This window comes from Cetorhinus maximus, chromosome 13 (assembly GCF_964194155.1).
Source record: "Cetorhinus maximus chromosome 13, sCetMax3.hap1.1, whole genome shotgun sequence".
In the NCBI taxonomy this organism is placed as follows: Eukaryota; Metazoa; Chordata; class Chondrichthyes; order Lamniformes; family Cetorhinidae; genus Cetorhinus; species Cetorhinus maximus.
Window position 1 is genome coordinate 36,035,740 of NC_135891.1, and position 60,198 is coordinate 36,095,937.

At 42.6% G+C, this 60,198-nt stretch overlaps 1 protein-coding gene across 2 annotated transcripts; it reads right to left on the reverse strand.

Moving 5' to 3' along the window:
* Positions 1-7,817: 7,817 nt before the first annotated feature.
* On the reverse strand, positions 7,818-31,066 carry LOC144689176 (protein FAM110B-like). 2 transcript variants are annotated; one of them, XM_078556297.1, is made up of 2 exons: positions 30,916-31,066; positions 7,818-9,937 (listed from the first exon to the last, which is right to left on the reverse strand). In XM_078556297.1, the coding sequence occupies exon 2, from the start codon at positions 9,711-9,713 to the stop codon at positions 8,727-8,729; it is 987 nt and encodes a 328-aa protein (XP_078412423.1). In that variant the 5' UTR covers positions 9,714-9,937; positions 30,916-31,066; the 3' UTR covers positions 7,818-8,726. The 2 variants fall into 2 exon arrangements, with proteins under 2 accessions (XP_078412423.1, XP_078412424.1); XM_078556298.1 differs by having other exon boundaries at positions 30,851-31,066.
* Between the last annotated feature and the right edge of the window lie 29,132 nt (positions 31,067-60,198).

Genomic DNA, 60,198 nt, shown 5'->3' on the forward strand with positions numbered 1-60,198 from the left:
CCTCATCTCATTTTCTTTTTGCTATTTCAGATTGGGCAAGTGAAAATTATCCTACCTATTTTCTCAGCGACATCAACTTGTATTCGTCCAGTGTCTTTAACCTAATAAAATGTCTCAAGGTGCTTCACAGGAACGTTATCAAACAAAATTTGCTATTGAGCCACATAAAGAGAGATAATGGCAAATGACCAAAAGCGTAAAGGGGTATTTTCATGAAGCATCTTAAAGAAGAAAAGAGAGATAGAGAGGCAGAGGGGGGGTTAAGGAGGGAAGTCCAGAGTTTGGAGCCGAGGCAATTGAAGACATGGCTGCCAATGCTGGAGCAATAAAATCGGGGATGTACAAGAGGCCAGAATTGGAGGAGTGCTGATAACTCGGAGAGTTGTTGGGCTGGAGAAGATTACAAAGATAGAGAAGGGCAAGGCCATAGAGGGATCTGAAAACAGGATGAGAATTTTGAAATCAAGGCATTGCTTAATAGAAATAACTGTGGATCTGCAAGCACAGAGATGATGGAGGAACAGGAATTGGTGCAAGTTAGAATAGGAACAGTGGAGTTTTGCATGAGCTCAAGTTTACAGAGGATAGAATGTGGGAGGTCAGCTAGGAGTTCATTGGAATGGTCAACAAAGTGATGCATGAGGATTCCAGCAGCAGATGAGTTGAGGCAGAGGAGAGTCGGACAATATTGCTGAGGTGGAAATAACCGGCCTTAGCGATGATGAGAACATGTGGTCATTAGCTCATCTCAGGGTCAAATATGACACCAAAGTTGTGAACTGTCTGATTCAGCCTCAGATAGTTGCCAGGGAGGGAGGCAGTCGGGGACAAGGGATTGGAACTTGTGGCAGGGACTGAATACAATCGCTTCAGTCTTCGCATTATTTAGTTGGAGGAAAATTCTGCTCTTCTAGTGCAATATTTTGGATAAGCAGTCTGACAATATATAGACAATGGAGAGGTGGTAGTGAGGTAGAGCTGGGTGTTGTTTGCATACATATATAAATTAACACTGTTTTCAGATAATATTGTCAAGGGACAGCACACGGATGAGAAATAGGAGGAATGAATTGTAATTTATCATTCATAATATGAATCTGAACTTTACTGATACCAATTCAAATAGAACAGAGGGGAATTTAAATAAACACATCTAATCAAATAGTTCAGTGATTCTATTTTGTTCTGGGTATTCATATCTAGAGCAATTAAACTGGTGAGCAAAATTAGATTTGACATTATCTTGCTTTATTTTTCTAGCATTATTGACAGTCTGAAACATGCACGTAAGTAAGAAACCAAAAAAATTGTAAGATTTCATAAATTATTGTGAACAGCTTGTTTAATGCCTTGGTTACGAAAGTTATGAATCTTTAGTCATTGAGGAAAGTAAAAAAAATTGTATAGTTTACTCCCAATCAGATTCTAAGGAAAGTAATTTCCATTCAAAATCTAACAACAGAAGCAAAATCAGCACAGCCAGTAGTTATTTTTGGCAGTTGCGTCCCTTTAATAGCTTGTCTGGTTATGTTCAACTATGCAAATTCATTTATTCATCAGTGTGAGGACAGTGGAACTGTATATGGAACTGTTGCAAAATAGCATGACATTGTACTTGCTTTCCTGACTCACAATCTGTTATGAACTACAGTTCAAGAAATCTGTTGAAACCTGAATAGATAGGTCTTCATTTCTGGCAATTCATCAGAGTCCTCTGCAAACCCTTTGGGCTGCATTTTATGGCCACAGATCAGGCAGGCTGCCTTCCCAGGTAAAATAGGATGTGGTGAGGTTGGGTCGGTAATACAACATCATCACGCCAGTCTCTGAAATTACAGAAGGTGAGTGGGCTCCTAAACCATACAATTTTCTTTTATTTTTCTCAGTGACCAAAGGTTCATAACTTTCTTAACCCGAGGAATTAAACAAACTGTTCACAATCATTAACAAAATGTTACTTTTTTGTCTGGTTTCCTACTCCTGTACATGTTTCAGACTCTCAATAAGCCTAGAAAAATAAGGTTGAGTATTGCTGAAAAATGAGACATGTCAAAGCTTTTCGTCTTGCAGTCATCAGGTCATTTCGCAAGAATACCAATATCAGGGGAAAACAACCCTCACTGTATGTGAAAAGAGTGCTGATTGGTAGAGGTATTGCCATGGAAAATGCACTGGTGATGGTGATTGACAGTTAACTGCCAAGCATTGTTTGAAATTTAAACCAGGCAGCTTGACCCTGATTGGTCAAGCTGCCTGGTTTAAAGTTCAAACAATGCTTGGCAGTTAACTGTCAGTCACCATCACTGGTGCATTCTCCATGGCAACACCTCTACCAATCAGAGTCCACTTGCCAACCAATCAGCACTTTCTTCACATACAGTATAAATTGTTGGTTTCCCCTTATATTGGTATTCTTGCGAAGTGCCCTGATAAGTGCAAGATGAAAAGCTCTTTTTTCAGCAATACTCAAGTTCTGTACTTGCTGTACTATGCACTGGATTTTCGGGCATCAGAAGTGAAAAATTTTGTGAGTGTTTTATGACAGCTGTAACAAGGTGGCACAAGGGTGGAAGAAAAGGCCTGACACTGGGACCATGGCTGAATGTGACAGCAAATTCTGTTGGTGAAGCTGGCAATGCCTATATGCTTTTTTAGTCTCCTTTAACGTTTTGGAGACTGCCATAAGAAATTAAGGAAGATTCAGACGGCAGGGGATCTTTTAATTTGTAGCCATGATCAACTTCCTGTTTGCTGCATTACCCCTCTGCCACATGACGTCCAAGCTTACAGTCCTGATTGAGCATGGAGCACACCCCGCCCGCTCCCCCCACCCCACCCCCAACTTTGCACTGCTAATAGGCCTCCTTCTCGCCAGATTGCCATCTGACGCTTGATTGGAGAAGCTGAGAAGGCAAGGGGCAAGAGCAAGCTGAACACTCCATTTCTATTCTGTTTCCCTCACTTTGCTGAAAAATGCAAAAATCCAGTCCTTTGTGGATTGGCAATATTCTGCTTCTTCCACATAGGGTCTGCATTGCTGAACATTATTGAGTGCATATAGGAAATTAAAAGCAGGAAGGCAAACTTGTTAGCTTTCAATGGCCAATGATAATGACTATCTGGGGGTTTGAATGGCTGCAAAATCAAGAGGGGAGATTGATTTGGAAGTGAGGTCCACCCTCTGAGACAGACTATGAAATCTGGTATTGGCGTCAGCCCAGTCAATAGTACTTTAGCCTGCTGCTCCATCTGATTGGCTAACTATTCTGTTTGGACTGAATTAATTTCTATGCTGTCGAGAGAAAGTATGCATTCCAAGTTTGGGATTAAAGTCCTTAAGAAAAACAAAAAGAAAGACATGCATTTATATAGCGCCTTTTATAACCACTGGATTCCCAAAAGCATTTTACAGCAAATGAAGTACTTCTGAAGTGTGGTCACTGTTGTAATGCAAGAAACACAGCTGCCAATTTCTGCACAGCAAGCTCTTATACACAGCATTGGGATAATGATCAAATAATCTGTTTTTCTGAAGTTGATAGAGGAATAAGTATCAGACAGGATAACAGGAATAACTCCTCTACTAGTCAAAATAGTGCTGTGGGATATTTTACATCTGGCTGACAGGGTTTGATGTGTCATCTGAAAAGCAGCACCTTCAACAGTGCAGCATCCCCGCAGTATTGCACTGGAATGTCAGCTTTGACTTTTGTGTTTTCATCCTGGAGTAGAACTTGAACACACAACCTTCTGACTCAGAGGTCAGAGAGCTACCAACTGAGACACAGCTGACAGAAAGTGTTAGGTTTTGATGTGCTTGGCTTCAGACAACTGGCAGAACAAGAAGAAAAATTGCACTAATTTCCTCATGGTGAAATACAGGGTTTCATTTTAATTTCACAGTGATTCTACATTAAAATGGATTTTCCTGGGTTGCATAGAAGTAATTTTAATTGATACTATCTTTAAAATTAATTTCTTCAAAGAAACAAGGGAATGAGAAACAGTTTGGCCTAAGGATTCTTTCATAGTTGCTGGATTTGGACGTACAGAATAAAAAGCAGCATAAGCATTTGGTTTCTGTGTTTCATGTGAACTTCTGTACCTAAGGGATTACGGTTTGCGATGACATCATGAGAAGACTAGCCTATGAGCATTCACTCTATCCTGTGTCTTATTCAATCACCATTGTAACTGCTCCAGAAGGTCTGCTAGGAGTTCTGATGAACTGCATATAATAAATCACAGTTGCCTTGTACCCTTATATTAATCTAATTCTGTCTACCTCATTTTGTGTAGCTGTTTTAGCCTTTCAAACCTCTAGTTGACGCATAGCATAGAAACTAGCAATGTTTACACTGGCTCAGGGAAGAACTTGGAGCCATTCAATGGCTTAGATAAGCTGAGCCCTAACAATATGCTTGCCATAATCATAAACTTTGCAAAGGGCGGACTCAGCTCTGATGGGGAAGGTAAACAGTTTAGATTTAACTACTTTGTACATAGGGCAATGAATAAATGGATCAGATTTATCAGGAAGGCTGATGGTGTCAGCATATTCAAGACAAGATCAGGCAGAATTTTGGCAGGGAAAGTAGGGGAGAGAGTGGTGCGTTCTATTTTTAATTTTGGGTCTCTGAAGTTTTGAGCATCAGCCTTAACCCTTGGTGGCAATCAGCTGAGTTAGAAGACTATAGATTCAACCCCCAGGGACTTGAGTACATAGTCCAGGCTGAGGTTTCAATGGCATACTGAGGAAGTGCTGCATTGTTGGAAGTGTTCTCTTTTAGATGAGGCACTAAATTGAAGCTCCATCTGTTAACTCAAGTGGATGAGAAATGTCCTATGGCACTATTGAAAGAGCAGGGCAGTTCTCCTGGTGTCCTGGCACATATTGCATTGCTGCTTATGGGACCTTGTTGTGCACATATTTACTGCAGTATTTTCCAATAATTGCAAGAATGTCTGTACTTATTAATCAGCTGTGAAGTACTCTGGGACATCCTGACAGGGTGGAAGCTGCTATATAAACATTAGTTCTTTCTGTACCCTTAGTCTCAGACTGGAAAATAGAGCTGTAACCTATCCAAGTACTGTCCAGACCCATTTCAAATTTTACATTAGGTGCCTATCTTTCTGCAGTAGATTTCAGGATTGCATTTTATTTATTCTTGGGATTGGAACGTCATTGGAAAGGTCCACATTTATTGCCCCAGTTTCCCAGAGGTGGTGGAGGCAAGCCTTCTTCAACAACTGAGTGGCCTAGTAGGCAAAATTAGGAGGCAGATAAGAGTCAAACATGTGGGTTGATTGACGAAAAAAGACTTACATTTATATAGAGCTTTTCATGACCACCAGACAACTCAAAATGCTTTACAACAAATGAAGTATTGTTGAAGTGTGGTTATTACTGTAATGTCAAAAACGCAGCAGCCAATTTGCACTCAACAAACTCCCACTAACAGCAATGTGATAGTGACCAGATAATCTGTTTTTATGATGGTCGATTGAGGGATAAATATCGACCACAACACTGGGGATAACTCCACTGCTCATCTTTGAAATAGTGCCATGGGATCTTTTGCATCCAGCTGAATGGTAGATAGGGCCTCACTTTAACGTCTCAACTGAAAGGCATCACCTCTGACAGTGCAGCAGTCCCTCAGTACAGCACAGGAGTGTCAGCCTGGATTTTTGAGCTCAAGCCCTGGAGTGAGACTTGAACCCAAAACCTGTGACTCAGAAGTGAGAGTGCTGCCAACTGAGCCACAGCTGATGCTCAACTGGAGTACATATGGGCCAGACTGGGTAAGGACAAAAGGTATTGAATATTGAGTTCAACAACTTTAGATCTTAAACTCCCTCCCCCCATCCCCACCCCGTTTCTTCCCCCTCCCTTTTGTTTTTTTTAATAATTTATATAGATTTTTCTTTTCCCACCTATTTCCATTATTTTTAAATCTACAACTAATACCTTGTTAGTCTTTCCACCCCACCCCCACTAGAGCTTTACCTTGAGTGTCCTGCCATCCATTCTTAATTAGCACTGTTCTTAGATAATATCACCATCTTCAACACCTCTTTGATCCTTTTGTCTGTGACATCTTTTGATTATCTGCTTCTATCATTGCTTGCTTGTCCCTACAACCACCCCACCCTCAACTTCTCTCCCCCCGCTCCCCACCTTAAACTAGCTTATATTTCACCCCTCTCCTAACTATACTCAGTTCTGTTGAAGGGTCATGTGGACTCGAAACGTCGACTCTTTTCTTCTCCACCGATGCTGCCAGACCTGCTGAGTTTTTCCAGGTAATTGTTTTTGTTTTGGATTTCCAGCATCCGCAGTAGTTTTTTGTTTTTAAGGACAAAAGGTTTCCTACCTTAAAATGACCTTAGGCAACCAGCTGGGTTTTTAACGACAATCCAACAGCTTTATTTTTACTGATATCAGCTTTTTAATTCCACATTTTGCAAGCTGAAATCAAATTCTCATGGTGGGAATTAAAATTCTTGTTCTCTACATTATTAGTCCTTTCCCCTTTGTATGTCAAGCTTTCTAAAAGTGTACTTAGGGCTGAATTTTCACTACTGAGGTGGGTAGCTCAGTTGAGAAATTTTGCAACTTAACACACCTGCCTCAGCTTAGAGGGCCCCGTTTGACCTAATTTTCACTCTGGGGAGGCGGGGTGGGATCGAGTCCCGCCAACCTTGGAAGCATTTCCGAGGCAGCCATGGGAATAGACGAGCGGTGGGGTGGGCTGGTTAGAAGGCCTGCCTCGGTTCTCTGAGACCGTCCCAGTTTTAGAAGCTGCTAGATGCTCTAGCCCTCACCATTACACCACCCCCTAGCAACTCCATGCCAACACATGCCCCCTGCCCTCTCTCCATGCTCTCATACACCCAGGCCACATTCATGCCATCTCGTGCTCCTACCCTCTCTCCATGCCAACTCATTCCCCCCTCATACTCCCATGCCACCTATAGTCACTTACCAGTATCAACCATGGGTGGACCTCAGTAGCCATGTGGAGATGAAAAAATATCTAACAATCTAGTACCATCAAGTTTGTAAAATGAGAGTTGTGAGAAAAACACCCATTCGTGAGGCCGAAAGTTTTTTTTCTTAAATGTCAAGTGGTTAATCTCGCATAAAAACAAACTTCTTTTTAGACCATCAAGGACAGGTATTCCTTTAACAGCCTCTTTAAGCTGTCAAACTGTGAACTCAGAAACCTCTGCTGAAATAATTATAGCTTTTTAAACTCAGCCATGCATTTGTAATAACATAATAACAGCCCCTGGGAAATATAAATAAAGACCTCTATTGAAACTACATGAACAGATGGTAATATTTTTTTAACCTATGTTAGATGGCCTATCAAAGGAGTCCAGCAGACGGATTTTTTTTAAACTCTCACTGACAGCTTAAGCCTATTTTTCATGTTTAAAGAGCAGTGGATTTAAAAAAACTTCAGATCATGACAGTTTTACAGATAATTTGTGAATCCCACAGTGTGGATTAAGGCTCTTGGACCAACCAAAATGGTGTCGGTTTAAACACAGCACCAAGTTCAAATGGCTCTGCTGAGTATAGGTTTCCCACCCGTGTGAATTGCAATCTGTTCCCTTTCCTCACCAGCAAAAATGGGATGTGTCAGAAATGGGGGCGGGACTTCTGCATCCAAGTCCTGTCTGTCATTTTTAAAAGGTGCATGGAGTCTTCACAAATCTGCGAAAATATGGTCCTTAGGATTGGACACTTGAATACATTGGTATTATTTTATGGCCAAAACAAAGCTGTCTTGAACTGGTAGGCTGAATCTAGCTGGACCGATAGTGTACGGTGATTAAAATTCAACATGCTTTACACAGAATATCAAGTATACTCAGCAAAGGTTAAATTCAAAATATTGAATGCTCAAAACCACATTTATTGACATTTAATTAAAAACAGTAGCAAAATATCAAATTACAATCTTTAAATAATATACAAAATTCACAAAGATAGAAAAGTAATAAAACCAGCCTCTCATGTGAGATGCATATATAGAGTGTGACAAGAAGGGATTTCTAGTGTAACATTTAATTCTCAATAAAGTACAACATTTACTAATACCACAGATAGGAAGATAACATCCCAGCATTTGGAATCTGAAACACAGCAAGTCTATCGATACCTGAAAGAGGAATGATGCAATGTTTGGGGTAAACATTTGTACCCAAGGCTCAAGCTATCTTTTCTCCCAGATGTTAGCATATGCTATTTTACTCACTATTCTTAAGCTTTAATAAAACTTACCAGATAGAAGTAGATTTGTACATATTCTTTGAATACATTTGGCTAGTTTAACTACTTAAAATTCTGGTGTTAAAAAAAAACTAGGCCTTTTTTTTGGTTCAGTGGTAGGTTCATTCACATCTTCAGTGGAAGTTCTTCAGCATATTTTCGAACTAAATCACATGAATTATCCAGTTGAATTCAGTTAATATCTAACAGGCTGAAACACACACACTGCAATCTAAAGTTTTTAATTTGTTGAGTCTTATATTCACAGTTTACACAGTCCATGAACAGGACAGCCCAGTAAAACATATACCACTAAACATAGTAGGTGGCAGTAATAAGCAAATTGAGTTCCAGTGTCTCAATGAAATCGTGAGTTCAACATCAAAGACAAGGTCATGGAGTCTCAGGTTCTGCTTCTTCTCCATTGCCCAGGACCACCTTATACAGGTGACACTCTCTGTGACTCCTTGGCTTCCCTACAGCTGTACAACCACTTAATGACCCTGGCATTGCGCTCAATAATGGAGATCCCATAGGGGATGCGCTCGCTCGACCTCTCCTCAACCATGTTGCTGTATTGGGAGTGGTTGTACTCAGAGCTGAGGTTGCTAGCGCTATATAGCTTGAGGGATATTATATCAGAGCTGGCTCGAGCCAGGCATTCCATCCCCATGCTCTCCAACTCCTCAGGGTCCAGGCCACAGTAGTTGAAGAATCGTTCCAAGTTGGCACTGACGCGGGAGTAGCGGTCACTCAGGTCAGACTTGGAGCGGTGCAGGGAGAGCTGTTGCCGGGCAGCCAGCTCGGGGCAGGCTTTCCTTGGCGAGCCCCTGGAGCTGGTGGTAGATGAAAGCCTCGACCTGGCCACAGAGGGACATGGTGATCTCCGGACACACCTGCTCACATTGGGGCGCACATCCACTCGTCTCACTGCTGCATTATGAGCCGGTACAAAAACGCTGCTATGTAGTTCAGACCTGAGGCTGTTCCCAGGCTTCACATATCCGTGGCTTTGCAAGTTTCCAGAGTTGGAATTGGCAGCCCGTTCCGCAGAGCCTGGCTGGTTTGCTGGCAGGTTTGGAGTGTCATCTATTAGATTTTTCAGACTCTCCAGGTTCAAGGCTCCTTTCCAATCAGCGTTCTCTGTCCTGCGGGCTCCAGTACTAGGGGCTTTCCTGGGGCTGTGGAGGGTTTGCCTGATCGCAGGGGACAGGACGGGTTCACTTGCCTTCACTGGCTCCTGTCGGGTACTTGCTACCTGCTGGCTCTTCACATATTTTAATTTATCGGCTTCCAGACGCTCCACTGCACTTGGCTTCCGGCTATTGCTCTCCATCTGCTTCCGAAAATAATCGGGTCCCTTGTTCAGGATCCGGAAAGGAATTGCTGAGGTGAAAGTAGGGGGAACAGAGGCTTGTTTCAGCATTTCCTGCTTTAACACTTTCTGCTTGCTGTAACCAGGGACCTGGGCTCAGTATTCACATTTACTCAGTGTTACTGGGATATCAGGCTCATTCTCCTATCCAACCAGCTGAATGCGTCAATGAAAATCCCAACAGAATTTCACCAGGTATCCTAATCACTGGCCAGATTCTAGGTTTCTGCTTTAACTTGCTTCCTGCTTACAGCCTTGTGAATGTCTCCAGTCGTCTGAAAGAGACAAGGAATATTAATATAAACTTTAAGCTTCAATTTCCACAAATCCAAAAAACCTCAACAAACAAAAGCTGCTCGTTGAGCTAAATTCTATTTAAGTTTAAACAAATTCCACACATTGCTCACCAAACCTGCCTTGTCAGTTGATCACATTAGCTGCCCAACTGAATCAAACCCACTGATTTCTGAGTGCAGGACAAGTATACTTTATCTATTAACCTGTTCCATGATAAAAATATTAAAAATTTAAACATGTCAGCAGTTGGAGAGAATCCCTTAACTGATCCCTTGTAGATTGGTCTTGCGTATGGCTGATATCCCAGGAATAGGTCTAACATGAAATTCGCCAACCTACTAATCCGGCACACTGGGTGACTGAAAATATCCAAGAGCAGGGAGGTTGGTAAGCAGCCCTTTTAAACACTGAAACAGGGCAGTAACTTTGGCAGGGCAAGTACCGATGGAAAATTCGCAGAATGACCCAGTGAGGTGGCATAAGTACTCATACTTAAATTATCCACCCAACTCCTGCTGTGATATGAAAATTTATGAATACAGTAATTTCCACCAAGACCCTCACCTATCACAGATTTTAAAGTCAACAGGGGTATCCCGGTGAAAGATGAGGAAGTGAAGAGTTTGCAAAAGCAATAAATGTAAAATAAAGAACTTGTATTTATGTGCGTGATTATTATACCTTTATTGTCCCATTGATTATTTTAAATGCAACAAAATAGTTTTTAATGTATTTAATCAGTTAGATTTTTGAAATGTAATTTTCTTTTTCATTGTTAACTATTCATTGATGTGATTTTTAAAAATGAACAAGCATGGACCCACAATGATTTCCTGAATGGACAATAAAATTTGAACTGATTGAAATGAATTTAGAGTTCGCAACCTCAGGATGTTTCAAAACATTTCACAACCAATGAAATACTTTTGAGGTGTAATCACTGTTATTTTGCAGGAAACACAACAGTGAATTTGCACACCGCAAGGTCTCGCAAACAGCACTAAGACAAATGACCAGATAATCAGTTTAGGGATGTTAACTAAGGAGTAGATATTGAGCAGGTTAGCACTATACTTCTTCAAAATGCAGCCCTGGAATCTTTGACAGAGAGGGCCTCAGTTTACCTTGTCATCCAACAGATGGGGCACCTCTGACAGTGTCCCATTTCCTATTTGGAGTGGGTAAAAAAAATCAGGTACTACTTTGGGATTAGGGGATTAATATTAATCACAAAGAGATATCTTGTCTGAATGATAAGAATCCATGTTAGCAACTCTTACACACCAATTGTGAAATTGGGTCAACAAAACATCCAAAATCCTGTACTGTTCACTTGCATAAAGCTTGCACTAGGGCTAGGATTCTCCCCCACAGTGGAGGATAAATGAAAATTCAGGGCAGTGAACCCTACCGCTACCTCACTATCGTGATCAGATTTTTCTCGAGCTCTGGCTCCAGCAGGGCTGCTGCTGCTTCCCTGTCTGCTGCAAACAAGTGATAGGCATGGGATCAGGCAGGTGGAGGCACTGTCTGGGTCCCTGGAGGATTCCCCTCTTGGTGGCTTATAGCCACTTCCTGAGGCTACTGCATGGAAGGTGAAGGCAGGCCTCAAGTTCTGCCAATGGAGGGAAAGGGTTTCTTTTCTCTCCAAGTATAAATCTTGTATCTTGTGTCTTTTACAGAATAACTTTACCATAATGCTGTTTTCCAGAACACAAACAATGTAAGCCTGTAGTATATTTTTCTAAACTGAAGCCATTTAGCATTTTATGGAGACAGTGACAGTTTACAAAGTTTTCTTTAACCAAATTGTGGAGACATCAATAAATTAATATCAAACCTAAAGTGCACTTTAATTATTAGCTTCACATGTTCTTGCAGAACCAAAACTGAAGTAATCCTTTTAGAACGGAATAGCACATATCTAAAGTGCCAGAACATTGTTCTATATCTTTAAAGTCACATTATGCCTATGCTGGTGCTATGGAAATGGGCAAGTCAGGACTGAACAAGTTAGTTCCAGTAATCAGAAATTAAATAAATGCTCCCTAATCTAACATTAAACAAAAAGGTACTTAGTCTTAAAAAGTCTCTACTCAACGTAAAACTTGCCATAGCAAATATATTAAACTGAACGTCACAGTCATTCAGTAAGAGAGAGAAAAACAAAGAGCGAGACAGAAAGATAATGGGAGACATATAAAGGCAAAGAGACAGACAGACACCACCCCCATTCCCCTCCCCATCCTGACAGAGTGGGGCAGAACCCAGGATTATGAAATACAGCCCTCAGGAGATTGAATCTATTTAATTAGAGAGCACTGAGTTTTTCCGATTTCTATTTTAATCTTATATGTCCTCTGATTCTACTTTCTTGGTTTAATTTGAAGTAATATTCTGGGCTTGCTTATTTTAGTACTTACTGGCATACAGAAATCCCTGGGCACTTATAGAACAGAATCATAGAATTGTTACAGCACAGAAGGTGGCCATTTGGCCTATCGTGCCCATGCTGGCTCTCCTCAGGAGCAATCCATGTACTGCCACTCCCCCTCTCCTCACATCCTCTTTTTCAGATACTTAGGAAATTTAGAAAAATTTACAGCAACTCTTTTTTGTCATCTGCAAACTTCTCAATCATGCTCCCTACATTTAAGTCCAAATCATTAATACATACCACAAAAAAATAGGGGACCTAGTACTGAGCCCTGCGGAACCCCACGGCAAACAGCCTTCCAATCGCAAAAACATCTGTCAACTTGTGAGGTTTCAGATTAGGAGACAGGTAATATGGTATCTATACTTAAAAAAGTGATAAATCTTAGCTAGGCAACTATAGCTCTATTAACCTTAGAGGATATAAAATAATGTAATTGATGTTAAGGGATAGACTGGGGCAAATCCATTGGCGTCGTAGTTCTATGGCATTAACTAAGATTGCATTTATATAACACCTTTTACATACTCAGACCTTCCTAAAGTACTGTAAAGCTAATGAAATATTTTTAAGGTGTAGGCACTGTTGTAGGGATGCATCAGTTACTTTGTGCACAGCCAGACCCCATGAACAACAACAAAATCAATGCCCCAGATCGTCTGTGTTTGCGTGTTGGATGACAGATAAATGTTGGTCAGGACACTAGGAGATTCCCCCACCCATTTTTGAATAGTGCTGCAGTATCTTTTTCGTCCACCCAAAAAGGCAGAGAAGGCCTCAGTTTAATGTTTCTTCTGAAAGACAGTATCTCTGATAGTGCAGCAATTACTCAGCACTGCACTGATGTGCCAAATTGTGTTCAAGCCTATGGAATGGAGCTTGAGCCCACAGCCTTCTGACTCAGCAGCAAGCATGCTGACCACTGATCCAAGACTAACACATTAATGAGAAACAATGATCATGAATTAAAGTGATAAATTCTGCTGGACCTCTATCCTTGACTACTTTTGAGGATATTATAGAATATCAATATTGCAGGAGTTCCTCAGGTATGCGTCCTCACCCAACCATCTTAGTCTGCTTCATTGTTGACCTTCCCTACATCATGAGGTCAGGAATGGGCCTGCCCATTGATGATTCTAATGCTTAGCTCCACTCATAACTCTTCCAATAACAAAGCAGCTCATTACAGCCTACAGCAGAACTTGGACAACATCCATGCTTGGGAAGACAAGTGGCAGATAACATTCATGTCACACAAGTGAGTAATGACCATTTTGAACAAGAGAAGCTAACCATCTCCTCTTGACATTGAAAAGACACTACTATTGTTAAATGTTCCATCATCAGCACTCGAGTGCTTTCGTTGACCAGAAGATAAACTGGACCAGATTGGACCACTTACATCAACACTGCGGCCACAAGAGCAGGATTAAGGTTGACTATGTGACTGGTGGTTCTCCTCCACACCTCCAAAGAAAGTATACTATTACAACAATTAGTACAAATGCATAAATCTTGAGTTGAAGTTTGTGACCCGGACAATGTCTTCAGAGAAGATAAACTATAGCAAATGGATATTAGGCTCCTTTATCCCAAACTTCCTGGTTAATTCTTTGATGGTTAATAAAGAAATCCAGTTTTAAAGGGATAACTGTTAGTAACTGTGGTGGTAAAATTGAACTTCAGCGAATGGCTATATCAATGTCGCATTTTATTCACTGGGTTGCACATAGTGCTAATGGATATGTTTTCTTGGTCAGTTTCATAGGAAGGGGAGTAGGCCATTCAGCTCCTTGAGCCTGTTTTGCCATTTAATTAGCTTATGGTTGATCTGCATTTTAACTCCATTTACCAGACTTAGGGCAGAATTTTTCACTCGGCGTAAGGGCGTGCGCCCAACACACTTGAGCATAAAATAGCGCGCGATGACGTCAGGCGAGTGTCCCGACATCATCGCTCACTCGTGCAATATTTCGGTCTGCGGGCGCATGTGGGTGCCGGAGCCACAACCAACATTAATTAAGAGGTCACTTAAGGCCATTAAAAAGTCAATTGATGCTGATTTGTCATTGCCCTTGTCATTTTGCACTCATTGCACGGGCAAAGCGGGCAGGCGGCCAGCCGACAATTTCAAAAACTTCAACCACGGGAGGGATAAAAAGGGTCAGCAGCATTGCCAGTGTGAGTAGTGAGGAGTTTGGTAGATAGTTTGTTGCTGGTGCCTTATTGGTATATGGCAGCTTCAACTCTGTTCAGAGCTTCATTCTTAGCATTTCCAGGCTTCATTTCAGGTCTCCTAGGTGTCCCAAAGGCCCCCGGAAGTTTCAGACCATGTGGACTCTTCCAGGTATCAGATAGTCTTCCGTTACCCTGGTAATGGGGATTGTGGTCTCCACTGGTGGCACCTCCACTGAGGAGGAAGAGTGGGGCAGATGGGAGGGGGCCAGGTATCCCAATGCAGCTTCCAGGGGAGGGATCTGTGGGAGGAGAGGCGAAGGCATGAGTGGCGCAGGGCCAGTAGGTAGCCCAAGGCGGAAGGGGCCGCAGAAGAAGCCACTATCTTGCTGCCAGGGTTTACAGGCGGCTATACAGCTACCTCAATATGTCAGAGGTGCAATGCCAAAGGAGGCTCTGTCTCTCAAGGGAGACCGTGACCTTCATTTGCTAGAGGATCGGGCCAGAGATCAGCTCCGACTGTGTGAGTGGACACCCCATGCCAGTGGCTCTGAAGGTCAGTGGTCCTCAACTTCTATGCCTCCAGCTCTTTCCAGGGCTCAGTGTGTGTGTGTGTGTGTGTGTGTGTGTGTTGGGGGGGGGGTGGGGGTGGGGGGGGGCGGGGGGAGGTGGGGGGCTGTATGGAGTCTCCCAATCAGCTGTCCACAGTTGCGTCGAGCAGGTGGCAGGTGACAGAAGCTCTGTTTAGGTGGGTACACACCTTTATTCTTTAACGCACAATGAGGCCAGCCAGGCTGAGTGAGCCAGAGGCTTTGCAGCGATTGCTGGGTTCCCCCGCGTCCAGGGCACCATCGACTGCACACATGTGGCCATCAAGGCGCCCGGGGGTCAGCCGGGTGCCTTCATCACAGGAAGGGTTTCCACTCCATGAACGTGCAGATAGTGTGTGATCACAGTGTGCAGATTCTGCAAGTCTGTGCAAGGTGCCTTGGCAGCCCCCATGATGCTTACATCCTCAGGTGCCGAGCCTGACTGGATGGATGGCTGCTGGGTGACAAGGGCTATCCGTTGAAGAGGTGGCTCACTATGCCTCTCCCCCACCCAAGAACAGAGGTGGATCAGCGTTAAAATACGAGTCATGCCTCCAAAAGGATGGTGTTAGAGAGGACCATAGATCTTCTCAAGATGCATTTCTGATGCCTGGAATGCTTAGGAGGGGCACAACAATACGCCCAGAGTGGGTGCATGCTGCGTTCTACGCAATCTGGCACTGGTAAGGGTGGACCCACTGGAGGAAGATGATCTTGTTGCAGCTGCACAGGCTACAGGTGATGAATCCAGTGGTGAGTCAGAAGAGGAGCACAGTGAGGAAAACGCTGAGGGTGTGGAGGCAGAGCTCGGTAACCTCCAGGGAGGCAGGGACGCCTCGATCAAATGCTCCTTCAGCTAAGCTGCCAAAGATCAGCTTCCACCTCACACCAGGGCTGCCGCCTCCATCCCGGATGTCTGAAGTGACCCTTTCATTTACACTTAAAGTCCACTCAATGCCTGTGCAATAAAGTATCAAGTAACTCACGGTCCAGCAGTACATACTGGCATACCCTGCATCAGAGAGTAAAAAGCGTGAAGCATACTCAGGCCATCAGTGCCAAAGCAAATTTAATGTTATCTTCACATTGAAAGCATAATTGAAAGCATAACTGTTGTTGATGACCACATCAACAGACATTTCAGCCAAACATAAATGAACAGAAAATCACCCATGAACTGTCCCTCTTGCGCTCATGGTGCCTTTAACTTATGTTTGCGAGAGCTACTTCTTGGTGCGCCCCCACCCCCCTCGCTGGCAGCAGCATTGGAGACAGCCTGCTGACTCTGCTGTCTTGTTGGCCTTAATAACCTTGGCGGTCGTCCTCTGGCCAGTGGAGCCTGTGCTGGCCCCGCCTGGGAGGGAGTGGCCAGTGCCATGGCTGGTATCTCCCCAATCATCGCAGCCTCATCAGATGTGACGTCACTGACGGAGGGGCACAGGAGCTGCTGCCGTCATCCAGAGAGGAGCTCGCAGAGACGACAAGCAGCTCATGCGTCAACATGAGGTTGCTCTGGACCTCCCTGCTCCCCATTGATGGATAGGCACCTAGCTGGGGTACTGGGTGCCTCATCCATCTCCCACACTGGCACTGACCACCGGAGGTCATTGCCTGTGTGAGGGCTTGCAGGTCCAAGAGCAACCCCAGGAACGCCTGATTCTGTCCCTGGAGCTGCCTCTGTATGAGAGTCACTGCTCTCTCAATGGAGGAGGCCGTGCGCTCAGCCATGAGGGTCAACGCAGTGCTGATGCTCCGCATGGATTTCTCCACAACGGAGACCATGGCACACAGACCCTCATGGATCTCGCAAGGTTCTCAGGAGAGTGGGTGTGATGCAGGTGCAACAGAAGCCCAGTGGTCCTCCAGGGTCAGGGGTGGCCCTCCAGGGTCCAGACAGCGAATGTGTGCTGGCAAATCTAAAAGGGAGGAACAAGGATGTGTCATTAATTAAAGTAATTACACTGTCACTGTGCATGCCAGGCACCCTGGTGAGACAATGGAGATCTGCATCATGGTGCCATCGTTTTTCAATGATCAATGTGGAGTCCAGGTTTGAGGCTCCCATCAATGAAGAGACTACACCAGAATGGTTGCACAATCCAAAACTCTCACCTCTGTGCACTGAGCTTTTACCTTCGTCTGACACCCCAGCCTCTCCACGCCCAGTTGCATGTGGCGCGTGCTGGCTCTCTAACTCAAGGGCATCCTGCTCATACCTGGTGAGCAGCAGCACGTTGGGCAGGCCTCCACCTGTCCGTGCCCTCTCTGCTTGGTTACAGCTCATCTTCTACTGAAAGGACGAAGGACGAAGCCCACTCTCTACCTGCAGCGCCATTGCAGCCTGGCCAACCACGGCTGAGGGACAGGTCGCAAGGCATATCGGAGTCTGACTCTGACCCATACCAACACGGTACTCGCCCTTCCTGAGCGCAGGTCATTGAGGTGCTTACAGCACCGCACCCATGTGCGCCGCACCATGTCATGGCTGCTCACCTGCGCTGGCACCCCCTCCCATGCTTTGTTTGTGAGGTGCAGTGGCCTCCGCCTCCCATCTCCTGGCAGCCACCTCCTCCAATGGGACCACGAGGCACTCATCTGAAAAGTGGGAGGCCAAGTTCCCATCTGACCTGCCCTCTCGCCTGCCGTGTCCAGCCACACTCGACTCCATCACTTGAATTTTGACAACGCAGAACAGACGTCCTTCCGTGGCAGCCTTCCTGGGGCTGCCTGGGCTGTTTTCAAACCGGCCACCGAGTCACCATTGGACTCGGCGGCCAACAGGCCCCCACTTGGCCCTTCCCGACCAGTGAGGAGCCATGTTTCACATTGGGCAGGCCTCAGTTGGGAGCCGATCGCAGGCCTTTTTCCTGGCCGCTCCCGGGCCCGCCCGCCGACCTCAAAATTCTGCTCTTAGGTTCAGATTCTCACTCCTGTTCGTGTGAAAAATTGCTTCCTGACATCCTCCCTGCTGGTTTGGATCAAATTTTAAAATTGTGCCTCCTTGTTCTGAACTGATCATCAGAGGAAACAGTTAACCTAGCCTATCAAATCCTATACTTATCTTAACCACCTCAATTATATCGTCTCTTAATCTTTGATACATGTGGAAAAACCAAGACTAATTTATGCAACTGTCCTCATAGTTCAATCTAATCCAATTTATGCGTTACTGTTCTGAATTAGTCCGATTTAAAACTTTTAAGGGCCAAAGACATTTTTGTCCATACATGTATATTCCAGAAAAAATATACAATATCTAGTTCATTATCCTATTCATTAATCAAAATATCTATAATTAAATCTAGGGATAAATATGCGTGGAATTCTTTACAACCACTGTTCTAACACAACATGTTAAGGACTGAAACTTGCTTAATGGTGATTGTTAGTGCATAATCAGCCATATCTGAAATTGAGCAGCGGAAACAAAAACATGGAACAGTAGAAAATTATCAAAATGACTCCCAGGAGGAATTTAATGCCTCTCTGGTAACGAGTTTGGAGGAGCAAGGTTGGGGGTGGGGGGCATTTAAATTGGACAGGATGGTGTGGGGTGGGAAATCCACTATCTCTGCCTGCTTAAGTCTGGAGCAGGAAGGAATGTGGACAGCCCTCCCACCCGGAAGTTAATTGTGGCCCTTACGGCGACAATTATTGGCAACTTAAGGATCTCGTTCTGTCACCGCTGGTATTCAACCTGCAGCAGGTGGAGGATTCACCATGTGGGGAGCCTGAAGGGCTTCTGGGGGGGTCCCTCGTTCAAAGGCACTCAGTGCCTGACCGAAAGACCCGGCACCAGGAAGAGACAAAACGAAAATAGAAATACCTGGAAAAGCTCAGCAGGTCTGGCAGCATCGGCGGACAAGAGCAAAGTTGACGTTTCGAGTCCTCATGACCCTTCAACAGAACTAAGTAGAAATGGGAAAGGGGTGAAATATAAGCTGGTTTAAGGGGGGGGGTGTAAAGAAAGGGGGGGGGGATTGTTGGGACAAGCAAGCAGTGATAGGAGGAGATAACCAAAAGATGTCACAGACAAAAGAACAAAGAGGTGTTGAAGGTGGTGATATTATCTAAAAGAATGTGCTAATTAAGAGTGGAGAGCAGGACAAGCAAGGTAGCTATATTGGGGGGGGGGGTGAAATGAACAATGGGTGGAATACATTTAAAAATAATAGAAATAGGTGGGAAAAGAAAAATCTATATAAATTATTGGAAAAAACAAAAGGGAGGGAGAAGAAACGGAAAGAGGGTGGGAATGCGACGGGAACAGCAGTCCGAGAAACGTTTTATGTCTCGGAGATACCTGTAATCCTGGGTGGGTTCGAAACATGAGGGATGGAATTTCAGTTGAAATCCATGTGGGGTAAGCCGGAGACGGAGACAGTCACTGAGAAAGGAAATATGGCTGTGAAAGTGGGTTTTAGCCTTCTGGGCTGAATATTGAGTTCAACAACTTTAGATCTTAAACTCCCTCCTCCATCCCTACCCCCTTTCCGTTTCTTCCCCCTCCCTTTTGTTTTTTCCAATAATTTATATAGATTTTTCTTTTCCCACCTATTTCCATTATTTTTAAATGTATTCCACCCATTGTTCATTTCACCCCACCCCCACTATAGCTACCTTGCTTGTCCTGCTCTCCACTCTTAATTAGCACATTCTTTTAGATAATATCACCACCTTCAACACCTCTTTGTTCTTTTGTCTGTGACATCTTTTGGTTATCTCATCCTATCACTGCTTGCTTGTCCCAACAACACCACCCCCCCCCGCCTTCTTTACCCACCCCCCTTAAACCAGCTTATATTTCACCCCTTTCCTATTTCTACTTAGTTCTGTTGAAGGGTCATGAGGACTCGAAATGTCAACTTTGCTCTTCTCCGCCGATGCTGCCAGACCTGCTGAGTTTTTCCAGGTATGTCTATTTTTGATTTGGATTTCCAGCATCCGCAGTTTTTTGTTTTTAACCAGGAAGAGACATCTCGCTGAAAGCCACTCCCTGCCCATTCCACTCGAACTCACCTTTGGCCTGAGGTCCACTTTTGAGCCTGGGTCTCTGGTGGGTGCATTGCCGGCAGCTACCACAGCTGCTGATGGTAATGGAGAGCTTCCAGCCTCTAATTGGCCAGCAGCCCTTGGGAGCGGGGAGTGGAATTTCCACCCCCGTGGTCTTAATCCCAATGAAAGCCTGTCACCGGCCACTTAAATGCCTGATGGGCACTTAATTCTGGTGCAGCCTACCTCATCAGAGGCACACAGGGCTCTCGCTGGTTCTCTGGAGAGCGGGCAACGCTTCCATTGCAAACAAATTCTGCCTTGCTACAATTCCATAGGAATAAACTTGTGCAAATATTAAGTTGGTATCGCAAGCCGTGTAAAGACATGCCTTGTGCTTCTATAACTTTAATGTCCTTATACATATTTCCTTGACTGCCCTCAGTGCATTCACTGTAGATTCTTAAAATAGGAATATATAAAATTGGAGCTATTCTTTTCTTGCTTAGAGAAAGAAGCTTTTTCTGATCATGGAAGGATTCATTATGGGGAGAACAACCAAATTTGAGGAAGAATTGAATGTTACAGCTGCATTTTGTTGCTGCTGTACAGGCTGTAAAACTGAAAGGCTCCAAATTGTGCAGTAACTGATATTCATGTGAAAGGAAGAATTATGAATTCCAGAGGCAAAATTCAAAAACACGTCACCCATTGAGGCTGACATGATTTGATTGCTTCAAATCAAATCTGAAGAATGGCCATTTCACTAACCCTCGAGGAAGAAATAGTTGAAGCAGAAGGCGAAGATGTTAACAATGTCTATTCCATGTCTTCAGGTTGAGGATCAATATGAAAAGTAAAAGTTGTATTGTGCAAGATGAAGCCACCTTTGATCCTCAAATCCAATGAGCACAAGAAAAGAGCAAAGTAAAAGCTCACAATAGAGAAGACACCAGATGAATTCCGTAATGAATAGAGGTTGCATGTAAATGATGAATTTTGTCCTAGTAAAATGACACTATAGTCTGCTAGTATGTAGCTTGCTTGATACAGTCTTTAATGTCACAATTTAGTACGGTGATTCTTATTGAAAGGATACCTTTTTCAATTAATTTCCTTTTCCAATTAATTTCCTTGAAACAGCTATAAAATAAACGTTTCTACAAGCCAAGTCAGTTATTTGGAGTTCTTTCTGTTGTAGACTGATTCATTTAATGCCTTAACTCACTATTACACTACAATTTTTAAAAGTTATCTGCACAAGAGCTGAAATGTTACCCTGTGTGCATGCTGCATCAATAAGACCAAAATACTCTGACCAATTTGCAGTCCCTATAGGCAGTATAAAATATTAAAATAAATTCACTGATTTTATCTACTTCACAGGCAGAAATTTTCGCTCAGCGGGTGGGTGTGCGCCCAACCCGCTTGAGTGTGAAATGACGCGTGTTGATGTCAGCCGAGTGTGCCGATGTCAATGCGCAGTTGCGCGATATTTCGGTCAGCGCGCGCGCGCTGGAGCTGACAGCGCGTCCGCCAACAAGTAAAAGGCCCGTTAAGGCCATTGAGTAATCGATTAAATTAAAATTTTCACTGCCCGTCCAACCTAACATTAATGGTGGGCAGACGAAAAGGCATATTTTTGGAAACCTCATCCACAGGCAGGATAAGGCTTCCAAAAGCAAATGAAAATAAAATAAAAACTTTAATTTTTTATTAATAACATGTTTCTGCTCATGTGAGAGTCATACGAGCATGGACATGTTCCATTCCATTTTTTAAAAACTATTTTTTTCATATCTCTTCATTCGCCCATGAGCTTATTTGATAAAATATGTTGAGGGATATCTATTGCAAAGTCTAAGGACTATTTATTTAAAGGCAAAACAGTAGTCTTTATAGAGGCACAGAGAAAGGACATAGAAGGGAATAGGGGTAATTGGATGCAATTGGTCCCACAAAATATTTACAGCAGCCTGCTGCCAGCCAACTCTCCAAAAAGGCCCACCCCACTCTAGGATCAGCTCCCTCCTGCCTTAGACAAAGGCCTAACTTTTGTAGAAAATGGCCAATTTTCAGCCTTCTAAAACTGAAGAAATCAACCTGTTTGATACCCATAGCTCACAGATTCACTTGAGGCTCAAACCCTAAAAAATGAAATCAGGAAAGCAAGAGAGGATGTGAAAGAATATTGGTGGTTAAAATCAAGGAAAACCCAAAGATGTTTTATCAGTGCATTAATAGCAAGAGGATAACTAAGGAAAGGGTAGGGCTTATCAGAGATGTACAAGGTAACTTATGCGTTCATGCATAAGATGTGGGCAGGGTTCTCAATGAGTACTTTGTTTCTGTCTTCACAAAGGAGCTGGATGATGCAGACATCCTAGTTAATGAGGAGAAGTGTAAAATATTAAATACAATAAACATAACAAGAGGGGAAGTACTGGAGGGACTAACATTCTTGAAGGTGGATAAATTAGCAGGGCCAGATGGATTGCATCCCAGATATAAAAACAAAAAGCTAAAAGCTACTGCGGATGCTGGAAATCCAAAACAAAAACAGAATTACCTGGAAAAACTCAGCAGGTCTGGCAGCATCGGCGGAGAAGAAATCAGTTAACGTTTCGAGCCTTCATGGCCCTTCGGCAGAACTGAAGCATAGTTAGGAGAAGGGAGAAATATAAACTGGTTTAAGGTGGGGGGTGATTGTGGAGATAAGCAGTGATAGGAGCAGATAATCAAAAGATGTCACAGACAAAAGGATCAAAGAGGTGTTGAAGGTGGTGATATTTGACTAAGAAAAGTGCTAATTAAGAATGGAAGACAGGATACTCAAAGTACAGCTCTAGTGGGGGTGGGGTGGACAGACTAACAAGGTTTTAGTTTTAGATTTAAAAATAATGGAAATAGGTGGGGAAAGAAGAATCTATATAAATTATTGAAAAAAAAAGGGGGGGTGGGGGGAGAAATGGGGTGGGGATGGGGGGAGGGGGAGTTTAAGATCTAAAGTTGTTGAATTGTTGAACTGTCCTGGCAGACCGATCGTGTCAGCCTGTTCCTGCCCCACGGAACTCATTTCTCGTTATCTTGACTCCCTTCTCTCTCCCCTTGTCCAGTCCCTTCCCACCTACATCCGTGATTCCTCTGACACCTTACGTCACATCAACAATTTCCAGTTCCCTGGCCCCAACCGCTTCCTCTTCACCATGGATGTCCAATCCCTCTACACCTCCATCCCCCACCAGGATGGTCTGAGGGCCCTTAGCTTCTTCCTTGAACAGAGGCCCAAACAATCCCCATCCACCACTACTCTCCTCCGTCTGGCTGAACTTGTTCTCACACTGAACAATTTCTCCTTTAACTCCTCTCACTTCCTCCAAATAAAAGGTGTGGCTATGGGTACCCACATGGGCCCCAGCTATGCCTGTCTCTTTATGGGGTATGTGGAACATTCCTTGTTCCAGTCCTACTCCGGCCCCCTCCCACAACTCTTTCTCCGGTACATCGATGATTACTTCAGTGCTGCTTCATGCTCTCGTCGGGACCTGGAAAAATTTATTAATTTTGCTTCCAATCTCCACCCCTCCATCATTTTCACATGGTCCATCTCTGACACTTCCCTTCCCTTCCTTGACCTCTCTGTCTCAATTTCTGATGATAGACTGTCCACCAATATCCATTACAAGCCTACCGACTCCCACAGCTACCTCGACTACAGCTCCTCACACCCCGCTTCCTGTAAAGACTCCATCCCATTCTCTCAGTTCCTTCGCCTCCGTGGCATCTGTTCTGATGACGCTGCCTTCAAAAACAGCTCCTCTGACACGTCCTCCTTCTTCCTTAACCGAGGCTTTCCATCCATGGTCGTTGACAGGGCCCTCAACCGTGTCCGGCCCATATCCCGCGCATCCTCCCTCACGCCTTCTCCTCCTTCCCAGGAACATGATAGGGTCCCCCTTGTCCTCACTTATCACCCCACCAGCCTCCGCATTCAAAGGATCATCCTCCGCCATTTCCGCCAACTCCAGCATGATGCCACCACCAAACACATCTTCCCTTCACCCCCCCCGACGGCATTCTGTAGGGATCGTTCCCTCCGGGACACCCTGGTCCACTCCTCCATCACCCCCTACTCCTCAACCCCCACTTATGGCACCTCCCCATGCCCACGCAGAAGATGCAACACCTGCCCCTTCACTTCCTCTCTCCTCACCGTCCAAGGGCCCAAACACTCCTTTCAAGTGAAGCAACATTTCACTTGCATTTCCCCTAACTTAGTCTACTGCATTCGTTGCTCCCAATGCGGTCTCCTCTACATTGGAGAGACCAAACGCAAACTGGGCGACCGCTTTGCGGAACACCTGCGGTCTGTCCGCAAGAAAGACCCAAACCTCCCTGTCGCTTGCCATTTTAACACTCCACCCTGTTCTCTTGCCCACATGTCTGTCCTTGGCTTGCTGCATTGTTCCAGTGAAGCCCAACGCAAACTGGAGGAACAGCACCTCATCTTCCGATTAGGCACTTTACAGCCTTCCGGGCTGAATATTGAATTCAACAACTTTAGATCTTAAACTCCCCCTCCCCCCATCCCCACCCCATTTCTCCCCCCCCCTTTTTTTTTCAATAATTTATATAGATTCTTCTTTCCCCACCTATTTCCATTATTTTTAAATCTAAAACTAAAACCTTGTTAGTCTGTCCACCCCACCCCCACTAGAGCTGTACTTTGAGTATCCTGACTTCCATTCTTAATTAGCACTTTTCTTAGACAAATATCACCACCTTCAACACCTCTTTGATCCTTTTGTCTGTGACATCTTTTGATTATCTGCTCCTATCACTGCTTATCTCCACAATCACCACACCCTCAACTTCTCTCTTCCCCCCCCCCACCTTATACCAGTTTATATTTCTCCCTTCTCCTAACTATGCTTCAGTTCTGCCGAAGGGCCATGAAGGCTCGAAACGTTAACTGATTTCTTCTCCGCCGATGCTGCCAGACCTGCTGAGTTTTTCCAGGTAATTCTGTTTTTGTTTTGGATTGCATCCCTGACTGTTAAAAGAAGGGAAGGAGGAAATTGCGGATGCCCTGAGGATCATTTTTCAAATTCTCACAAGATACAGGCGAGGCACCAGAAGATTGGAGGTCCGTGAACGTTGTACCATTGTTTAAAAAGGGTGCGAGATAAAGGCCAAATAATTATAGATTGGTCAGTCTGTCTTCGGTGGTGGGCAAATTATTAGAATTAATTCTGAGCCAAGATAAACTGTCACTTAAAAAGGTATGAATTAATCAGGGATACTCAGCATGGCTTTGTTAAGAGAAAGCAGTGCCTTGAAGCCATGCCTTGCTAACTTAATTGAACTTTTTGAGAAAGTAACAAGGAAGATTCATGAGGGTAGTGCAGTGGATGTGGTCTGCATGGATTTTAGTAAGGCACTTGATAAGGTCCCGCATGGTCAGAAAAGTGAGATCCCATGGGGTACAGGTGAATGTGGCGGGTAGGATCCAAAATTGGCTCAGTGACAGGAAACAAAGGGTAATGATTGACGGATGTTTTAGCGAATGGAAAGTGGTTTCCAGTGGCATTCCACAGGGATCAGCATTGGGTCTCCTGCTGTTTGTGGTATATGTTAATGATTTGGGCTTAAAATGTGGGTGGCATGATTGGGAAATTTGTAGATGACACAAAAAAATCAGTCGCATAGTCAATTGTGAAGAGCTGTGGACTCCAGAATGATATCAATGGTTTGGTTGAGTGGGGGGGATAAGTGGCAAATGGAATTCAATCCAGAGAAGTGCAAGGTAATGCATTTTGGGAAGGCAAACAAAGCAAGGGAATACTCAATAAACAGGAGGAGATTGAGAGGGGTAGGGGAAGTGAGAGACCTTGGTGTGCATGTCCACAGGCCCCTGAAGGTGACTGGACAAGTAGAAAAAGTGGTAAAGAAGGCACATAGAATGCTCTCCTTTATTGCACGAGGTATAGAATATAAAAACAGGGATGTAATGCTGGAACTGTATAAAACGCTGGTTAGGCCACAGCTGGAGTTTTGTGTACAATTCCGGTCATCGCTTTTCATGAAGGACATGATTGCTCTGGAGAGAGTGCAGAAGAGATTTACAAGAATGTTGCCAGGGCTGGAAATTGCAGCTATGAGGAAAGTTTAGGTGGGCTAGTGTTGTTTTCCTTAGAACAGAGGAGACTGAGGGATGACTTGATTGAGGTGTACACAATTATGAGGGGCCTAGCTAGAGTAGACAGGGAAGACTCGATTCCCCTAATGGGAAATTGCCAGGGGCACAGATTTTAAGGTGATTGGTAGAAGGATTAGAGGGGATATTATAAAAAGCTTTTTCACCCAGAGGGTAGTAGGTGCCTGGAGTTCACTGCCCAGATTGGTGTTTGAGGCAGGAACCCTCAACTCATTTAAATGGGTACCTGGATCTACATCTGAAGTGCTGTAACCTGCAAAGCTACAGACCAGTTGCTGGAAAGTAGGGTTGGAATGGGCAGCCAGTTTTCTTTCAGCTGGCACAGAGACGATGGGCTGAATGGCCTCTTTGCGCTGTAACTGTTCTATGGTCCTATACCCAAAAATGGTCCTCTTATTGTTAATCTTGTCTTCTGCCTGTTAATTGAAGCTAGGTTATTTATTCCGGCATTCTGTAGGGACCATTCCCTCCGGGACACCCTGGTCCATTCCTCCATCACCCCCAACACCTCATCTCCCTCCCACGGCACCTTCCCATGTAATTGCAGAAGGTGCAACACCTGTCCCTTTACCTCCCCCCTCCTCACCGTCCAAGGGCCCAAGCACTCTTTTCAGGTGAAGCAGCGCTTCACTTGCACCTCCTTCAATTTGGCCTGTTTTTTTCTCCACAGATGCTGTTAGGTCTGCTGAGCTTTTCCAGCATTTTCTGTTATTGCTTCAGATTTCCAGTATCCCCAGTATTTTGCTTTTATCCTAGATTATTTATTATTCATCTCTGTCCTTCAGGTAGCAAATCGCTTTTCTTAATATCTAATATTTTATGAACATGTGAAGCGACTCCGCTGTTTTTCCTGTTTCAGAAAAATCATATACATTGCAACTTAAATTCATTTCCATCTTTTGATACAGGGTATCTTAACTCTACGGTACTTCCTGCTGCTATGTATACTTCTAACTTAAGCATCTTATTCAAAACATTATTCAACACCATTCAAGGCAAAGCAGCCCACTTGATAAGCACCCCATCCACCACCTGAAACATTTGCTCCTTCCACCACCGTTGCAGAATGGCAGCTGTGTGAAAGATCTAGAAGATGCACTGCAGAAACTCACCAAGCCTCCCTCGACAGCACCTTCCAAATCCCTATCTCTACCACCTTGAAGAACAAGGGCAGTGAATGCATAGGAACACCAACTGCAAGTTTCCCTCCAAGTCTCACGCAGTCCTAACTTGGAACTATATCGCTGTTGCTTCACTGTTGCTGGTTCAAATTCCTGGCACTCCCTATCAAACAGCACTGTGGATGTACCTATACCACATTGGCTACAGCATTCAAGGCCGCAGCTCACCACTACCAGCTCAAGGGAAATTAGCAAGGGGCAATAAATACTGGCCTTGCCAGTGACGTTCACAGCCCAAGAACAAATTAGAAAGTACACAGCTTTACAACCCTTTCCTTTTAATTTCCAGGCAATACACTCCAACTTACTTTCCCAAGTCATTAATTCCTAGATGATCTATGTGCGACAAGTTCTATCCCATTGTTTGCAGTAGCCTGTCAACCCTCTTTTCACTTCCTGCAACTCTGCCGCTGGTCGTCAAAATCATTGACCTCATCCTCACCAATCTACCTGTCGCAGATGCATCTGCCGATGACAGTATTCGTAGGAGTAATCACCACAGGGTCCTTGTGGAGATGAAATCCCGTCTTCACAATGAGGATAACCTCCATCGAGGTGCATGGCTAACCACCGTGCTAAGATTCAGAATAGATCTGATAACTAAAAACTGGGCATCCATGAGCCACTGTAGGCCATCACCATGAGCAGAATTGTTTACAACCACAATTGGCATATCCCCGCTCTACCACTATCATCAAGCCAGGGGATCGACCCTAGTTCAATGAAGACTGCAGGAAGGGATTCCAGAAGCAGCACCATAATACCTAAAAATGAGGTGTCAAACTGGTGAAGCTACAACACAAGATTACTTGCATGCCAAACAGCAGTAGCAGAATACTGTCGACACAGCTAAGCGATCCCACAACCTAAAGATCACAAAGCTCTGCCGCCTTGCTACATCCAGTTGGTGGTTGAGAACTAAACAACTCACTGGAGGAGGAGGCTCCACAAATTCCCCATTCACAATGATGGGGGAGCCCAGCGCAAAACTAGGCTGAAACATTTGTGACACTTCAGCCAGAAGTGCAAAGTGGATGATCCATCTCAGCCTCCTCCTGAGGTCCCCAGCATCACAGATGCAAGTCTTTAGCCAATTCGATTCACTCCACATGATATCAAGAAATGGCTGAAGGCATTGGATACTGCAAGGCTATGGGGCCTGACAATATTCCAGCAATAGTACTGAAGACTTGTGCTCCAGAACTTGCCACAGCCCTAGCCAAGCTGTTCCACTACAGCTACAACACTGACCTCTACCCAGCTATGTGGAAAATAGCTCAGGTATGTCCTGTCCATAAAACAAGTGACAAATTCAACACAGCCAATTACCAACCCATCCTCCTACTCTTGATCATCAGCAAAGTGATGAAAGGTGTCGTCAACAGTGCTACCAGGTGGCACTTAAAAAGCAATAACCTGCTTGCTGACATTCAGTTTGGGTTCTGCAAGGGCCATTCGGCTCCTGACCTCATTACAGCTGTGGTTCAAACACGGACAAAAGAGCTGAACTCTAGAGGTGAGGTCAGAGTTTCAGACCTTGACATCAAGGCAGTATTTGACCAAATATGATATCAAGGAGCCCTAGTAAAATTGAAGTCAATGGGAACAGGGAGAAAAACGTCCACTGGTTGGAGTCATACCTAGCACAAAGGAAGATGGTTATGGTTGTTGGAGGTCACTCATCTCAGCTCCAGGACATCACTGCAGAAGTTCCTCAGGGTAGTGTCCTAGACCCAACCATCTTCAACTGCTTCATCAATGACCTTCCTTCCATCATAAGGTCAGAAGTGAGAATGTTTGCTGATGATTGCACAATGCTCAACACCATTCACAACTTCTCGAATATTCAAGCTGCCTGTGTCCATATGCAGAAAGACCTGGGCAACATTCAGGCTTGGCTAATAAGTGGCAAGTAACATTCATGCCACACAAATACCACACAGTAACCATCTCCAGTAAGAGAGAATCCAACCATCGCCCTTTGACATTCAATGGCCATCACTGAATCCCTCACTATCAACATCCTGGGAGTCACCATAAATCATAAAATTAACTGGACCAGCCATATAAATACAGCGGCTACAAGAGCTGGCCAGACGCTGGGAATTCTGTGGTGAGTAGCTCACCCCCTGTCTCCCCAAAGCCTGTCCACCATCTACAAGGTAAAAGTCAGGAGTGTGATGGAATTTTCTCCATTTGCCTACAAGAGTGCAGCTCCAACAACACTCAGAAAGCTTGACACCATTCAGGGCAAAGCAGCCCACTTGACTGGCACCCCATCCATCACTTTAAACGTTCGCTCTCTCCATCACTGAAGTACCATCTACAAGATGCACTACAGCAACTTGTCAAGCCTCCTTCGACAGCACCTTCCAAACCTGTGCCCTCCACCACCATCCTGACTTATAATTACATCACTGTTCCTTCACTGTCGCTTGGTCAAAATCTTGGAGCTCCTTTCCTCACAGCGTTGTGGGTATCCCTATAACACACAGACTGCAGTTCAAGAAGGCAACTCACCATAGTCTTCTCAATGACAATTAGGGATGGGCAATAAAAACTGTTCTAGCCAGTAATGCTCACACCCCCTGAAAGAATAAATGAAAGGGAGAAGAAATATGTCTGTTTCAGAGTACAGAGTGGAACCTTAAATCCAAGGTAAGATTTTGACCAATGGTAATGTGAATGAATTGGACAATAATGGAGAAGGGCTAACTGCTGATTGCCAGAATTAGCATGATGGTCTAAAAGAGAAATTCTAAGTTGTAATCACCGGAGCAAATTACTCCTCTACCTTTAACAAGTCACAGAAGCAAACACATTACTTCGTGACTTTCCTGTGAAAATTCACACACAGCAATTTTAAATGGCAAGTCTGCCCAGCTAATTTCCAGAAAACTGGTCATAGCTTACGTGGAGTTTTAAGCAGTCACCTGAGGGAATTATTTTATGTGCGCACTGGATCAGTATAATTCCGAATGTATTTAAAAAGGCGTTTACAATCGCAATACACACAGCACACGAAGAAATCTCCCCGAATGACAGCAGTTGGGTTGGTGGCTCTTGCAGTTAAATCTCCTCCCAACACTCACTGTCCAGGGTTACTAACGAATAACGATTTGGGTGAGAAACCAAATGGCCTCTAGATACTCCCCTGTCCAATTTTACCTTCCACAAGTTATCGCTCGAAGTAGAGAGGCGATAAAAAAGAGACAGGAGAAATACAAAATTAAAAGTAACGTCAAATAATCACTTGTGAGCGTAAAAGTTTTATTTCAAACAGTTCCCAAACTTACCTTTCGTAATTGAGTACGATAGGTACAAAAGAGGACAAACCCTGCATTTGTTCCATGTAATTTACCTGCAAAAGGTTCCTTTTTCTTCGGGGCTACGAAGCACTGAGAGTGTCGATTGTACAACTTCAAGCGGAGGATCTGAAAGTGCAAACTCCAGATCACCTCACCCCCGCCAGCCACTTCTCAAGCCTGTCACCTTGTCTGGACTGGTTTCATTTGCACTCGTCTGACAAAGAACTGATTTCCTGTAATTCTGTGGGCGGGACAGCAACAAAGTTAACCCCTTCATGCTCAAAGCCTTCAGGTTTGAATATGCAGTGTTCTTACAGTTACAAGGCATTTGCATTGGCACAGCCGGGATTTTAACATTCCCCATCCAAAGTGGGAAACTCAAAAACAGAATTTGTTGACAATGGGATGAGTGTTACGATGCAGCAACCATACATCATGGAGTGAGGAGTCCCAAAGCTATTCTCCTTTATTTTTTTCCTTCGCTCCTTTTATTTTCCTTCTGGTCTTCTTCCACTCTCTTCGTCCAGCTTTACCAGCTTTAGTTTTATTTTGTGGGCACTGAACCTCCACTTGATGTAATCCCTCCCTTCCCGCCTTTTCCCCTTTCCATTTCAAATTGGGGAGGTAGATCTCTGAAAAATATGCTTATAAATAACTAGATTTTACGGGTAAAATTTCAGTTGAACATCAGTAAGTGTTAGCAGGCAGAGTGTTTTTCTAAATCACTTTACCTATTTGTTTACAATGCCATGGAGCTGACAATAAGCAACGTATTTCTAAACCCAGGGTCCGTTCACCTGGAAGGAGTTGCTTAATGTCAAATGCATCTTTAATTATGCCAGATTGCGTGAAAGCTGGTTTCCAGACCTCAGCTGCTCTACGTAAACCAGAGGCACTCAGGGCAAGAACCTCAATAATTATCCATTGTATGAGTGGAACATCACCGCATTTGAAAAGGCGGCAAATTAGGTTAGAAAAAGAGGATTGAGATTGTTTGGACTGCGCCTCAAAAACACCATCTGAAGTCAGGTCTGGTTCAGTTATTTTAGGAAGTGCCTCGGCTGGTGATCCACAGAAGCAGCTTGTGGTACAACTTTCACAACGAATGTGTGTCGCCAAGCCGCAGAAACAACTCATCCTTTATTATGTGAGGGGCCGAAAAGGATGTGCTGGAGGCTGTTGATCTAAATGCAAATTATGAAATACGGAACAAACACGACAACACCACAAAAGCAGAGCAGCTGTCACATCTGCACCTGATATCCTGCACCCAACCGGAATCCACAGAGTATTGGCAGGGCAACGTCACAGTTCTCCTGGCTGCATTGTCGCTTTGCAGAATGAACCATTACTTATTGAACTAGAATGGGAGGGTGGATACATTAGGCTTTTGGAAAGTAATTCGATGTACTTAGTGAAATACTTCCAAATGTACATTATTCTAGTGCAGTAACTTGCTTATACGCAGTTTTACTGTCACTGGAGATATTAAAAACCTGACCATCATTGTGTCGGTGGCACCACTTTTCATTGTTCTGCACTATCGTTCACCTCCACTTTTGATGTCTTTGTCCCCAATAAAACACTCTCTCTCAGCCTGATCATTTCCTTTGATGTGGCCTCCATCTTGGTTTCCTCAATTTCGAAAGGCACTGATTACCTGTACACGACTGGTTTAATCACCCTTCACCACTTCTGCCTGGAGCACGAAAGGCACATACTCTGAAAAACTGATCATTATGCCAGGGTAATACTGGAAAGCAAAGATCATCCTTAGCTCATTTTCTCCACCATCAGTTGTATCTTTAACACCCTTCTGTCCTACTCTTGGTTAGGAGGACAGATAGGCATTTCTGTGGCCACAGGCATGACTCCAGGATGGTATGTTGCCTCCCTGGTGCCAGGATCAAGGATGTCACTGAGCGGCTGCAGGACATTCTTATGGGGCAGGGTGAACAGTCAGAAGTCGTGGTCCACTTTGGTACCATTGACTTAGGTAGGAAAGGGGATGCAATCCTGCAATCAGAATTTAGAGAGCTAGGTAGAAAATTTGCAAGCAGGACCTCAAATGTTCTAATCTCTGGATTGCTCCCAGTGCCACGTGGCAGAGTACAGAAATAGCACGGGCTGGAGGAAGGTTTATAGGTTTCCAGGGTCGGCATTTTGACCCTTGCTTTTACTGATATATATTAATGATCTAGATCTTGGTGTGCAGTGCACAATTTCAAAGTTTGCAGATGATACAAAGTTTGGGAGTGTTGTGAACTGTGAGGAGGATGGTGGAACTTCAAGAGGACATAGACAAGTTGGTGGAGTGGGCAGATAAGTGGAAGATGAATATCAATGTGGATATCAATGTGAGGTGATGCATTTTGGTGGGAAGAACATGGACAGACAATATAAGATAAGGGGTGAAATTTTGAAGGGGATGCAGGAGCAGAAAGACTTGGTGCATAGATTACTGAAGGTGGCAGGACAGGTGGAGAGAGCAGTTAATAAAGCATCCTGGGCTTTATTAATAGGGGCATAGAGTACAAAAGCAAGGAGGTTATGCTGAATTTATATAAGGCACTCAGTAGACCTCAGCTGGAATATTGTGTACAGTTTCTGGGTGTCACATTATAGGAAGGATGTGAACACATTGGAGAGTGCAGGAGAGGTTTACAAGAATGGTCCCAGGGATGAGAAACTTCAGCTATGAGGATAGATTGGAGAGGTTGGGACTGTTCTCTTTGGAGAGAAGAAGACTGAGAGGAGATTTGATAGAGATGTTCAAAATCATGAGGAGGCTGGACAAAGTAGATAGGGAGAAGCCGCTCCCACTCGTAAAAGGTTCAAGAACGAGAAGCCACAGATTTAAAGTGATTTGCAAAAGAAGCAAATGTGACGTGAAAAAAAACTTCTTCACACGAGTAGTTCAGGTCTGGAATGCACTGCCTGGAAGTGTGATGGAGGCAGGTTCAATCAAGGCATTCAAGAGGGCGTTAGATGATTACTTAAATAGAAACAATGTGCAAGGGTCCAGGGAAAAGGCAGGGCAATGGCATTAAGTCATAATGCTCATTTGGAGAGCCAGTGCAGACCCAGTGGGCTGAATGGCCTTCTGTGCTGTTAAAATTCCGTGATTCTGTGATTCTCTCTCCACTCGCCTCCAAAACAAGAATAAAGAGCTCATGGATTTCTTTGTTACTAAGATGGAGACCATCTAGTCAGCTGTCTTTGTTGCAACTCTCACTTTTCCCACTAAGGCAAACCTCCCCCAAGGTTTCCACTTGCACCAGCCCTGAACTTGAATAATTTTCTAATCCTCTCCTATATTCTGTTAGCCTGCCCATTCCTTCCCTGGGTTCATTTTGTCCATGACACTCACCTTCCAATCTCTTGACTCCAATACCACTTATCTAATGGTAATTCTTATCTTCTCGGCCCCATGCTAACCAATGCTGTAAGTGCTTCCCACTCCTCAGGTACTATCTTCCTCCTTTTCAAAAACCCTCCTCAAAAAAAAATCCTTGATCCCTGAGCAAACTGTTACCCGATCTCCAACCTTTCTTTCTTCTCCAAAGTTCTTGAAGATGTTGTTGCCTGCCAAATATGTACAAATCTTCTTTGCAACTCTCTATATGAATCTCTCCAATCAGGTTTCCTTCTCTGCATAGCACTGACACAGCCCACTAAAGTCATAAATGACATTGTGTGTGACTGCGACCACGGTGCACTGTCCCTCCTCATTCTTCTCAACACTTCTACAGCCTTTCACGCAGTCGACCACGTCATGCTGCTGTAACACCTCTCCTCTATTGTGCCGCTCAGTGAGTCTGCCCTTGTTTAGTTCCATGTACTCTATGCCCGTATTAGTAAAGCCCAGGATAGTATGTGCTTTATTAACTGCTCTCTCCACCTGTCCTGCCACCTTCAATGATCTATGCACATATACACCCAAGTCTTGCTGCTCCTGCACCCCCTTCAAAATTTCACCCCTTATTTTCTACTGTCTGGCCATGTTCTTCCTACCAAAATGCATCACCTCACACTTCTCCACATTGAACTTCATCTTCCACCTATCTGCCCATTATAGCTAGAGCATCTTGAGGGATGGCTTTTCTTCCTGCCACCGTGCCATCACCCAGGATTCTACTCTTGGCCTCCTCCTCTTGCCTCAGCTATACGCTACCCCATGGTGACATCATCTGAAGATGTATGCTGATAACACCCAGCTCTCTCTCTCCATCAGCTCTCTTGACCTCTCCTCACCTTTATATTTGTTGCTGCTGGTTTGACATCCAGTCCTAGCAATTTCCTCAAATTAAACATTGGGAAAACCAAAGCCACCCTCTGACTTGCAACAAAAACTTCATACACTTGCCTCTGATTTGATCCCCCTGTCTCTTGTGAGCTTTGGGAGAATCTCCTTGCCGTATTTTTGACACACTAACATGTGGAGTTGGTTTAGTGCCTGGTATTGCATCAAAGCTGCCTAATGTAAGTGCTTGGAATAAAACAGAGATCATCAAAAATTTAATTGTACTGCAAACAAATGAAGAAAATGGGTTTATGTATTGCCAATTGGTGCAATAAAGTGAGTGATGGTGGTTGAGAACATAATTGGTGGAGAGTATTGTTGTTAAGGCTAAACTTTAACTGGAATCTGATTTTATTAGAGCAGCAAAGGAAAAAAGCCTCATATCCTTTCTTTCCCTACAATTACCAGAGACAGGTTCATCATACATTGTCCTTGTTACAATTGCCTGCAGTTACATCCTATCAGATTGTATAATACCTAAAATGGCATTGATTGGGTTTGTAACTCTGTTCTGTGAGATAATTCATAAATGGGGCCTGGCAAGGTCAGAAGGGATAGTAAATCACTTTGAATACAGCAAAAATAGGTGCAAACAGGTGGGATTTAAAATAAAGCATACTAATAAATAAAGGTTTCAAAAATACCTTCTTGTACCCTTAAAATTGAATCATCGGCAATTTTATAAATTTTTTTCGAGGCAGGGACTATGGGTATAAACTCAGAGCCCATGAATTATTTTGTTAGCAAAAGGAAGTTGGATTTATTCCAGTTATGATCTGCCTTTGCCACTCAAACTATTCCAGCAGAATAATTTGCATACATAGAAATATGTCCCATAATACTTCACAAAGGATCAGACAATTTTTAAAAAAAATATTCTTTCATGGGATGTGGGTGTTGCTGGCTGAGCCAGCATTTATTGCCTATCCCTAATTGCCCTTGAGAAAGTGGTGGTGAGCCACTTTCTTGAACCGCTGCAGTCCATGTGGTGTAGGTACACCCACTATGTTGTTAGGAAGGGAGTTCCAGGATTTTGACCCAGTATCAATGAAGGAATGGCAACATAGTTCCAAACCAGGATGGTCAGTGACTTGGAGGGAAACTTGCAGGTGGTAGACACAGGACTCTGTGCTCTATGGGCTGTTCCCAGGGACACACACTGAGACAAGCATTAACTGCAGCTGGAGGATAATCAACTTGGTGAAAGATGCTCTTTGGCCTGCCAGAAACTTGTTGGTCTTCCAGTGCAGAGAGTTGTCCCCAAGTGTTGCAGACTGTCACATTCCAAGGTCCAGGACTACGTGCTGAGGGACGCACTAAAGCTTGGGGCAGCTGCCGCAAAGGCCCAATGGAGAAAGGTTGCTGTCTAAGACCTTTCTGCCATAGTTCACCAAGGGGCTGGGAAAGGTATAGGCCCCTTGGGCTGTATGGCCCATAATAAATGTATGCATTGAATACTAATTGTATTATAATTGTATTGAAGCACCTCAGAGTGCAACATGATGTACATTGATAACTCCAATACCATTGCACTGTCTGACTGTCTGTATTGACCATATTGAATTGATTGTAATATTCATTGATTGTATTGAAGCACCTCGTGATCCATGTGTAAAAATCTGATTGCACTTTTTGTGATCGCGATTTAGAAATGTTTTGTTATGTTCTTTTAGATATTTTATGAATAAAGTATATTTTAAAAAAAAGAAACTTCCAGGTGGTGGTGTTCCCATGCATCTACTGCCATTGTCCTTCTAGGTGGTAGAGATCGCAGGTTTGAAAGGTGCTGTTGAAGGAGCCTTGGTGAATTCCTGCAGTGCATCGTGTTGATGTTACACACTGCTGCTACTGTGCATCAGTGGTGGAGGGGCTGACAATGTGTAAACAGAGGTTAGAGGAGCTGACAGAAGGCAGGTTTTTGAAATGCAGAGGTATGGAAGTTGAAGGTTTTGTCGTTGAAAATGAAGTGAAAAGGAATGAAGAGGTGATGCACAGAAGACCAGATCTGATTTAAAGGTCCACCTGTCATGATCTAGAGACATTTCTCTCTCCAGTGCCAGTTGAATCCAAGAAATCTCTATCACTAATGATAAAATTGCAGATCCAAATGTAAACATATAAAAATAGTAGATTTTCTGTAAAAATTTATGGAACCTAATGAATTGTATCATTGTAACATGTCAATAGCGTTTTATACCTACTTCATGGAGGTAGGATGTTAATCAATTGTGTAAGGAAGCATTGAAAGGCTACAATGACCCAGATCTAAAACCTGCAGTTTTTTGGGAAGAAGATAGTGCACAAAGTCTTAGAATGAATGTATAGAAATGACTGTGAGTGATATTGTACGAATACTTAATGTTACTTTAATGATGATGTTAACCCTCTTAGAACAAACAGGTAATATAAATAGTAGAGAAATTTCATCAAAATCAGTAACTTAAATGCAATAACATTGTTCACAGCTATTTCCAAGCTAAATTATGAACCAGTAAATTCCTAAGGAGTTAATAAGGAGCCATGCACAGATTGATATTTTCAAATGGTATATAAACAATTTTGTGTTGTAGGGGAAGAGTAATGCAGCTTGATTCACCAATCTATTCATTTGAAACCTGATCTCAGTACTATTTGTTTTTTTTCATTTCATTCAAAGTTTTCATGACTATGTAAACACATCTAGGCAATGCAAATAGAAAGAAATACATTCTTTGTGTCCCTCAGCGCAAAGAAAATCTTCCTGGGAAGGGTCTGTTTGAATAAAACAAACATAGCTGAAAAATCTAAAAACATTGCAGGGCCTTGAAGTCGATTTGTGGCGGCATGTTGACTTTTCCAACTTTGAACAGGCTGGTACATGAAGTTTATACACAGAAATGTCGCAGTTAAATGGCTCCTAACCACTGATTAAAAAGATACTGACAAAAAAGGAAATACATTCCTTACCAAAGTTACATCCTTTCTATCCTTATTCAGTTTCAGCAATGTACAACTCCTCACACTCAGAGCCTTCAGCCGGTACCTGAATTCATTTTGCCCCATCTCATGCCACTCATCTCTATCTTACCCTTCATATTAATGTCTCTACCCACATACATGGTGTTGTAAGGATGGCCGAGTTGCTACTATTGTTGATAGAGCTGATCTGCAGACACTTCCTGGGTGGAAACATTAAATTTATTTACAATATACTCAACAGCAACTATACATGTGCTTTCAACTCCAACTCTATCTCTATGCTGACTGCTGAGGTAGCCCACGCTACTTTTATATTGATTACTACAGATCATGTGATCTTCCTTAACAAGCATTATTCTTAAAGATACGTTACACACTAAATAAAACCATAATTACTACATTCCTCCCCCTTTAACTAGGCTATACATATTATCTTTACAATTACATATTTTTCAAGACAAAATAATATTTACACTGGATAAAGAATTTACAAGTTCAGTCTTTCAGGTGGTTTCCTGATAGGTGTGGAACATTGCAGCTCCACAATTGCATATTCTTTCTCAGGAACCTCCTTTTCCAGAGTTGCCTGAACATCAGGTGCTTCGGTGGGCACTTGCAGTTCTGTATCCTCAACCCTTACAGGAACATTAGACATGTCTGTCCTGGCTTGGGTATCCTCAACAAGAAACACAGACCCAGTCATGATCATAGGTGGAACCAAATCTGGGTGATTTGTCTCTCTCTTCCTTAAATGGTCCACACATTTCCAGATGATCTGGCCTTCCACCTCCACATGGTAAGATAGAGGTTCATTCACTGCACTTATTTCACTTGGTAACCACTTTGGTCCTTCTCCGAATTTCTTCACATATACTGGCTCCCCCACGGTAAACTTCCTCTCGCAACTATGCCAGCTGTGTCTAGTTTTCTGGCTTCCCTGACTCCTTTCCACCTTCCCCTCTAAATTCGGCATTATTAAGCTCAATCTCATCCTGAGACAGCGTTTCAACAAAACTCTGCATGTGTGACACCTGTTGTTGTGTGAGCGGTAGTCCTGTAATGAAAAAGAAAATGTGCTAGCTTGGTTGTCAAGGAATTGCCAGTTAGCTTCTTCATGCCTGCCTTGAACGTTTGAACTGCCCTTTTGCCAGTCCGTTTGAGGAAGGGTGGTACGGTACAGTTTTTATGAGTGATACCATTGAGGCTGATAAACTGTTGAAATTCAGCACTCGTAAATGTTGTGCCATTACCAGAAATGACTACTTCTGGTAGTCTGTGAATGGCAAAACTCTGATGTAGTCTCAAAATTGTAGCGGCCAACGTTGGTGATTTCACTTCATATATATCCAACCATTTTGAATGGGCATTGACAATGAGCAGAAAATTGACTACGTTGGAACTTTCTTGAGAACAATGTGTAACTGCACCCAGGGTCTACCTGGCCACTCCCATGGATGTAATGGAGCTGTCATTGGCAACGTTTGCAGTTGCTGACATTGCATACAATGCTTTACTAAACTCTATTTTGCATCCATCCCAGACCATCAGAGATAGCCATATGTCATGGTCTTCATTCGGGAAATTCCTGGATGGGCACTGTGTAGTTCAATTCAAAGTGGCTCCCTTCCCTTTGGAGGAACTATACTCGTGCTCCCCACAATGAGATGCCATCCTGGCTGGTTATTTCATGTCTTCTGTTGAAGTACGGTTTCATTTACTCAGATACGGGCTCCTGTGACCAACCATGTAGCACTTGTTCTCGTTCTTGACTTGTCCAGGAATCTAAGAAATTTAACAGTAAAACAAGTTCCTGTTGAACTGGGACGTGCGCATCATTTTCTTGTAAAGGCAAACGACTAAGGGCATCGGTGTTTGTGATTTGATTGCCAGGCCTGTGTACGAAAGTGTATTTGTACGCTGCCAGCATTAGAGCCCTATTAGTATTTCTGTATCTTCTTTCTATGTGCCTCCTTCTTTCTAGTACAAACCTTAATCTCGGCCTTCTCTTTGTCTTCACTATTGGCCAGGCTTCTCTCAGATGCCAGCTTAACTTGTCTGAGCTCACAGTGTCTGAGTCTCCCAAAATTTCATTGTCTGTTTGCTTCTTGGAAAATTCTATGACTTTTGTTTCCAAAGCCTCTTTGGCTTCATTTAGTTGATTCTTTAGCTCTTCTGTCTCTTTTTTGCATTTGTTTGCTGCCTCCTGGAAAATTGAGCATTGTTGCGTCTTCTCTGCCAATTAGATTCTTCAGTTTGTTCAGAGAAGTGCTGAATACTTTCTGCTTCTCTTCATACTTTTCCAGATGTACAAACTTTGACCTGAGGGAATCTTGTAGTGTGTGAAGGTCTTTTAACAGGTTTTCATTTTCCTTGCGAAGGTTGCTCACCTCGCCTCAAACTCTGTCATCAAGCAGGGTCTCTTTGAGTTTCTTCTGCTGTTCTTCCAGGTTTTGGCTTGAGACAGCCTGCATTTCTTCCGGTTGTTGAGTCCTTTTTCAAAACAGGAACGCTTCCAGCTTCCTTTGGGTATCAGTGGCCAATCAAGGTTGATTTCCCTTAGCCAATTTCACCCTAGAATATTTGGTCCTCTGCCTCTCAATACCAACACTGGTGGCTTTGCTGATTGGCTTCCATAATGGACAGTTACTCTGCTTATGCCTTTTACTTGAATGTCTTCACCCGTATATGTTTTTAGTTTGGCAGCTGTTTCTTCTAAACTTAATTGATGTTCACCATTATACAGATATCTGAAGGTATGTTCCCCAATTACTGTAGTAGAAGCTCCCATATCCACTTCAATTCTAACAGGTTTGCCATTTACTTTCACTGTGACAAATATTGGTTCTGTCTTTCCAACTTTCAGATTAAGCAATGAGTAAATGTCTTAATTTGTTGTTTTAGGCTCTTCTACATTGTAGGTTTTATTGGGCTTCTTCTTTTACTTATAAGCCTGCTTGAATCTTTCTTTGCATTGCCTCATTATATGTCCATTTCTGTGACAATAATAGCATTTGGTTTTTTTAAACTGCCAAATCACTAAAAGCCCGCTTGTTTCCACCTCTATTAAAATTATTCTTCGATTTCTTTGCTAAGTTATTTTTCTTTATTCTTCGGCTAGCAGGGGTTGTTTCCCGCTTCTCAGCAGAGTCTTGCATTTTTGTGCTCTTTTTGGCTGGGGCTTCCCACCCGTTGTGGAGGATGGCGCCATTTTGCGCACACTGTATTGCTTTTGAATCTCTAACTGCGCCTTCCATGGCCAATGCTATCTCTAGTGCCTTTTTGAAATCCAAATTCACTTTGGACGATAATCTTTTCTGAATAGTGTCTTCTTTGACACCACACACTAAATGATCTCTGAGTATGTCGTTAAGAGTCATACCGAACTCTCAATTTCCATTAGCTGCTTCAAATTTGCCATGTGGCATGCAATTGTCTCCCAGGGCTCTATTTCGCAAGTTTAGCCTGAACCTCTGCATTGTGACTGAGGGCTTTACGAGGTCCACCAATTCATCAAAATTCTTCGAATCTGGGGCACTGGGCACCGTCAAACTTCAAATCAGACTGTAGATTTTGCTCCCACAAGTACTTCAGAGGATCGCTCACTTCTTCTCTTCTCCCATAATCTCATTCGGTTGAAAAACGAACGTGAGGCGTTCTATGAAATGAGAACAATCGTCTATGGCTGGTTTAAAAGGATCAATTCCCCCAAATTGTGGCATTTTGCAAGAGGATAACTTCTTCGTTTCTAACAGAGCTTGCTACTTACAATCACTGGGCGAGGTACAGTGGTGATTTCTTTTTAGCATGATTTCTTCTGTTCAATCCTGTTTTATCCTTGTTGCCAGTTTGTTGTAAGGGTGGCCGAGTTGCTACTACTGTTGATAGGGTTGATCTGCAGACACTTCCTGGGTGGAAACATTACATTTATTTACAATATACTCAGCAACAACTACATGTGTACTTTCAACTCCAACTCTATCTCTACACTGGCTGCTGCGGTAGCCCGCAGTGCTCTCCTATTGGTCACTACAGATCATGTGATCTTCCTTAACAAGTATTATTCTTAAAGGTACATTACACATAAATGAAATGTAATTACTACACATAGCTATTTTCTGGATCCCATCATTACATATAGCCTAAATTAGCTTTCAGATCTTGATCACTTTCTCAACTTTTTTCTTACTCATACCCTCCTGTCCACACATGCTCTCATTCTGACCTGAGAAAAGAACATAAACTCTGTCATTAGTGCCATTTTCTCTCCTGGTCCACTACTCAGATACCTACATCTTTGACATCCTCATTTCCACTAGTTCAGAGTATTTCTGCCCATGAGGCAAACCATACACCACTGAGCCTACAGTGCACACACTTTTACAGTCTCTTGATCATGCTTCACTATCTCAAAAAGCACTATCACTCCACTTTCATTGCCAAATCCTCCTTTTATTGTGGGGTCATCATGGGAGGCACGAGCAACCTCAAAATCCTTTGTCCATCACCATTGCCTGCTCAGCTCTCCCTCTCCCAAAATCTCTATCCTCAACTCCAGTTTGAAGAGCTCATGAACCTCTGTCTCCAAAATGAGATCATCTCCTTGTCTAATGTTGTTTCTTCTCTTTGCTCTCCAAAATTTAGACCTCTCCCTTGTGTTAATTCAGTCCTACTTGCCTCTCACTTTGCAATTTATCCATTTCCTCTAACTATGTCAAACTAATTTCCTCTACCATCAGTTTCCTTGGCCGTCCCTCCACCTCAACTACTGGCCATCAAGCTCCCTCGACTTTATCCCAGATTTGACAACATGCTATTCTTTTTCTATTCTTTGGTACTATGCCACCCCTTCCAAAATTATCACTAGTTCTACAAAGGAGCTCAACTTATACTGCTACGCCTTTTGAAACCAATGGTCACGTCCAATTTGTCTTTAACTCCATGATCTTTGAACAGATTATCACATCAGAATTCTCTGTTCAATTCTTCCAACACTCCCGATTTAATTCTTTGCAATTTCTGACCATTCTCCAACATCATTAAAATCATCAACATCATCCTGAATGGTGACGACTGTAGTTTGGGCCCTCGTTTTTCTTAGCCTCTCCACTGTTTTTAACAATGCCACCTCTTTCTGGCATCTTCATGATATTGCCCTCTCTTGTTTCCATTCTTATCTTTCCCATGCAACCACCACATCTCCCCAAAAAGCATCTCCTCCTGTGCCTACAGATGAAAATGTAAAGGGTGAGTGGGAACAGACAAGCATCAAATTTGTATGGTTGTCACAGAATCGTGGAATTGTTACAGCACAGGAGGCCATCATTTGGTCTGTTGTGTCTGCAGTGGCTCTTTGAATAAGCAATTCACCTGGTGACATTCCCCACTTTCTGCCTGTAACCCTGCACATCTCAGATAACAGCCAAATTCCCTTTTGAATGCCTGGATTGAACTTGTCTCCACCATATTCTGAGGCAACACATTTCAACCACTTGGTGCGTGAACATTTTTTCCTCATGTAGCTTTTGCTTCTTTTGCCAATTACTTTCAATCTGTGCCCTTCATTCTCAATCCTTGCAAGAGTGGGAACAGTTTCTCCCTATCTACACTTTCCAGGTCCCTCATGATTCTGAATACCTCTATCAAATCTCCTCACAGCCTTCTCTTCTCCAAGGAAAACAGTCTCAAATTCTCCAACTTATCTTCATAATTGAAGTGCCTCATCCCTGGAACCATTCTCGTGAATCTTTTCTGCACTGTCTTCAATGCCTTCACATCTTTCCTAAAGTGCGACACCCAGAATTGGATGTAATATTCCAGCTGAGGCCGAACTAGTGTCTTATACAAGTTCAACATGGCCTTCTTGCTCTTGTCCCTATTAATAAAGCTTAGGATACAGTATGCTTTCTCAACCATGTGTTGCCACTGTCGATGACTTATGCACAGTCTTCTGGTCCTTCACTCCCTTCAGAGTTGTATCCTTTATTTTATATTGTCTCTCCAAGTTCTTCCTACCAAAATGAATCAGTTCCCATTTCTCTGCATTGAACTTAACCTGCCACCTGTCTGTCCATTCCACCAACCTGTCTAGGTCCTTCTTGAAATTTTACACCAGCTTTCTCACAGTTCACAATGCTTCCAAATTTTGTATCATCTGCAAATTTTGAAATTGTGCCCTGTACATCAAGCTCCAGGTCACTAATATATATCAGGGAGAGCAAGGGTCCCAAAACTGACTACCCCCCAACCATCTCCAGGGAACTCCAATACAAACCTTCCTCCAGCCCGAAAAGCAACCATTAACCACTACTCTCTGTTTCCTGTCACTCAGGCAATGTAGTATTCATGTAGCTCCTTTCCCTTTTATTCCATGAGATATAACTTTGTTCACAAGCCTGTTGTGTGGCACTGTATCAAATACTTTTTGGAAGTCCATGTACACCACATCAACAGCATTGTCCACATCAACCCTCCCTGTATCTCTTCAAAAAACTCCAGCAAGTTAATTAAACATGATTTTCCCTTAACAAATCTGTGCTGGCTTTCCTTAATTAACCTATATTTGTCTATGTGATTAGTAATTTTGTTCTGAATTATTGTTTCTAGAAGATTCCCCACCATCATAATTAATCTGACTGGCCTAAAGTTACTGGGCTCATCTTGACACCATTTTTTGAACTAGGGTGTAACGTTTTTAATTTTCCAGTCTTCTGGTACCACCCAAGTCTAAGGAAGACTGGAAAATTATGGTCAGTGCCTCTGCAATTTCCCTTCTCTCCTCCTTCAGCATGCTTAGATGCATCTCATCCAGTCCTGGTGCTTTATCAACTTTAAATATAGACAGCCTATCTAATACCTCTTTCTAATCCAGTTTAAATAGTTCTAGTGTATTAATTACCTCCTATTTCACCGTGGCCTGGGTTGCATCTTCTTCCTTAGTAAAGACAGTTGCAAAACATTCATTTACTACCGAAGCTATTACCCCTGCCTCCATGCATAAATCCCCTTTTCGGTCCCCAACAGGCCCTTCCTCTCCTTTTACCACCCTTTTATTATTTATATGCCTATAGAAGACTTTGGGATTCCCTTTCATGTTAGCTGCCAGTCTCTTTTCCTCTTTGCTTCTCTTTTTTGCTTTTCCACTTCCTCTCAGAACCTTCTATATTCAGCCTGATTCTCCATTGTATTATCCACTTGCCATGTGTTATAAGAACACTTTTTCTTCTTCATCTCAATCTCTATCTCGTTGTCATCCAGAGTGCTCTAGGTATGTTTACCCCACATTTTCCTTTCGAGGGAATATACCTTGGCTGTGCCTGAACCCTCTCTTCTTTGAAGGTAGTCCAATTTTCAGCTACCGTTTTTCCTGCCAACTGTTGGTTCGAATTTATTCAGCCCAGATCCATTCTTACCCCATTGGAGTTGACTTTCCCCCATTAATTATTCTGACTCTAGATTGTTCTTTGTCCTTTTTCCTAGCTAACCTAAACCTTATGACACAATGATCACTGACCCCTAAAAGTTCTCCTACTGATATTTGATCCACTTGGCCTACCTCATTCCCAAGAACCAGGTCTAGCAGTGCCTCTCATTTCTTTGGACTGGAAACATACTGTAGAATTTTTTTGAAAACACACTCTAAGAGCTCTTGCCCCTTTCTGCCCTTTACACTACTACTATCCCAGTCAATATTTGCATAGTTAAAGTCCCCCATTATAACTACTCTATAATTCTTGCTGCACATCTCTGTAGTTTCCTAGCAATTTTGTACCTCTATATCCTTTCCATTATTTGGTGGCCTATAGACTACACTGAGCAATGTAATTGCACTTTTTTTGTTCTGTAGCTCTAGCCAAATAGAATCTGTCCTTGACCCCTCTGGGATATGCTCTGTCTCTCCAGCACTGTAATGCTTTCTTTAATCAATACTGCCATTCCTGTCCCTTTTCCTTCCTTTCCTACCTTTCCTGAAAACCTTGTATTCAGGATTATTTAACACCCAGTCCTGCCCTTCTTTGTGCCAGTTCTCTGCTGTAGCCATAACATCATGGGCAGCATTTTCCCCCCGTTGGGGGTGGTTGTGTGGGAGCGGGCGGGAGCAGGCGGGTTCCCGATTGGTGCCCCCGGTTGGGGGCGCGCCGCCATTTTATGTGGGTGGGCCAATCGAGGCCCACCCAGCGTGACATCTGACATGAAGATGAAGCACTTTGCACTCCCTGTGTGGGCGGAGGGGGGGGGGGGGGGGGGATTCCCCGGGTAGGTCTGTGCTCTCTTGAATGCACAGATCTCCTTGAGGCAAAGTGCTGCCTCAGGGAGATCGGTTGGCCTTTTAAAAATTTATTAAAGGTATGAAAAAATTTCTCTGACATGTCCCCTCATGTGACACTGTCACATGAGCTGGGACACGTCCATTACTTTTATTTAAAAGTTTTCCGAACATTTTAAATCCCTCATGAAACCTCATCCCGCCCGTGGATGAGGTTTCATGCTTTTTCGGAAGCCGCCTGGGCTCTTCGCCTGCCCGCCAACCATAAGGTTGGAAGGGCAGCCCTGACAATGACTTCAGTTAGATAATTAACAGGCCTTAATGGGCCTTTGACAGTTCGGTGGGCGAGCAACCGATTCAGCTGCTCGCCTGCTGAACTGAAATCTAAATGAAGCATGGTGATGTCGGGACGCCCGCCTGACGTCACCCTGCGTCATTTTATGCGTCAGCTTGCGGGTCTTGCCCCCGCATGCCGACCGGGAAATTCTGGCCCATATTTCCACATGTCAATCTGTGTCTGTAACTCACCAATCTTAATAACCACACTCAGTGTATTCACATACATGCCCATTAATCCTGATTTTGACTTTATTACTTTCTCCTTTACTCTGACCCTACTTAATAACTTACTATTCTTTACTCTAATGCTATCTATGTCTCCCAGTATTCTGTGACCTTGGTATCACTCTGATAATTCTCAGTGGTTCCCACACCCCTGCCAAGCTAGTTTAAAACCTGTCCAGTAGAACAAGCAAATTGCCCTGCAAGGAGATTTGACATTTGGCATCACAAGTCCTCTGATTTTTGGAAATATCTTGTTTAAATTTCTGCCGGCCACAGGGGAAACACAAAGATATAGCTTTGTGTTTAAAATTCTAGTGTATATCACAAGTGTTAAAAAAATCTAAAAATGGTCAGATTTACAAATGAATCTCACATTAGAGTTTATAGAAGTTCACAGCATAGAAGGAGACCATCAATCTCATCTTTGTGCTGGCTATTTGCGAGAGCAATGAAAAATAACCCTACTTCCTCATTATCTCCTGATACAGCTGTATTTTCCTCTGCTTGAAAATTTATCACGTTTTCCCTGAATAAATGCAACCTCTCTGCTTGACAAAGCATTCTATGCTCTGAAAGTCCTTTGTGCAAATAAACTTCTCTGAACTTCATCCCTCATTCCTTTTGTGATATTTTAAATTGATAATTCATCATGATGCCCAACTAGAGCAAATACTTCCCCCTCACCACCCCTTTCATCCAACTCCATCAAAAGGGTACTAGCCTGTCTTGCAACACAACTTTCATAAGGTTGGTGATGCAAAGTTAAGAACAGTCCCATTTAATAATCCAGCTTTACAAAAAAGAACGTGTTGTGATTTAAATAGTTCTTATCCACATGTTGACTGTAGAGAGGATTTAAGAACTAAAAGTAACTGTATTATCAGTTCCATCTCCCCATTTGGTGTTTGGATTAATGGAAATGACCGAACAGGACCTAATCATTCAGAAACTGTTCCTGCATTATAAATGCCACAGGATGCCTTAATCCTGCTATTTTTAGTAATCTTGCCTATAAATTCAAGATTAATACTCTTGAACACACATTTTAACAGACCTGAAGAAGAGCCCAACATGGTATACACAGGATTGGCATCCCCCCCTAACAATGTGCATCGCACTATATTCATATCATCTGATGATGCAAGCTCATTTCTCCACTGCATCTAGATCAGATTGTAGTTTTTTATTCTCCCCAAGAAATCTAACACCAGCACAAGACATTGCCCTCCAACTGTATCGATCAATCTCCACGTGGAGCTGCTATCATTACCCTCTGTCTACCAGAACACGACCAATTACTTACCCTATTAAATTCTGATTGTACTGCAGCCTATTGAGGCATTTTATCAAAAGTCCAAATATACAAAGTGTACTGAACTACTTTCATCCATCAATCTGGTAACCAGGTTTGAGAAGACATGACCTTCTTTTGCAGAAGAAATGATTGCAAAGGCAGCAAACCCATTTTTTGATGGTCTTTTTCCAAACAAACAATGTGTGGAGGTCATGGCAGAAGTTATCCATCCAGAGAAGGAGAGAACCTTCACAAATATTAGTCAGGACAGGACTACTGTCAATGCAATGTTTATTATCTATTATTTGCACAGTACATTTTCAAGGCCTAACCTTTACCTGACTAGTAATTGTAAAATCCGAGCATTAAGCTCTGTGGACTTGCATTCTATCATTCTGGATATGAACTTTAGCATTTTATTAATGTTTAAAATTGCTTTACAAAATTCTTTGTGTGTCTCTGTGCTAATTTAATTTCATTTATCATATAGCTATGCCAATAATAGAATTCATTATATATAAATATAAGTACAATGGTATTATTGACAAAACTATGCTTAAAGCATTGTAAGATTTTCCACGGGTATTATGAAAGATGATGGTTTAATGATTAAATAGTTTCAATGAAAAAGTAGTTCTTATCATAGAATTAAGCATTTTGAAAATGGATCCACTATGTTTTAATATCATTTTATCTGTGATAAATTCTGAAAACCATTCTTATCACATATTGTCCTGTGCCATTAATTTTCCATTTTGAAAAGACAACTCGATGCCCCAGTACAATCACAGCATGTGCTAACATATGTTATGTCATATGCCTCATGAAAATTTAAACAGCTTTATTGCATTCAGCATGTAACTGCCTCAGAAAGAGTACCCTCTCTGCCTGTCAGCTGATATGCAATAGGCATGCTCATTGGGTTGGAGGTCAAAATTTAGGTTATGCACTGGATGACCATTGACTGCTGTAGCCCTGGCAGATGGAGATTTACGGATGTCATTGTAATTATAAACCAGGGAGTTACCTTTTGTCTGTTGACAGCTGCACTTTAATACATGTTGATAATGGTCCTCTCAAACTCAGTCTGTACTCTGGCTCGTGTCTGGCTTATTTCCAGACTGCCAGCTGCCATGAAAGCTCCCCCTAGAAAGGTGCAATATGTTTAGCAATGCAGAATTTTAGAGCTGAGACAGACCAGACACTCTAGCCTTTGGGTCACAGCACACGTGCCAGACCTTTTGTTTGTACATGAGTTGATTTGCAAAGGTTCATGCCCATTGAGACTATTCATGTGTCTGCCTTTTCACTGGAGAACTCTGTTTTATAATGAAATACCGCATTACTCATAATGCTGAACTGATGTAGATTAGTTCAACCATTTTCTGCAATAACTGATTAATTACTATATAGTTAGCGTTATAAACATTTCATTGTGGGGCCTGTGTTTATTACAGCATTAAATTGAAAAAGCACTTTTAGCAAATTCAGTTAAATATATTCTGTCTGTCTGGTCCTCAATTAGTCCATATATTCAGGCAGATAAAATATAAAATATTAATAAAGTCATTGAAAGAAACTTTCACATGTACAACCACTCAGAGAATTGGACCATTAATCCCACATGTGAATCTTTAAAAAACAAAATTAATAGTTGCAGAACTTGGGACTTTCCTGTTGTCTCTTGCACAATTATTCACTGCATAAGTCTAACATTTGACTTTGTCAGCCATCATTGTTGATCCTGATTCTATTCTCACCTTGTATGCACTTAGTTACTGTGGTATCATGCAGGGAATTCCTGTCCTGTTTGGGTAAGTACCAACCCATTAGATCATCAAATAATTTTCCATGCTAAATTGAATCATTTTTAATCAAGTTGCAACCTAGATGTTCATAAAATTCCAAATAAAGTTAGTTTCATATTTTGATGTTTTTTTGGTACTGAGCAGATAATGTTGCCAAAAAACAGCCATGGAAATTCACCTTCAATGTTTCTGTTCTTTATAAAAGTCTACAATTTAAAAAACAACAAAGCATGCAAGTACACATCTTAAAAACGGGGGTTGATATAAAATGAAGACACGTCAAAACATGCATCGTAGGGTCTCTGACAACACACCCGCCCTCTTTGAGTCAGTTTATTGTTCCAAAGGTTTTGTGCCTCTGCTTCTTCACAGCCTCCCTCCCCAAATAAATCAAAGAGGAAATCTCAGGTGGCAATGCAAAAAACATTAGTTTCTTTATATAAAGGCAAAATACTGCGGATGCTAGAAATCTAAAACGAAAACAAAAAATGCTGGAAAAACTCAGCAGGTCTGACAGCATCCGTGGAGAGAGAGACAGAGATAATGTTTCGAGTCCGTATAACTCTTCTACAGATCTTTATGATGTTGTTGAAATCAATTTCACTAATTCTTTTTTTTTTCTCTGTTTTTTTGTCCATGCATAGATTTACAATGAAATTGCTGAATAAATTGATCTCCGTATTCATTTACACATTTGTTTTGCAGTTTGGTGTTTTACAAACTTGGAGATTGCCCAGGTGGATCACAATAGTCTTTTCCAGTACTACACATTCCTATCTTCTCACATCGTAGACAGTTTGGAGTTGTCCTTTCAAATCTTCTGCAGGCAGTACCTTGCACTATTTATAGGACCAGTGGTTTAGTTTTGGGTAGTTTCGTTTTTAAGTGTACTCTTGAACGATCTTTGATGGCTGAGTGGTTTCATTTCCAACAGCAACATGATAAAATCCAGGGACCTAAAAGGATGCTCAATTGATGCAGCAGTAACTAGATGAAGTTAGTGTTTATGCTGGCTTTGCATCCATGCCTGATAAATAGGCCCCTAAGAATTTGAATTTTTTCAGTATCTATGTTTCAGAAACATTAGCTTATTAATTCTACTGCACAGTGCCTATTTTTCAGGGACTGCCTGTGACGAAGAATATACATTAAAAAAATATATTTACCTGAATGTAAAGCTGGGAGGATCAGGGTGTGGTCTGCTGCCACTCCACAATCATCCCCACTAATTTCCCACCCTATCTCTGATTGCCACCACCCCCATCAATTACCATTGTTCTCCACAATGACTGCCATCCACCTCAATCACCATCACTGCCTGGACCTTCCACGCAACCTTAATTGCTGTCATTTCCCAAGCCTTACAGCCTCCAAAGTTACTCTGCTTACAACAATTGAGGATTGCAGTGATGCTAACAGTGATCTGATCTCTGATCACTCTCTGGTGGGCACTTCACGTCTCACTGACGTGATGGAAATGAGGGCTAAGACCCAAATCGACTTGGGCCTCACCATTCAGGCATGGGGATTGAACCTTGTGTCTACCTCATTAAGTAATATATTCATTATGGAAAATAGATGTATTATGAATATTGCATTCAGAATGTGAAAACATAAGACTGTAGATATCAATATTATCAATATTCCCTGTGGTAATGCTTCTCATGTGGTTTGGATCAGTGTCCATGGATACAATCAATTCCTGCTGTGCTGCACAAAGCCAGTTAATACAAATTACTAACGTAAGCTGTAAGAACAAAAAGCACAAAGGCTAAATCAGCAATAGTATGATAGACCGCAAATTAATAAGATAACGTCGCCTAATAAACTCAACATTTTTATTTCTTCTGAAGATGCGACTTGTAATAACAGTGAAACAAGCTTGCCTTTCTGTCCTTTTATCATTTGACTTCTGATGCCTTTTTATTCCCTTTCTTAATTTTGTAATTGGTAATGTGTAAACCAAGTTTGATGCATTTTGAACAAGAATTTTTGCTAGGAAACTTTTAAGCATTCTAGTTATATTAAACAGGATTCAAAGTGTTTCAGAATCAAATTATTCCTTTCAGATTAGCATGGGAATAAAACACGGATAAAAATATAGATAAAGCACAAGGAAATGATATTGAGGGAAGAACTAGTTGTGTTGTTAGAAACGTACAGAGATGCAGATATTTAAACAAATTCAACTTTTGCAAGCTTAATGCTTTGCTTTTCCTACCTTTCCCTCCTCGCCACAACTGAATGAATATTTATGGTTATAATTTGACTTGGTAAATGGTTCTTAAGCCACTTCAGAGGGATAAGATAGAATTATTATTAGCAAATTTTGATTGGCCAGGTTTTTGGCATTTAAATTTACAAATCCTACTGGACAAAACCACTCAAAGGAAAATTTCAAGTCAATGTAATACAAAAGCAGATTCTGTGAACAGTCAATATATCTGTACAAAAAAACCTTAAAAATGTTGATGTTCGTCTTTGAAATGATCCGCTATTGGAATGGTATGGAATAGTATGTTATTGCTGAGTTTAAATATTCACCAGCAGTTTATTCAGCAAAGGGTTAAATGTAGCCTTTGTTTTAGAACAACAGTAACAGCTGTGTTGATAATGAGGAGGGGCAGTTCCAGCGCTTCCAGATATCCCTCTAGCTTTGCAGTTGGCATGCGCCTTAATGATTAATGCAAATATAATGGAACAAAAGGCACTTTTTGCTTGCATGCTCATTATCACCCTTTGTGATGCTGTCCCATATTTCAGGTCCTCTGAAACGTGGCATTAGACTTGCAAATCTATTCTGCCTTTGCCAGTTTTTCTGTTTTTTTTAAATATGTATACTGTCACTTTGATGCTATCAAGAAACCCATCTTTAGATTTGTTTCCTGGATAATGAGATAACTGAATACAATTTTTCAAATTTAATCATATTTGTATCCTTACGGCTTGTGGCTCCAGGGCTGTGAAGAGGGGTGGGGAGGGAAATTACAATATATTTTGGCAAAAACTGCAGGGTTGTCACATTAGATCAGATTTGTTGTGATGATATTGGAGGGGATATTGGATTGCTGAATTGTGTAGATTAACATCATGTGAAAAGTATCCAATAAGTAATATGTTAAAGTTGAAATAATTTTTTAGTAGCTAATATGCAGCTAATGGTTTGACTGGAATGGATTACTGTTTCTCTTCACAAAGGGATGTTAAATTTGTCTCAGCTTGCAGACAGTACATTAAATGGGAGTGGAATTGTCTTCCCTGTTTTTTAAGCACTTACAGAAATTTACAAGTTTAGGCAGCTTCATTAAACTGCTCTAAAAACAACATTAACTCTAAAAGTACCAACAAATGAACTACCAGATATAGCTAAGTGCCCATTTAGCTGGTATAAATAGCATTTTCTGTGCCAATATAGCTGTCTATTCTGCAATGTCTGTCTGAAATGCAGGAATAACACAGTCAGTGCAAACCTTGAGGTACAGATCAAGATTTGCAGGTCATAGCATTTTACCTGTGCCTTTGTCCAATACTATCAGGGGCAAGGAAGCACAGCCCATTAATAAGCGAATGACCAAGATGAAATTGGAGGTCTTTGCCCTGAAAGTGAATGTTTGGTTATGCACCTAGAGAAATGGAAATAACACCTGCAAGACTGTGTCTGACTTGAAAGGATCCAAGGTGAGGGTGGAAAATGGCTATGGGAAAAATATAGGTTACCATTTGTGTATGAAGCCACTGATGGCTTGAATTGATCAAGTATCTTCTGCAGTTGAAATATAAAGAAAGTAATGAAGATAGCTGAGAAGGAGTATGACATGCCAAAATTGACCATATAAAAGGTGCAATTAATAAAGATTGACTATAATTAGTCACTGAAAATCAAACTGAACTCAGCCAGCTCTCAAGCATTATGTAAGCAAGATATCTTACAGCCCTCAAAGCCAAATGTTCTCAAAGTTTTTTGGATTAGACCCCATGCTATCACAAGCTTTTCAAGGTAGAGCCCACCAAAGAAAGGTCATTTGAGAGAATGTAAAAAGTTATTTTATTACTGTTGTGCTGCAAAAGGGACAGGCCATTGAAGGGAGGTTTTCTGTATTTTTGGGCAAGGTTTAAACTAATTAGGCAGGGGGATGGGAACATAACAATAGAAAGGAAAAACGAGGTGCACGAAGGATTGAGAGAGACTAGAGTAAGAAATAGTAAGGTAGTAACTAGGGTTAAAGTAAGAGGGAGTGCAACAATGTTTACATTAGGTTTATAGTTCATGTATGTGAACCACAGAACATGGTAAATGAGGTTGGTGTGGGTACCATTACACTACCATTCTATAGGCCACCAATTAGTTGGAAAGGTGTAGAGGAACAATTTGCAAGAAAATTGCAGAGAAGTGCAAAAATGATAGAGTAGCTATAATGGGGAATTTTAATTATCCTAATATCGACTGGTATAATAACAATAATGTAAAGGGCAGAGAGGGGGAAGTGTTTTCGAAATCAATATGTATCCAGCCCATAGAGGAAGGAGGCATTGCTGGATCTGATCCTGAGAAATAAGATGGGTCATATGTCAGTCGGGAAACATTTAGAGGACTGTGATCATAGGATCATAAGTATTAGATTTGCTATGGAAAAGGACAGGAAGAAACCTATAGTAAAAGAAATTAATTGGGAGAGGACCAATTTCAGTGGGGTGAAGAGAAAACTGGCCCTGGTAAATTAGAGTCAAAGATTGGAATGCAAAACTGTAATGGAACATTTGGCTACACTTTTAAGTGGAGTAAAAACAGAAAATGCTGGAAAAACTCAGCAGGTCTGACAGCACCTGTGGAGAAAGATACAGGGGTAATGTTTCAAGTCCGTATGATCCTTCTTCAGATTTCCAGCATCCGTGGTATTTTGCTTTTACCCTTTAAGTGGAGATGGTTCGGATCTAGTTACTGTATATTCCCATGAGGGAGAGAGGTAAACAAACAAAGACAGAGCTCCCTGGCTGACAGAAAAATAAAAAGTGAGATGAAGCAGAAAAAAGGAGCATATGACAGATATCATATTGATGAAACAAGTGAGAACCGGGCTGAGTATAGTAGGTTCAGAAGAAAAGTGAAGAAACAAATAAGAGAAGCAAAGAGAGAGTATGTGAAGTGACTGGCAGCTAGTATAAAAAGGAATCCAAAATCTTCTACAGGCATGTAAATAATAAAAGCTTAGTAAAAGGAGGAGTGGGTCTCATTATGGGCCAGAAGGAGGCAGGAGTTTATAGCTTTGGTACCAAATTAATATTTTGCACTGTCTATATCAAAAGAGAAGATGCTGCAAAGAGAAGTAGTTGAAAGACTGGATGAGCTGAAATTTGATAAAGGGTTGGTATTAGAAAGGCTGGCTGTACTTAAAATTGATAAGTCAGCAAGACTGGATGAGATACATGGCATTGCAATTGTTACACCTTTATTCAAAAAAAGATGTAAGGATAAACTCAGCAACTACTGGCCAGTTAGTTTAATCTCAGTGGTGAGAAAGATTTTAGAAACAATAATCCAGGCCAAAATTAACTGTCACTTAAACAGATGTGGTTTAATTAAGGAAACCCAGCACAAATTTGTTAAGGACAAATTGTGTTCAACAAACTTGAGTCTTTTAATGAGGTAGCAGAGGATTGATAAGGGTAATGTATTTGATATGCTGTGCGTAGTCTTCCAAAAGGCATTGGATAAAGTTCCACAGAACAGGCTTATCAGAAAATTTAAAGTCTATGGAATAAAAGGGACAGTGTCAGTCTGGTTCTACAGTTGACTGAATGACAGGAAACAGTAGTGGTGAACAATTGCTTTTGAGGCTGGAGGAATGTATACAGTGGAGTTCGCGAGGGGTTGGTACCAACATCACTGCTTTTCTTGACCTATGCTAAGGCCTAAACTTGGGTATGCAGAGAATAATTTCAAAATTTACAGATGACAGAAAGCTTGGAAGTACTGTGCACAGTGAGAAAAATATTGATAAATTTCCTGAGGACCTTGACAGGCTGGTGGAATGAGCGGAAAGTGGCAGATGAAATTTAATGCAGAGAAGTGTGAAGTGATACATTTTGGCAGGAAAACAAGGAGAGGCAAAATAAAATGAAAGATACAAGACTAAAGGGTGTGCAGGAGCAGAGGACCTTGGGGTATATGCACACAAAATCAATGAACGTGGCAGGCAGATTTAAAAATAATAGTTAATAAGATATATGGGATCCTGGGCATTATAAATAGAGGCATAGATTATAAAGCAAGGAAGGAAGTTATGATGAACCTTTATAAAACCCTGGTTTGGTCTCAACTGGAGCATTGTGTCCTATTCTGGAAGGATCTGAAGGCTTTAGAAAAACAGAACAGATTTATGGGATTGGTACCAGGGGTGGGGAGTTCAGTTATGTGCATAGATTGGAGAAACTGGGACTGTTCTCCTAAGAGAAGAAAAGGTTGGGGGGAGATGGCTACAGCTGTTCAAAATCATGAAGGGTCTGGACAGGGTAGATAGGGAGAAACTGCTCCCATTGGCAGAAAGGCCAAGAACCAGGGGACACCAATTTCAGGTAAATGGCAAAAGAACCAAAGGCAATATGAGGAAAGACCTTTTCATGCAGTAAGATAAAAACAAAAAACTGCGGATGCTGTAAATCCAAAACAAAACTAAAAATACCTGGAAAAACTCAGCAGGTCTGGCAGCATCTGCAGAGAGGAACACAGATAATGTTTCGAGTCCGTATGACTCTTCAACAGAACTAAGGAAAAATAGAAAAGAGGTGAAATATAAGCTGGTTTAAGGTGGGGGGGGTGGGACAAGTAGAGCTGGATAGAGGGCCAGTGATAGGTGAAGATAGCCAAAAGATGTCATAGACAAAAGGACAAAGAGGTGTTGAAGGTTGTGATATTATCTAAGGAATGTGCTAATAGGTGACATTAAGGGTAGAAAGCAGGACGAGCAAGGTACAGATAGCCCTAGTGGGGGTGGGGTGGGGGGAAGGGATCGAAATAGGCTGAAAGGTAGAGATAAAACAATGGATGGAAATACATTTAAAAATAATGGAAATAGGTGGGAAAAGAAAAATCTATATAAATTATTGGAAAACAGGGGGATCAGAAAGGGGGTAGGGATGGAGGAGAGAGTTCATGATCTAAAATTGTTGCACTCAATATTCAGTCCGGAAGGCTGTAAAGTGCCTAGTCGGAAGATGAGGTGCTGTTCCTCCAGTTTGCGTTGAGCTTCACTGGAACATTGCAGCAGGCCAAGGACGGACATGTGGGCATGAGAGCAGGGTGGAGTGTTGAAATGGCAAGCGACAGGGAGGTCTGGGTCATGCTTTCATGCAGTGTATGGTTAGAATGCCCTGCCTGAAAGTGGTGGAGTCATAGTCAATCATGACTTTCAAAAGGAAATTGAAGAAATATCTGAAGAGAAAAAAAAAAATCAGGGCTATGGAGAAAATGCGAGGGTGTGGGATTAGCTGAGTTGTTCTTGCAGAAACTGGCATGGACAGGACAGGCTGAATGGCCTCCTTCTGTGCTTTAGCCATTCTATAATTCTCTGATACTGACTCGATAATCTGTATGTTATTGGTATATTTATTCATTAGTTACCAAAATTCCACTTATTTTGTTGGGTGCTCTGCACATTTAAAACTGAATAAAGTTGAATTTAATTTTCCTGGAACAGAACAGGTAAACCAGTTTGATTGCATGTCTATACAAAACCAGGAAATTCTTTGCTTCAACAGAACAACACCACCTGCATATCACTTTCACATATAGGTGCATTCAATGTTTTTTTTATCATTGTTGGTTCAGAAAAGCTTGTCTCTCACAAGTATATTGAGGCAAATGGCAACAGGACCTTTATTAAAATAGGCATTGTGGCATTGACAGAAAGACCCTAGCCAAGCTGTTCTAGAACAGCTACAACACTGACATCTATCCGACAATGTGGAAAATTGCTTTGGTATGTTCTAAAAACAAAAAGCAGGACAAATCAAATCCAGCTAATTACTGCCCCATGAGCCTACCCTCACTCATCAGCAAAGTGATAGAAGGTGTTGTCAACAGTGCTATCAAGCAGCATGTACACAGCAATAACTTGCACACTAATGCTCAGTTTGAGTTCTGCCAGGGCCACTCAGGCTCAGATCTCATTACAACCTTGGTCCAAACATGGACAAAAAAGTTGACCTCAAGAGGTGAAGTGAGAGTGACTGCCATTGACATTAAGGCTGCATTTGACCAAAGATCAAGGAGCCCAGGCAAAACTGGAGTCAATGGGAATCAGGAGGAAAACTCTCCACTGGTTGGAGTCATTTCTAGCACAAAGGAAGATGGTTGTGGTTGTTGGAGGTTAATCATCCCAGTGTGCCCTTCCCCTGTGACGGGTTTGGTGGTGCAGGGGCATTTGATCAGGCGGGAGGAGACCCACCACCTTCCAAACACCACGATTTAAGCCCATGGAGGGAAGGCCCGTGGACGGTCTTCCTGCCCCACCACTAACTGAGGCCCTTAAAAGCCCACTTTAGGGAGTCAGGAGATGAGTTAGTCATTGAAAAATTCCCAGCCTTTAACTCGCTCTTGTAGCACAGTGGATGGATTCTTGTGGAATTGACAGGTGTCTCAGCCACCAGCTGGAGAGCTGGTGAGAGCCCAGTGTCAACTCTTTTAAGGAAGGAACCTGGAGCAAAAGTCCTGCGCACCTGCGGCATGCAGGCAGCATAACAAACAAACCCTTGCAGGGTTGTTTGTGGTCTCCCAGGGGTGGGGGTCCCTTGTTCAAACTCAAAGATGTGAGCATTGGAATGAAGAGCCTGCTGAGAGCCATCCCCTGGCCTTGCTGCTGATCCCCTCTCTCCTGCGACTCCCCTCCTGTCATCACTCAACTCTGGTCTGGGATCCAGCGATGATTCTAGGCCTCAGGTGGGTGTCATACTGGCAGCAGCCATGCTTCCCCTGTGGCAGTGCCGTTCAATACAACTGCCGGCTTCTATTTGACCAGCAACTTGGCAGGCAGGACTTCCGTCTCTGTGTTCCTTGATCCTGGGAGTTGGTTTATTACTGGCCTGTCAAGTGCCTGAGTGGAACAAGATGTGGTGGGGCTTCCAGCAAAGAGGTGACGCGGGATCTCACTGGCTCTCCAACCGGTGGCTAAGGCCACTGTCGCCGCCACAAGATTCTACCTACTGTGGCTACAAGAGCAGGTCAGAGGCTAGGAATTCTGCAGTGAGTAACTCATCTCCTGATTTCCTTATGCTTGTCCATCATTACAAGGCAGAAGTCAGGAGTGTGACGGAGCACTCTCCATGTGCCTGATGAGAGTGGCTCCAAAAACACTCAAGAAGCTCAATACCATCCAAGCCAAAGCAGCCTGCTTGATTGGCACCCCATCCGCCATTTTAAACAATCACTCCCTCCACTACTGATGCACAGCAGCAGCAAGATGTATGGCAGCAATTCACCAAGCCAACTTCAACTGCACCTTCCAAACCCTTGACCCCTACCACCTGGAAGGACAAGGGTGGCAGGTGCATGGGAAAACCGCCGCCTGCAATATCTCCCCCAAAGCCACACACCATCCTGACTTGGAATTGCCGCCATTCCTTCATCGTCACTGGGTCAAAATCCTAGAACTCCCTTCCTAACAGTACTGTGGGTGTACCGACACAACATGGATTTGCTTAGCTCCTCTCCTGCACCAGTATGAATGAGAAAGCACACTGAAGCAGCTTAAGGGATTTTTGATCCATGCAGTGTTATTCATTTGTTCACAGGAGCACAGTCTATAATATCTTCCTTCAGAGGTGCAAGATAAGTGGTTTAATTTCAGAATCTATTGATGGCCAAACCGCTGCCCATTGCAAAACCACTTGTCACTGCATCAATATTATTTTCCAACTATTACTTCCAACAGTTCAATTATTTGGAAGTGATGAGGCTTCATCTGAAAACTTTGAGATGTTACAGTTTGGGTTTTAAGTGTCCACAAAGTAGGCAACTTTGCCCAGCATTCCTGGGTCCAGAAGTTCAAGATGCTTTGCTCCAGTGCTGGATGTGCAGTGGAGCAACTCTGAATCAGGAAATCTTTTACTTAGGCCTGAATTTTCACACAGGTTCTTCAGGGAAAGGTTCTT

What these genes read in the sequence shown, in the direction of transcription:
- LOC144689176 (XM_078556297.1), bottom strand. Translation starts at nt 9,713, where the DNA reads ATGCTGAAACAAGCCTCTGTTCCCCCTACTTTCACCTCAGCAATTCCT.